This window comes from Brachyhypopomus gauderio, chromosome 13 (assembly GCF_052324685.1).
Source record: "Brachyhypopomus gauderio isolate BG-103 chromosome 13, BGAUD_0.2, whole genome shotgun sequence".
In the NCBI taxonomy this organism is placed as follows: Eukaryota; Metazoa; Chordata; class Actinopteri; order Gymnotiformes; family Hypopomidae; genus Brachyhypopomus; species Brachyhypopomus gauderio.
In genome coordinates, this window is record NC_135223.1 from 17,716,122 (window position 1) to 17,776,121 (window position 60,000).

At 40.9% G+C, this 60,000-nt stretch overlaps 1 long non-coding RNA gene across 1 annotated transcript; it reads left to right on the plus strand.

Moving 5' to 3' along the window:
- The first annotated feature begins 27,254 nt into the window (after nucleotides 1-27,254).
- Nucleotides 27,255-32,300, plus strand: LOC143528973 (uncharacterized). The gene is made up of 3 exons (XR_013134571.1): nucleotides 27,255-27,333; nucleotides 28,121-28,213; nucleotides 30,903-32,300. It is a non-coding gene; the product is annotated as an uncharacterized LOC143528973 (long non-coding RNA).
- The last annotated feature ends 27,700 nt before the right edge of the window (nucleotides 32,301-60,000 follow it).

Here is a 60,000-nt window from a genome sequence, read left to right on the forward strand (position 1 = left end):
TTGTAGGTGTGTGTGTATGTGTGTCTGTGTGTGTGTCTGTGTGTGTAGGTGTGTGTGTGTGTGTGAATTCATGCACATGAGTGGCATGTCACACTCAGATCAGAGGGGCCTTGCAAACATAGGCATAACATGTGTGTGTGTGTCTGTGTCTGTAGGTGTGTGTGTAGGTGTGTCTGTATATGTGTGTGTCTGTATGTGTGTAGGTGTGTGTGTGAGCGAGTGAGTGAGTGAGCGAGTGAGTGAGCGAGCGAGCGAGTGTCTGTGTGTGTATAGGTGTGTGTGTGTGTGTGTGTCTGTGTGTGTTTAGGTGTGTCTGTGTGTGTTTAGGTGTGTCTGTGTGTGTTTAGGTGTGTGTGTGTGTAGGTGTGTGTGTGTGTGTGTGTGTGTGTGTGTGTGTTTAGGTGTGTGTATAGGTGTGCGTGTGTGAGAGAGCGAGTGTGTGTGTGTGTGTGTGTGTGTGTGTGTAGGTGTGTGTCTGTGGGTGTGTGTGTGTGTGTGTGTGTGTGTCTGTGTGTGTAGGTGTGTGTCTGTGTGTGTAGGTGTGTGTCTGTGTGTCTGTAGGTGTGTGTAGGTGTGTGTCTGTGTGTGTGTGAGTGTGTGTGTGTGTCTGTGTGTGTAGGTGTGTGTAGGTGTGTGTGTGTGAGTGTGTATGGGGATGTTTTCTGTCTGATAGATGAATATATTCTGAATACCCATTCATTTCCTGTGACGGTCACGCTTGACCGGCAACAACACAGATGTAAAACGTTGGTTTAAAACACTCAAAATTCAATGAAAAAGATGATCATCACTTTTATATGTTCCAGTGTATAGTGTGGAGGATGGCATAAGGCCTTGCAGCAATCAGATGTAAAACACAATATTTATGAGTGGTTTAAGTTGTAAATCGGTCAGATTTGACCCGAACACGACAGGAGGGTTAAATATTTGCATGAGGTGAGACCTTGGATTCCTTGTTTACAAAAACAAGTACGTCACAATGAAGGATGAACAGTTAGCAAGCACCATGTGACACAGGTTTCCTTAAAGAGGAAAGGCTCCCTAGTGAAATAAACCTGCTGAAATTTTGGCTGGTTTGGAACAAATGCCTTTAGTTAATGAAACCACCGATGCACCAAGCTCAGGGCCACTACATTAATCAGACTTTTGGCCATCAGTCTACAGAGCTTTGAAAATTACATTATTTTGATGATGGTATACTGCTCATAAATGGTGACAGTTATTGATTTAAATTTAACCATATTCTACATAGTGTTTTAAGCTGCCACACACAATGTATAAATGTATATTACATCAGTAGAAAAATACTGCAATGAAACAATACCATTTTACAAATGTATTATACCTTTTAAACAAATCTAACCAAATTTCCATTTCAAATTCCAACCGCTGTCACATTTACTCTTGAAACATAAGAAACATAGCCTCCACTATTCTGTGAATGCATTTTTCATTGGATAGTTGTTAGAGAGTTTGCAGGACAACTCTGTTTGATGGCCAAGACAGCAGTCTCCATTTTATCTTCCAATGTCCGCCATGCATGCCAAGTGCCCTTCAAAAACCTTATCAGCATCTTTTTAGTGTTCAGTTTATTCCATGCTAGTGCCACTGCTGCTAGAAATTCAAGTAACCACCTGCTTGGCTTTTGGTGAAGATATAGACTAAACATACATCTTAACATTGTACCCACGTATGTGCACACACACACACACACACACACACACACACACACACACACACACACACACACACACACACACACACACACACACACACTCACACACACGTACAGACACACACACATACTCAGAACTCTCCTGAACATCAGCCCCTTAACATCATACCACCTATACAATTGCAATCTCCCATGTCCATCTGACTGAATGTGTCATGATAGATGTCTCCATCAGACACATTTCCAGTGATCTTTTGACCAAATTTGGTTGGTCCTACCCGTCTCCAATGGATTTTAATGTCATGCAGTTCTCTGTGGCTTATGGAAGCACTATGGGTTCCTGTCACATCGTCAGTAATCAGTAAGAACTAGGAAGTAGGTCCAATCTGCTCTTTTCTTCACACCAGTAACATCTTTTTTGTATCACAAAATATATTCTGAAATTTTACTATTCATTGGAATAAGACATATTGGGACACAACAATTGTACATTTCCAGGGTTGCCAACTTTTGAAGTGAGTGAGATTTGAACCTGGAGGAGGTGGCGAGTGTGAATTGTTGACCGGGGGGGGGGGTGTTGAACGTACGTAAAATGGACACAAATTAAGTATTATATCGCGATCTATCGATCGCTGGTGGTTGGCGCCAGAGCGAACTAGTAACTCATTGAATCATAGATGTGGATCAGAGGTAAATAAACTAGATTTTTTTTCCCGGCGTGAGATATCGCAAGTGTGGCGTGAGAGCGTGTGAAAACGGTCAAATGCGTGTGTCTCACGCTCAATGCGTGAGAGTTGGCAACCCTGCATTTCTGAAAGTGTATTGTGTTATGGCACCATTTGCCTATTGTTGTAATATGGAAATAGAAGTCCCCCAAGTTAACCTGCTAGGACACAATAATTTTGGTAGTGTATGTAAATGTATGCAGAACGTGAGCGCTCAAGCCACATGTAGCACATGACATTTCTTCAGAAAAAATAAATTAATTAAGGTGAAACTTCTAAATTCAAACAAAAACTCACTGTAGTAAGGAGGGAAAACGTTTTAACAGCTATTTTAGCTATTTAATAAAGCCAACATTAAAGATGAACTGTTAACAGATGCATGGAAGTATTTTGGTATTGTTTTTTTCACATGTAAGTAAATAAATGTATTATCCTGTTTTTCAATGCAACAACCCAAACCTTAATTCCTTTGTGTGTGTGTGTGTGTGTGTGTGTGTGTGTGTGTGTGTGTGTGTGTGTGTGTGTGTGTGTGTGTGTGTTTCTACAACCTAAACCAGTATTCTTGTATTTTGAGTTTTTGGACTTTAGCACCAGGTGCCAAGGGAGATATCCCATCTGTCTCATTAGAATGAGTGTGGGGATATGTGCTGTAGCAGTTTAGTGGGTATGAATAGAGCTCTCGTCTGTTCAACACAGCTTTACTCCACAAAGGCACAGGAAAGCCACTGGCTTGGATTTCTCTGTTATGTTCTCAGTGCGACTCAAAATTGAGTGGGATGATTTTGAAACCTCATTCTGAATTCCTTTAAACGTTTAATTTCCTTTTCCAATAGGTTTGGAGCGTTAAATAAGAAAAAACAGCTGTACAGAGGATCACATATGAAGAACAGTGATCTTAATCTAGAATGGCATGCATTGATTCTAACATGCAATCATTCTAACAGAGATCCAAGCAATTGTTAGACATTTCCATAACCAAACATAGACAAATATAGCACATCACTACACTAGAAGAATTACAATTATGCAAAAAAAATAAATGTCTTATAGCATTCGGTTTGTGCATTTCAATTGAATAACCACACATTATTCACTAGATCTGTGCAGGAATGACAGATGTTCTTAAAATAACAATTAATGAAAACATTACTCTATTATATAATATTATATAATGTACCTGTTAAACTTCATCTGCTGTGAAAATAGAGAATAGTGGAATGGGAATCTCCAGTCAACACACTTAATGCAGTGAATATGTGCAGAGGTTATATTACACTCGTCTCTGCTTTTATTCAGACCAATGCTATTTACAGTCATCTCCACAACAAAGCAAAATATTTTTACTTGTAGCTAATTTATCTTTCTTCTTACATTGTTTCACAGAATGAGCTCTAATGATGGCTCTTTTAGAATGTAAATAAAAACAATGAATATGATGTCAAATGCTAAAGTATCACTAAATTCTTAAACTGAAGCAGTTTGATGGCTTATCATCTAAAAAACCTTTTGTCACATATACCCCAACATCATTTTAATAATGCAGTAAAAGTTTTACTAAAATAAATAAATAAATTACAGGGGATGGAAAAAAAATAAAAGATAAAAAAATGAATGTCTTGTGGTATTTTTTATGCATCACTAAGGAAACATTAGTAAGGCCTAAGTGAATAATTAGAGCAAAAGACTCATGCTTGCTCTGTAGGGAAACAAACCACAGCTAAGGCACATTGATTTTAACAACTGTTTGGCAAAATGCATCACTGAGGGCTGCAACTTTTGGAATATTTATTTCTTAGTTTAATGAGGTCTTTGATAAGCTATTTATCTTTTGAAGAGTGGTCTTCAATTAAGGTATCACATGTAAATATGTAGTAATATCACAGAAGTACTGAACATAACTTGCACATTCATGCAATACAAGCTATCTACCTATTTTAGTATATGTAGCAATTATGTGCTTGTAAACATGTAAGACCCTGTCTTCATGATGCTGTCTCAACAATATACACTGCAATATGTCACAAGGACATGCAGTCTATCCAAGATATTTGCCATTTTTGTTCATGTTAGAGCAGATGCTTTCAAAGAGTATAATGATTAATTAGTATATTCTCAGCCAAACATTTTGCACCTTTTAGCATATATAAATATGCACATCTGTTTCTTATGTTCATTTGAACAGAGTTTGAGCATGATGTTTAAGACTTGTGAGGTTTGCCTCCTTATATACATGAAGTACAGAAGGAGCTAGTTATGACTCATTATTTATAGCCTGTAATTAAACTGATTCTTTAGCTATATAATACAGGATTCACTGTGTATTTGCATACTGCAAAATCCTACATTGGACACTAGTGAAAAGACCTTGACATTCTCACCCCAGTAAAACCAGGCAAACTAGGTGTTTCTGAGACAACAGGAAAGATGAAGGTCATTATGACCCAACTTCTTCAAGGTTGATATAATTAAGTAGAGCTTGTGCATTATTTTGACAGCTGCAGTGTCACATGGGCTGGAGATTTCTCACAGTGCAGTAGGAATACTACCAGCATCATGACTGTGATCTAGAGCTACTGTTGCACCCATGTCTCATCTTTTATTGAACAAAAGAGCCCCTGAGGTAAAGTTCATTACTGATCCTCTTCTCTCCCTTTACCTGTGTTGATTGAACATAATTTGACAATGCGGCTAGAATGTATATTAGCATAATGTGGAAAGACAGGACTTCCTTTCACAGGATAGACAAGAAATAATAGGGAACACCATAGTCAGTGCACAATTTGTCATTGTCAACAAAATTTGTTATTAAAAAGTTAAATAACTGAATTTTGTTACAGCTCTGGACAGATTTAAGCATAAAAAGTATTTTGCTAAGAGATGAGAAGTGATATGAAAGTTTGAAGGGAATGCCAATCATTTATAACCATTTACTGAGGTCTCTGCTTACACCCTTAATGATTACCAAACATTTAAATCATATTCAACGACTTATTCAAATGTGTGACAAATGTGCGGCTTGATAAAAGACTAAAACTCTTGACACCATATTCTAGGAGTAACTTTTCAGTTTCCTCCAACTTTGGGATGAGATGAGCTTGTCAAATAATTACAAATCAATCTATTGCACTGGGATTTGAAGGTTAAATCTTGCGATCCATGAGACAGGTTTTTAATGCTGCTGACTTGCTTTCAGCATTTTTCTCAAGGCAATTGTCAGAAAGGGCTAAGACATGATTCCTTCATTTACTGTTATTTCAGTTTTTGGGTAGCCGCAGTTTTATTTTTAGTCCAGGTCACTGAGAGATATGAATTATGAATAGCTGATACAATAAAATTGTATTATTATTTTTTTCCAGCCAGATATGTGTCTTAGATGGGGTACTCACACTGTGGCTTGAGGTCTTCTTTTTTGACTGGTCATCTACCACCCCCCAACACACACACACACACACACACCTCCAAAAAATAAAGAATGGAAGGCTGATATTACTATTAGAGCAAACCCTGAAAAAAAAATACTAACGATATTCTGGGTACAATACCAATTCTCAAGCAGGCTTCCATGTGACCTTCAATGAGGGTGGACTGATATTTAGAATGAATAATATATTTTAAAGGCTGATTCAAATAATGTATGTAGGTTGGTCAGAGAAAGCCAATCAAATATGTGTCACAATTTCTGATATTTCAGATATTAGGCCAGATTACAAAGCTAATTTTATGTAAAAGACATATAAGGGAAAAAGTAAATGTCTTAAAGAACATGGCTACAATTAACTAAAAACCTGCTGAGGTAAACTCATTGCCTTAGGCATTTAAATGCAGTTTTCTTTCATAGTAAGCCCACAGTCATGGGGTGGGAGAGCTCAAACTGAGAAGTCAAAGAGAACAAGTGTGAAGGCCTAAGTGACTCTTTTTGTATTTACTAGTTCCATTGTTAATCCATCCATCCATTCATTTTCATCCTAAGTAGCCTAAGCAAAGAGGTCCAGGTTTCCCTCTCCCCAGCCACCTCTGCTAGCTCTTCTGGAGAGATACCGATGCATTCCCAGGACACACGGGAGCAGGGCTGGACTGGTAATCTGGCGTACCGGGCATTTACCTGGTGGGCCGACACTCCTCAGGGGCCGATGGATTTTTTTCTTCCCTTTTTTTCTAAAAGACCGGCCCAGAATTTAGAGGGGGCGGCCCATTGGCCCATCTTCAATATAGACAGTGGACTGAACCAATCAGGATATAGGACGAAAGTGGCCCCACCCTTTCTCTGCGTGGTCCGCTGTAACTCCCGTTACGTTCATAGTTGAGTTTGTTAAAGGAGAGGCTGCATAGAGCAACAGAAGCGGCAGAAAGGGGGAGCTGAGAAGTTACGCGCGAAGAAATTGAAGAGTCTCAATGTAGATACTACAAAATGTGTAAGAATTACAGACATGTTCGCTGCTGTAGCCTTCGTGTCCTCTGTAGGTGAAGACAGCAGCAGCAGACAGGGAGAGCAGCAGCCAGAGATGCAGGCTTGTGAAAGAGAAACCGAGGGTCAGGCTGAGAGGGAAAGTGTAGAACATAAGCAGGTAGTAACGTTGGGATAACACAGGGACTTTATTACATGAGAATGATGAGCAATGGCGATTGATTAGTATCAATATTAATTGGTATTTGCATACTTCCCAAAATCTGGCACCCATGCTCCCTTATTCTGATAAAATAGCAAATGGTCAAGACTGAGAAGTGTTGGATGAGCAGCAAGTGTCCATTTTAGGCTATCATAGCATTTTAGTTATTTAGGTTAAAGGTGTGTTGAAAGGCTGCATAGTAGTTTGAATTCGTAGCCTCTATGCTGTGGTTCAACATGTTTTAAAAAACACTCAAAACAAGTAAAATTACAGATTTTAAAACTTATAAATGATAAAAGCTTTGCAATTTAAGCATGACTGAAGTAATATTAGCAAAGGATATGCCCACACTGAATAAGAGTAAAACAGTGTCAAATGCTTTAGAGACATGTTTGCATTGCATGAATTCATAAAGCAGCTTTGTAGCCAGATACAAATACATGTTATAGCTGTTTAAAGGAGGGAGCACCTTTGACCTGAAGAATTAGAATTAAGCTCTAAAATCGGAGAAATTCAGAAAATACATATTATATTAGAGATGATTTCAATAAAATCTTAAAAGTGTTTGTGATATAATAATGCTAAGATTGAATCTAATGACTTTAACCAGTAACTTTTTTATTTTTATTTTTCCACATTGTACCCCACATACATAAATTACAAGTCGGTAGTGCTCTGCTAATTATGAGGGGCCGGTCTAAACCAAAAATGCCAGGGCCAATTTTTTGTCCCAGTCCAGCCCTGCCCGGGAGATATAATCGCTCCAGCGTGTCCTAGGTCTTCCAAAGGGTCTCCTCCCAGTTGGACATGCCCAGAGCGACTCCCCAGGGAGGTGCCCAAGTGGTATCCGGATGGCATCCAGATATCTGAACCACTTCAACTGGCTCCTGTCTATGTGGAAGGAGCAGCAAATCTACTCCGAGCCTCTCCTGGATGACCGTGCGCCATACCTTATCTCTAAAGGAGAGCCCAGACATCCTGCGGAGAACATTTCAGACACTTGTATTCGCAATCTCATTCTTACGGTCACTAATTAGAGCTTGTGACCATAAGTAACAGTCGGAACGTAGATTGACCAGTAAACCTAGAGCTTTGGCTTTTGGCTCACAATGGTTTGGTGCAGCATCACAAACATTTCTTGTTCCATCCTTCACTCGTGAACAAGAACCCAAGATACTTGAACTCCTCCACTTGAGGCAAAGGCTCACTCCCGACCCAGAGAGGGCACTCCACCCATGTCTGACCCATGTAGAGGTGCTGATTGTCATCCCATCCGTCTCACACTCGGCTGCAAACTGATCCAGTGAGAGTTGTAGGTCAAAGCCTGATAATGCCAACAGGACTACATCATCCGCAAAAAGGAGACGCGGAATCCTGAGGCTACCAAACCGCCCCCTCCATTTGGCTATGCCAAGAAATTCTGTCCATATAAGTTATTAACAGAATCGTTGACAAAGGGCAGCCCTGGCGAAGTCCAACTCCCACCGGGAACCAGTCTGACTTACTGCCGGCCATGCTCCTGCTCCATTTGTACAGGGACTGGATAGCCCATAACAGCGGGCCCCGTACCCTATACTCCCGGAGCACCCCCCAGAGGAATCTAAGAGGGACAAGGTTGAATGCCTTCTCCAAATCCACAAAATACATTTGGACTGGTTGAGCAAACTCCCATGCACCTTCTCAAGGGACCCTCACAAGGGTGAAAAGCTGGTCCAGTGTTCTACGACCAGGACGGAACCCACAGTGTTCCTCTTGTAACTGAGATTTGACTATCCACCAGACTCTCTTCTCAAGTACACCTGCATCAACCTTACCGGGGAGGTTGAGGAGTGTGATCCCCGATAGTTGGAGCACATCCTCTGGTCCCCCTTCTTAAAAAGGGGGACTACAACCCTGGTTTGCCAATCCAGAGGCACTGCCCCTAATGTGCACGCAATGTTCCAAAGACGTGTCAGCCAGGAGAGTCCCACAACATCCAGAGCCTTAAACAACTCTGGGCGGATCTCATCTACCCCCGGAGCCTTGCTGCCAAGGAGTTTCACAACTATCCTGGTCACCTCAGCCCGAGTGATGGGCAAACCCCTATCCGAGTCCTCTAGTTCTGCTTCCTCTGTGGAAGGCATGATGGTGGGATTGAGAAGATCCTCAAAGTATTTCTTCCACTGCCTAATGACATCCCCAGTTGAGGTCAGCAGATCTCCAGCCTCACTGTATACAGTGTTGGTCGGGAACTGCTTTCCCCTCCTGAGTTCCTGGACAGTTTGCCAGAATTTTCTCAGAGCCAGTCAAAAATCACTTTCCATGGTCTCACCGAACTCTTCCCACACCTGATATTTTGCCTCTGCGACGGTCAAAGCCACAATCCACTTGGCCCTCCTGTACTCATCTGTTGCCTCCAGAGGACTCTTTCTTTAGCATGACAACCTCCCTTAGCCAAGGTGTCCTCCATCGAGTTTAAGGATTGCCGCCATGACAGGCAACGACAACCTTGCGGCCACAGCTCAAGTCTGCCACATGGAACAAGGCCATTTGCACTCAATGTCTCCTGCCTCCATCGGGATGTGGTCAATGCTCTGCCAGATGTGGGAGTTAAATATCTTTCTGACAGGTTCCTCTGCCAGACCTTCCCAGCAGACCCTCACAATACGTTTGGGTGTGCCAGGTCTGTCTGGCATCCTCGCTCGCCATCTGATCCAACTTACCACTAGGTGGTGATCGGTTGACATCTCAGCTCCTCTCTTTACCCAAGTGTCCAAGACACACATGTGGTGGGCCCATGGGAGTCCATTGTTAATTTATGATGCAATTCAATAAAACAACTTATGTCACCAAAGCTGCACTACAACCCTTTTTCATGCTGCTTGGGCCATTTACTGCAACTGGCAAAAGTGCCAATTTAAATGGGTTATTCCATGAAGGTATTCATATAACCAATGACCTCTACGGTCAGATATCATGTGTGGTCTGGTGAAAGTAGTTCATCATCAAATTCCATGTTATGAGACTGCATGTTATGAGCCTGTTAATAATGCAGTTGATGGCAGAGGAGTCGGCATAGTAGATCTGTGGTGGTTTGTCTCTTTACCTTTATCACAGTACATGAACATGGATGTCACATGGATACAGGTCTAAATGTTTGTTAAAGTCATAACCCCAGTAGTATCTATTTGGAAGCATCATTGCTACTTCCTGTACATAATTAAAAAATCCCTGGCCAGTTTTCACCCTGTTTATTTTCCTGTCTTGTTTGTTTGTCTTTCTCTCCCAGTATGAATAATTGATGTTTCTCGAGAGGTGAACAAGTCATAAACCCCACAGAGTCAGCTACACACCATCAATTTTATGCTGCGCTGCATTTCAATTAAAAATACAGATTTTTCTTATGTCCATATTCACATTGATTTGCTTCCTCAAGCTATTTCTGAGGTGATTTCAACTTGTAAAATTTCACTGCCTTTATCATGCTATACTGTAAGAGAAGAAAAGAAACAGGTTTTGTCTCTTTTGGAACCAACATAATGAGAAATCAAGCAAATAATAAATAGTTTGGTGACAATGAGGAAAACGATCTACTACAACTGTGTGTTGCTTTGTACTAACCCTAGAGGTTATAATGAGTAAAGAAATGCCAACCTATAATGATCTTAAGAATCTCCAAGGTTCCTGCATAACCTGATGTAAAGTGTTTGCTCTCCTAATGTCACATTGTTACATGTAAGCTAGTCATTTAACAAGGAGATATTACAAACTCCTGACAAGTAGTGGTTGCTTAGGACATATTGTTAGTAATTGCAATGAAATAGAAGGGTAAGGAAATATAGCCACCAGCACAAATTATTGTAGTCAAAGTGACAGCTGGCTTTTGCAAACAGGTGGCTATTCAGTAAATAGTCAGTTGCACTGTCCTTTTAAGATGTTATATTTTGTAGGCTAGAGATTACAATTAACAGTACAGTTATATATATATATATATATATATATAACTGTACTGTAAAATGTATGTTTATATATATATATATATATATATATATATATATATATAAACATACATTTTTCCACCAGCTACAATATGGACTGAATAAATGAATAAATAGCTATTTATTATTAATGATTTTGAATTATGTAGATTGTTTTTAAGGGTCATTACACATGTTGTTATACATATTCATTAGTCAGCCTGTGATTGCTCTGAATAGTCAGCTGTACTCAGGACAAATGTCATTTATTTCATACATTTTGGGTACAGGCAGTAATTAAAAACAAATGAATGGGCTATTGGAGTGCAGCATAGGTACTGCTTTATATTAGCCACTCTCTGGGTCCCATCATGCATTGTCATCAGAATGTAATACTGAAATACAGGCACATTGACATTCAAGTCATTCAAGAAATGTAACGAATGGAGGAGACAGAGAGGGATCCTTGTGCAAAAGCGCAGTGCTCTTTATTTGGCAGATAGATACAACCAGAGAATGCGAGATGTTAGTGCATAAACAGAGATTATCTAGCGCCATTTGTTGGGAGTGGTCAATCCGGTCCGGGGTCGTAACGAGAAGACAGAGTCTGTACGGTAGACGAGGTCGAGGGAACAGGCAGAGGTCGAAACACAGGACAAACCTGTAGAATAACGCTCGGTACGCAACATAGTTGGCAATACTTCGCAATGAGGTGTAATGACGGCGGTGTATATGAATGCCTGGAATGTGGGCGTGGTGATGAGGATGAAGTCCTAATGGCTATCAGGTGTTATTCCTGACAAGAAAAATGGCTTCTGATTATATTTTTAGGCACTGGATGGAACAAATATATTACATAATCTCAAATTAAGTTCAGACCTTCTCCAAATAAGATGTAGCACCTACTGTCATAGTATAGTATAGTGGTTACCATAGCAACTGCTTCCATGTGTTCTTTTGTTTTAGTTTTCCTTCAGGTTTCTGTCTCATGTTTGGTATATCTACGCCCCTTTTTGGTTCCAGGTATTTCTCGTTGTCATTTGATTAACATGTGTATTTAAAACTTGTATTTTCCCTGTCTTGTTACTGTTCATTATTCTATGTCCCAGTGTTCTCAGTGTTCTCAGTCAGTGTACTTAGTTTCTTGCCTGTTTATTCTTTGTCTATTTGTCATGTATCTTGTGTTTTCATGTGTCTTATGTTTTCCGTAAAAGTCACTCTACTCGGCTTTGACCTGCTCCCACTCACAATTCTTTACACTAACAAATTCACCATTGTTCATTTAAAGGGAAAATTGACAGCTCTTTTAAAGATGTACTACAAAAAGTACACCAGCCAGCCGGTCCCAACCTGTGAGGGACACACCCACTTCCACTCACACACCCTCTTCCTCTCAGTCACTGTTCATTATCTCTGCATTTATTAATTCATTCTCTATACCTGTTGCTCTTGGGTTTTACCTCTCACCTTTCACTATTTCAGACCCACGGCCGTCTTTGCTGCACACAGCCAAGCCGAGTTTTTTTATTGCAGTGTCTATGTCAGTCTAAAGTTCGTTTTGCTGCACTGCCAGAGTTTGCTTTCTTGTTTCTTGTTTGTCTAATGGAGAATATGGAATAATGGAGCCCCTCACCTTTTGATCTCTCTGCACTACTGTTCCTGCAGAATTGCACAACGGTGCCAATTCTATCAGAGATCTCTGAATACAATTGAAAAAAATGCATTGCTTATGGATCTTGAGAATGAGACCATATATGCCAAAGAGTTAAATGAAAAATATTCTGTGTGTCACGTTGAGGACCCCGGCCCCTCCCTTTTGGGCGTGTGTTTACGTTGTCCACGTGCTTTGTCTGCGTCAGTGGATCTCCGTGGTTATGGTTATGTCGAGTGATAATCAGTCTCACCTGTGAATTGTCTCGTAATCACGTGGGGCTAATGTGGTTTGTCTATTTAATGTGCGCTCGCGCAGTGTCCTGTGCTCATCATTGTCTGAGTCTGCACGTTGTGTGTGTGCGCCTGTTGCCTGTTTGTTCGTGCGCTATTGCGCAATATATGTAACTCATTAAACGTAACGTCTGCTGGAAGCAGGGATCCCATGTCTCCTCCTTTGCCAAGCCCGCGCGTTACACTGTGTATGAAATTGTACACTTTACTAAAGCTAATAATAATAATAATAATAATAATAATAATAATAATAATAATAATAATAATAATAATAATAATAATGGTTCATTTTTTCTTTGTTTAAATCTTTGCATTCATACAGTGTATTATTTTATATAATATGTGAGTCATACATATTCACCCCTCTTACAAACCACCACAAGCATTGATTTCAAGGGGGGCCACTGTTAGAAAAGAAAACACAAGTTCAAATTGCTCAGCATAGTGTCCTTATCAACTGTAATCAAAGAGTGCCGACAGATAAAAGGGGGATTCTGCTCAACAAAATAAAAGCATACATAATATATAGCCTGAATGCTATGCAGTATAATGCATCATTAGCACTGTGTGTCAGATAATCTGTTTTACAGCAGTAGCTATATATAAAATAAACTACCCCAACCCATTTTGCCTGTATGAATTAAATGTAAACTTTTTCTCTGGTATATTTGAATTTAGACATCCTTTGTCATAGGTCATCACTGTGTATGCATGATTGTTCACTGATTTTGCTTTACTATGCAAACTATGAAAGTTGTCTTTGCTTTTGTGTTTTGCTACAAAGAATTATGCTTACATGTATTTTCATCTGACCATTTCATTGCTGTGTATATATATGGCCATTTGTTATTATTACACTTTCTGCTTTAGCATTCACTAGTGTGCATGTTGATATAGAAGGCTTCATCTTTACAATAGGCATTGCAGAAAGCAGATCGTCATTTAGGCCGGGGAGCTTTCAGCATAAAGGAAATGTTATTGCAGCAATAACAGCAATAACAACTACACTGGCAGTATCATACATATGAAGGGCCTATCTCCACTGTGTTTACTGGTAGCATCATACATGTGAAGGGCCTATCTCCACTGTGTTTACTGGTAGCATCATACATGTGAAGGGCCTATCTCCACTGTGTTTACTGGTAGCATCATACATATGAAGGGCCTATCTCCACTGGCTGTACTGGTTGGCTGACTGTTCCTTCAGCTTCATCTGAATCCACACTTACTGGGACATTTGTGTATATAATAATGTCTTATAGAAAGCATTTGGATTCTTCCAGGGACTGGAGAAGATTACTAGGCTTATTTTGAAGTTTTTCAGGTTTTATTAAAGGACAGTATGTAATGTCCTGGCAGTGAATAGTGAATGGAAATGAGAATAATGACTGGTTGTACTGTTCCACCATTAGCATTTTCAATGGCAACAGAGGTGATAATTAGGGCTTCTAAGTGGTTTTTAGGCAGCGTGAGCCAGGAGGACAGTTTCCTCCCTCTAGGGCATACATGGATGACATGACAACACAGACTACTACTGTGCCATGTACCCAGTGGTTTCCAGAAGAGATAAATGATAACCTCAGGTGGGCAAGGATGAAGGATCAGCCCAGCAGGGCCAGACGTTTGTCAATTGTGACAGGAAAACTTTTGGAGGAAAAGTTTTTGATGGAAGGAGAACTGATGCCTGTACCAGAGAAGTTAAGGTAGATGGTATTGTACGGCAGTAAAAAGCAAGTGGTGAGGTTAATGAGTTAAGGAAGGCTATTAATAGAATTGAGAAATCATGTTTACCAGGTCATTTGAAACTGTGGTTTCACCAGTTTGGTTTGCTGCCTCATATTAAATGGTCACTGATGTTTTGTGAGGTGACCGTTTCCAAGGTAGAGAGGCTGGAGCATATTATGCACAAGGCTACAAGAAAGTGTCTAGGGCTGCTGCATTGTTTAAGTAGTGTGGCATAGTATAGGAGAAAGGAGCTACCACTGCCAAGTTATTTGAGGAATTCAGATATGGTAAGGTTGCTAGATGACTAGGGTCTAAGAATGCAGTGCTAAAAGCAGCAGCTCCGCTCACAAAACTATGAAGAAAGTGGAATGCACGATTGGCAGCGAAATTCACCAAGATCTCATTAGAAGCTTTGGGATATGATTGGCAAAGCGTAAGTGCAGGTCTTGGGCCAGGTGATTTGTGGAAAGTGTTAAATAAGGCCACATCTCCAATAAGAAGGATGATGATTACTACTTTGATTTGTGAACAGGAAGAGGAAGCCTGGCATACAACAGCAGCTTCACAAGGAAAATAAGGCCAGTGGCTTCACTGGGGAAATCTAGAGAAAGAGTTGTGGGCAACATGATGTTTTTTGCTTGGTGCAACTTATGATGTCCTTCCAGCCCTGCAATACCTTGGATATTGGGTGGGTGAAGAACCTAGTTGTAACTTATGTGCGAGGGTTGACACACAGAAGCATATATCAGCCTTGTGAAAAGTCACAGGGACAATAAACATAGAGACATAACCAGGTGCATATTTGCATGATTATTCAATAATTAATGCTTACAGGTTAACGCTTTGTGTAGCCATGATGCAAATGAAGTGGTTAGGTTTGTACATGAGGGGCAGTGTACTGTAGAGTGAGCACAGGCTAACAATATCACTAGATGGGGTGTGGCACAAGACTGGAATTTGCTTGCGGATGTAAAGAACTACAGGTGTGTTGTCACATGACGTTATTTTCTGACAGGAATCAGGCTGATTTTATAGATGTAACAATTCCATTTGAGGATGCAGTTTATAAAGCTTTTAAAAGGAAGAAATTTAGGTGGCTGAGGTGAGAGAACACGGGTGGCAAGCACATATAAGATCAGTGGAGTTTGATTGCACTGTTTAGTTTTAGAGACCATAAAACCAAGGGTAGCTGTGAAGATGTTATCAGACGTAACTGAATGAGCTAGTCAGTGGCTGTGGATGAGGTGAGCACAGACTAGCTGGGAAAATGCATGCTGAAGGTTAAATGGCAGAGGTGTTCAGTATTTTAAGTACATGGAGGCAAGGATAGGTTAGTGGGTCATTGTCATGTCATTGTGTAATGTGGTAGTTTCTGATGGAGTTGGTGGCACTGAGCATACATTAACCAGTGCCAGTGGGGCTGGTTATCACCTTAGTTGCTGGGGAGGCCAGTAAGGATTTTGCAGGTTAGGAAGTGATTAGGTATGTGAATGCAGCATAGGTGTATTCTATTGGAAGAGTGTATGAATCCCAGATGTAGCTGGTGACAATGATCATGCATTAATGGTATCAGTAGGATTGGTCTAAAAGTGACCTTGGAGCGAAGGAGGGACTTGGATGCCAGACCTAACTGATAAGTCTTCTGTAGGACTTAAGTCAGTGAAACACTTAAGTGACACTAACAGGATTTGCCTACCTGATGACACCTGTGAAGAGCTTGTAATGTTGTTGTGGTGTGTGGTATGTGTGGTATGAAGTGAATACGGCCCTATTTGAAGCTCTATTGGTTTGGCATAGGAAATTTGATGTCCTGTCTTGTGTGTAATTACAATATAGATGGCAGTCATATATTTTCCCTTACATTAGGGCCTTCTATTAGAGACCTTGCAGTTTGAGGGTGCAGTACAATATTTTTGCTGTTCACTGGATTGCACTATAGCTTGAGATTTATGTAATTCCTGGGATCTGTTGGAGTTACTACTTCACCTTAGGGGTTTTACCACTGGGACAACATTAATGTTAACCTTCCATATTTTCTCTTTTTCTTTAGAATTTTTACAACTTCCTTTTTTGATTTTATTAAAACTTTGTCACTTGGGACTGTCACATTTATTACCACTGCTGTTTGTCTGGTTTTTGAGATCACACAGAATCGTAGCCTTGTTACTCTTCACTGTGAACTTTAGGGGTGTTCAGCTCATATGCCTTTCATATGTTTATGTATATGATCCCTAATAATTGGTCAGTGTAGGCTTTCCTTACTAGAATCTTGCATCCAGCTACTAGGCACTGGATTGTCTGAGGTGAAACATCCCTGATTTGGTTAACCTAGCTAGCACTGCTATCTGTCTATTTCATGGCAGGGCTTATTCTGCGATGGCTGCATGGTGAAATCCAAAACCTTAAACACAATACCAACAGTATAAATGATAAAATGAGCTGTTTGTATCAGAATCTGTGTTATCAATAGTTGTGTATCGAAATTGAAGTGTGAATCATCAAATCAGTATTAACAGTTTGCCTTGTAACAACAAAGTTGCACATTTATAAAGCTACTCATTCTCCATTTTTTCAGATTTGATATTTGAACATGATTGACAAATAACTTGACATGACAATTAACAAACAAGCCATCCATCAGGGGTCCTGATATCTCAGGGAATCTCAGGGGGTGCATCTCAAAGTTCTTGATGGAGAATTTTGACTTCAGAAGACACTTATACAACCTTTCTGCGCTTCTGTACAGAGCAATCCAAGCTTGGTTTAATTTCTCTCTGGTAAAGCGAGAACCTAGGCAGCAGCAATTTGGGAACAAAAGAGAAAGGAGGCATGTTCCTACGATCAATTCATTGCACTCTTCCGGTCTGTATTCAATCATCCACCAGCAGTGTTGTTTAGTTGGAATGACTAGGCATTGATAAAAGCATTTCATCAAGCACTACACAAAGAAGCACTCATCACACTTGCCTGCTGCAAGGAGTCTCTATCTTTTGACCAGCTTATCGCCTTGGTAATTTAGCTGGCTAACCTGCTATGTGTTAGAGGTTCACACACATCTAGAATTTACAAAAGCCCATGAAATTAGGATGCATGAGACACATATGCAAAGAACTTCAACAAAGATTAATATACATTCTTTGTCTGAACTGTGGGGGCTTGGGACATCTATCGGCAGCATGCAAAGGTCACCCCAGGGCAACCAAAGACTGCTGCTTGCCTCTTGTGAGAGTTATCAACCTGGTAGCAAGATCAAACTTCTGGGGCTGGTTCATTTGCTCTGGAGCAGTAATGACTTTTCTGTTTTAGGTTTAATAGACACCAGAGCTGAAGGGAGTTTAATAGATAGTGCATGGCTCGCATCCTGCAAATACCTGTTCAACCATGCAAAACACTACTTCTTCACGCCAGTGATGATTGTCCTTTTCTGGCTCAGGGATCCATGCAGTTCAACTTGTAAAAGTCAAAGTCAAAATCAATGTTATTGTCATTCACTGTCCTTGTCATTTCTGTTGAGTAAGGAATGAAATGTAGTTTCTCCAGGACCTTTTTTTTTCCTTCAAACATGCAAACAAACAATAATTATGCTTAAAACAGACAACTGCAAATTACAGAGTCGGTGAATCTATAAAACTGTTAAAATAAAGTATGCAGACCCCACAGAAGCAAGAAACAAGACAGCAGACTAGGTAATGGGGTGGTTGAATTTCAGTTTTACATGTGATAATATGTAATATATTTAGTAAATAAATATATTCCAAATATATTCCAAAAAGTTAGAATATCCTGGAAAAGTTAATTAATTTCCGTAATTCCATTCAAAAAGTTAAATTTTCATAGATTATAGACTCAGGGCCCACAATTTAAATGATTTCAAATATTGAAATAATTTGGGCTTCCAGTTCATAAAATCCACAAAAACATTTCAAAAATTAGAAAACTGCATAAATCAGCCCAAACTACTTCTCATATTTAGCTGAAAAAAAAGAAATTAGGATCACATCAAATCAATCAAAATATGGTGCTTTCAAAACAATATTGGCTGGGAATTCCTTTCTTTTAATCACTGCCTCGATGTCACAGATTTCCTTGGTGTTGGTCCAACGAATTGTCTGGCCAGTCAAGCACTGTGATGGCATGGGCATCAAACCAGGCTTTGGTGCTTCTGGTGGAATGGGCAGGGACCAGGTCCTGCTGGTGGATGAAATCTGCATTTCCATACAGATCCTCAGCAGAAGGAATCATGAAGTCCTCTAAAACATTCTGGTAGACTGTTGTGGTGACCTTAGATTTAAGAAAGCAGAATTTACCAACATCTACATTGCACCCTAAATCATGACTGACTGTGAATATGTCACACTGGACCTCAAGCAGTTTGGTTCTGTTCCTCACCTGTCTTCCTTCAAACCCTTGGACTTTGATTCCCGAATGAAAAGCACACTTTACTTTTACCCGAAAAAAGGACCTTGGATCAATGGCCAATGTTCCAGCCCTTCTGCGTCTTGGCCCAGTTGAGATATTTCCTACATTGACTCAGGTTCAGAAGTGGCTTGACCTGAGGAACCCTCCCAGATATATCTGAATGTGAATTATTTTTGATAATCCTCTGAAGACCACAGTCATCTCTTTTACTGGTACATTTTCTCCTGTCACATTTGGTCCTTCCACTACACTTTCTATTGATATGCTTGTACACAGCACTCTGTGAACAGCCAGCCTCCTTAGCTATGAACTTTTGTGGCTTAACCATCCTCTGCAGGGTATCAATAATGGTCTTCTTGCCAGTTGTTATGTCTGCAGTCCCCCATATTGAACCGAACTGAGACAATTGAACCAAACTGAAGCAATTTAATGACACCTGGGGAAATCTGTGCAGGTGCTTTGAGCTTAGTAGATGATTAGTGTGTCACACTCAGTTTAAAACGTTTTTGCCATGGAAATTTGGGCTGATTTCCCACAGTACACATTATACAGTAATTTTTACACACATCCAAATTATGTAAAAATAAACAAATAAATACTTAAAATAATTTACATTGTGGGTCCTGAATCTATACTCTATGACAGTTTACCTTTGTGTGTGTGTGTGTGTGTGTGTGTGTGTGTGTGTGTGTGTGTGTGTGTGTGTGTGTGTGTGTGTGTGTGTGTGTGTGTGTGTGTGTTATATATTGTAATTATATTGTAATATAATATAATACATTTTGAGATACATATTTGAAAAGATTCAACTTCATATTTCTTCCTTCTTCAAGTTCCACTCAGCTGTGGAATATACATGGAGTATATGGAGCACATCCTTCCTGGCATGAAAATAACTTTTTGGATGTTTAAGACAGGTCTGAAAGTTCTGGTTTAAATGTCTCCATCTGTTATAAACCTATGAACTCTCTTCCTTATTTGCTATAAAACATTTGATGTTCAAAGGCTTGCAGCAGAAACTCCATCCCTTACTCATAGCTATAAGCATTTAAGCAATTTTGCAGTGTGGATTTCCTGATGTTTTACCTGTTCAAATGGTGTAAAACTCATTGGTGTTAACTCATCCTACAAATAAAACAGTGGCTATTATATTTAATCATTTCAAAATCCTCAAGGATAATGCAAAGGCCGCTTCCCTTTTGAAAGATCTTCCACAAATATCCTATGAACAAACAATGATGACCAGGCGAAAAATAATTGTGGTATATGGGTATCTGCCCTAGATGCGCTGCATTTACATGAATTAAATGGAATTAAAACAGCAAACAACTAGCATAAAAGGATCAGTTGTTGTCAGCCATTCCTCTTCATACATTACTGCAGCTTTACATCAGAGAAACCGAGAGAAGGATGGTTGCTGATCCTTTGACTGAAAACCTCCTGACAATCAAAATGAATGATTCTCCACTGTACTGACAGCTCTGTTTCTGATGCTGTATGCTGGGTGCTTGTTACTCTGCCCAGGTATGGTGTCTAGGGGGGAGAACTTCTGTCATAGGTCTGCGCCTGGCAGCGGGTTACTAGCATCTCACTTCACCTGATTACAAGGCTTACATTTGTCACCATTTCATTCCTAATTTCAAGACTGCATTTATTATATTATACAAGTGATTTTTTTTATCAAGAAAGGAATGTGAGATATGGGCAGCACTCTCAAAATGTGTATTTTATCAAAATCCCTGCAGGGTTAAGAAAATAAGCTTTTAAGTATGCCGCTCCAGCCAATGAGATATTCTTGCAAATGTTTTAAAACCTCAGAATCTTTTTCTGATATTCTGCAAACAGTAAAATAAGACTTAAATGTCCACTAGTGTTTTAAAATCGGGATTTTATATATGTTATGTGTATGACAATGAATTGATAAATGTGCTGGTACTAACTATCCTGTAAAAAATATTTTCAATTTTTTTTAATACATATTAATATATCCCTATGTAATTCATTTTTATTCTCCAATTCTCTTTGAAAATCAAACTGTCTGCTATGCATTCCTGAATTCCAAGAGACCAAGAGACATGACTTATTTATCTCCTGAGACTAAGATTTGTTCATTCACCAGGATGGTAGATCCCAAATATCTCTACCTCAAACCTTATACACCTTCCCTCTCTCTCTCTTTCTCTCTCTCTCTCTCTCTGTCTCTCTGTCTCTCTCTCTCTCTCTCTCTCTCTCTCTCTCTCTCTCTCTATCTGTCTCACACACACACATGCACACACTTCCTTCGTGCACAGAGACTGATGCTTTTAATAATTTGACCCTTGTGAAGTCCACTCTTTAATGATTTCCAACATAGCAAAGTAATAGATTGGGCTTCACTAGCAAGCTCAAATTATATGATTAAATTTATCAGAAGAAAGGATTTTTGCAGAAAGAAAGCTCCAGAGAAATTCCAAGGTTGTAAGAGTCCTCCGTTCTAATCATTAGTATGATTAGATTTCTCCCCATATTCCCATAGCCCCCTTTTTCAAACTAACCCGATTTGTGTATTAAATATATAACTCATGTTTCCTCAACCAACTGCTTGCCTGAACTTCATGTAATGTGTCCAAAATTCCTAGTTTCTCTGTTATTAGGGTATGAGGGGACTGTCCTGTCAAGGCAGCTGCTCTGCTTCCATGGTGACAATGTCACCCATCTGATTGAGGCACTCAATTGTAACAGTAATAGACAGAGTGCAATCCTAGGAACAGCCAAAGCATTGACACACTAGCAGGCCTGTGAATGTGAAGATCAGCTGCTCATTTTAATATCATATAATATCACAAAGTACATATAAAATTTTCTATGCATGTATAAAGGCCCTACATTTAAATCTTCAGTTGGGCAGAGGATATATAAGGTGAGGTGATGCAGAGAAAAATCTGAATCTAGCAGCTGTCCTGAACTGGTGTGGGTTTCCCGAAACGTTCGTAGCGCTACGTACTTCGTAACCTCGTATGAAACGTACTAAGAATGTTTCGGGAAACTCACCCCTGGTTTACAACAAGAGCAATTGCTAAATCTTTATAATAAGTTTACCATTCACTCAATAGCTGAAGTAGCAGTTAAACATCTTTACCAGACTCTCTAGATATATTTCTGGAGTGTATTTGGAAAGATGTCATTTTAATAGTCATCATAGGCAATATTTCAGTGTATGTCTACAGGAAGAGACCCAAATCTACAACATTAAAGTAGAGCAGTGCTCCCCTGCTGACTACCATTAGCATAAAGGACCTTGGAAGGTTTAGTAGCATCAGCATGCCATGCCAGATCATTAAAGTTGTAACTCCGGGACCCTCCTCTAAAAACAAGCATTGTGTGCAAACAGTATTTTCAGCCTAATTTTATTAGTTAACACATGAAGTGGCCAAGTCATCATTGTTATATTCTCTGCCTTGTTTGACCAGGTCCTCTATGTCCATTAGTAATCCTTCCACAGGACATGTGTGGTCCATCTGGACTCACATTTCATGTGTTTCATATAACCTTGGTCTTGGAGCCTTATTTAGTGTTAGTCATGTTTCACTCTTCCTTACTCTAGCCATGTGCTGTACTCTTGACACATGCGTCTGGACACTCTTGGAAGACGGCAGTTTTGAAATGTGGTGGCGCTGGAGACTAACTGGTTCCTGGAAAGCTCATGTCTCACTCTGCCCGGGTCTTCTGCAGTCAACTTGCACTTCTCTCCACAAGTCTGTTTTGAAACCCTGTTGAATAATCATAACAAAGGCGATATCCAGTTGCTATGCCACAGTGGTTTTGGTACATGCAGCGTGTTGCATCCTGCCAACAGGCACTCTACAAGTGTTGCCTTTCAGTCTCAGTTAAATCATTTTTTGGCTCCTTTTCCTGAGGAAGAGATATCATCTATGAATGATGCAAACCTTATATAGTGTGTAAATCATTTAAACCACAGCTTTCGTCATTAAACTATAAATAAAATAATGCAGTTATAGTTCAGCTTTATGTAGTTTGGTAATGGTTATGTCTAGGTAATGATCAGATAATAATATTGACTTGACTAATAAATGTGCACAAACTGCATGTGTCATGCAATGCAATAACGACACTGGCCTTGCTGTTACATTGTTATAGTAGTCAACTATAACTAGCCAGTAGTGGCAAACCAGAAACTAGATATCTGCTGCATGTAATGCAATTGCATTAATTAAGTACAAACATTACAAACATTACATGTCCTACTGTGTGGACTAATGTATACACACTCAAAGCCACTCTATAAATTTGATATGCATTGCTGTTTAAAATATCAATTCACATTCCTATGTGTACTATATTTTGCAAAGAGAAACTATGGGTATAAATACAAAAACTAATAAAGGGTAAATGAGATACACATGCAAGACTTAAAGTGTGAAGACTAGTAATCAGAGCACCACCCTACAGTAATAAGAGCAGCTTTCTTTTCAGTTGTATTATAGATCTGCATGATGTTGCATATGTGGTTATGTTAGCTATATTCAAGTGTTACGTTTTCAGGGTGTAACACTTCACTATCAACTCTTTCACTGAAGAGAGGAAGGTTAAAGTGATACAGTCTATGACATCAACTCTCTCTGCATCATGAAATACATTATCTCTAAAAGTGCCCCCTCACGTTTTAGTGTACTTCCTACATTTTTCAAACTCTGCAATCTATATTATAATAAATAGCAAGAGCAATATTGTCTGTTCTGTGCTTTTAGGTGATAGATGGGAATTTCTTTAAAGGTCTAAGTGATCGTTTCTGTGACTTGTAGCACTTAACTGGAATAGGCAGTCAGGCTGTGTCCAGCTCAGCATTAATCTGGCTCTGTCAGTGCATATATTATTTCATTTAATTTGCTAAAGTCCAGGTCATGACAGAGCAGAATCACTAATCTGGTCTTATTTTAAATCAGGCTTATGCTACAGCATAGTGTCAGCTTTGTAGTATATACCCAAGAACACTGACTGAGTTTTAATTTTTCTCTTTCTGACAGTAGATTTTACATTTAAAGTATATTGTCGTTTATTTTCTATCCACGATCTAGGCCTATGCCCAGCATACACATTTTTTTCCAACACAAGTAAATTTTCAGGGTCATGAGTCTGAGAAGAGCATGAAATTTTTTTTTTGTAAGCTATAGCAAACAGCCAGTCCCCCCAGGATTTCGCAGGCCTTTTTTGTGATTGTTGCGGGCTAAAATGTTTGATGTTGCGGGTGTTTTTCAAAAAAATTGCGATGGAAGTTGCGGTGTGTTTTTGCTTTTTTGTGAGTACATTGCAATAGGGAGTAAATGTATGGTTTCCTCTATTTAGTAGTCCATTTTAATTATCTATTTATTTATTCGGGGTTGCCAACTTTTCAAGATCGCTTGGAGTGAGATTTGAACCTGGAGAGGGTGAACATTAATTGTTGGGGGGGGGGGTTAGCGAACGTAAGTTGTTACCGGGCGGCCTGTAAAATGGACACAAATTAAGTATTATATCGAGATCGATCGCCAGTTGTTTGCGCCAGAGCGAACTAGTAACTCATAGATATGGATCAGAGATAAATAAACTTTATCTCTGACTTTAAACTTTATCTCAGACCCTCGCCGCTTGCGTGCGCTGCAGTGACTTCACGGGCTACCGTTGCATTGTGGGGAATGTAGTGTTTGTGCGTGCAAAACACCATGGGCGGCTGTGGCCTGCGGGCCGGTTGTAATTAGGGGTGCACGATATGGACTAGAATTGCGATGTGCGATAACGTTGTTGGATATCCCGATATCGATGTGAACCACGATAAATTAAGATTAAAATACAGAAATGTAGTGTCTCTCTGAACAGCAGCACGTTAATTTGTTTTGTTTTTTACTGTGTAATGAATCCAGAATAATTCCAAATATTTTGCAGGTTTATTCAACAATAGATTCAATCTAGGTTTATACTTTCACGAGTGAGCGACTCCGCACACCTCGTTAACCTCCGCGAACGGCGGAAGCGTTTAATCTTGCCGTGTCACATTCTTTGCAGTGTTGTCCGAAACGATATGTAGGCCTAGTAGTATAAAAAAAACACCCCTCAAATACAGGGGAATTAACTTTTACCTGACCAATTTTAATGTTGCTTTGTGTTTCAGGTTTGAAAAGTGCTGGAATTTAGGCTAAAGTATTTGAAAAGGCTTGAAATTGTAACTACTTCGTTTCACAACAAATATCTGTCTGACTGAACAATTCTCTTGTATTACGTTAACAAATACGAGCCTCTTGTAATTCCAGGACGAAACATGAGAGAACGTGAAGACGTTAAGATTGGGCGTTTTGAAAATAAATATCCATTAAATAATGTGATAAAAAAGCGAATTATTTCGAATCATTTAGAGTATATGTATAAATATTTAATTCAATAACGTGCTGGGAATTATTGAAATGGACCTTGAAAGTGACGTACAAGTGCTTGAATTCTACCTTGTATAGGTGTATGAACCCTGCAAACATGACTGTTCTCATTGCGCCGAGACGCGGCGCGCGCGAACTTTAAATAAATAATAACATTAAATAATGTGATAAAAAAGCGAATTATTTCGAATCATTTAGAGTATATGTATAAATATTTAATTCAATAACGTGCTGGGAATTATTGAAATGGACCTTGAAAGTGACATACAAGTGCTTGAATTCCACCTTGTATAGGTGTATGAACCCTGCAAACATGACTGTTCTCATTGCGCCGAGACGCGGCGCGCGCGAACTTTAAATAAATAATAACATTAAATAATGTGATAAAAAAGCGAATTATTTCGAATCATTTAGAGTATATGTATAAATATTTAATTCAATAACGTGCTGGGAATTATTGAAATGGACCTTGAAAGTGACGTACAAGTGCTTGAATTCCACCTTGTATAGGTGTACGAACCCTGCAAACATGACTGTTCTCATTGCGCCGAGACGCGGCGCGCGCGAACTTACAAAATTCGAGAGGTGCACGACCTCGTGAATCGACAGCGCGCGAGGCAATTGCACACGGGCGAAGCCACCGCGATTACGTTATTTTCGCCTCCCGGACCCTCGCGCCGCATCAAGTGTAAACCAGGCTTAAACCAAATCGCGTGTCTGATGAGCGTGTTCACCCCACTCCAGGGTTGCCAGGTCCTACAAAAGCTTTCCGCACAAAATCTGCGAGTGTAAGTTGTCGGCGGGGGGGGGGGGGGGGGGGGGTGTTGCGAGTGTGAACTGGAGACAAATTAAGTATTATATCGCGATCGATTCTTAGTGTTGACTTGTAACTTCCGTAGTAGCCCAACTCAAAAGTAGCCCAAAAAACCGCACCCCGCGGCCCCAGAATTTTTACCCGCGGCTGGATTTTCAAACAAGCCCAATTTGGCGTGAAAACCGAGAACCTGGCAACTCTGCCTCACTCTGCCTCTTGCCTACTTACGTCACGTGATCATAGTCTGCAGCGCGAATAGCTCCCTCTATTGCTGGATGAGGATAACGCAATTTGAGTTTGCTGTTATTCAAGGAGTTATCGTGGCTCTTTCGATGTGTTTATCGTGAAACTTCACATCGCGATAACGATAAAAATACGATTAATCGTGCAGCCCTAGTTGTAATAGTAATTAAATATCATCCAGGGGGCCATAGATAATCAATTCTTAACTTAACTTTGACATATGTGCTCTATGTGGTATGAAATAGTTTGGGCAGGAATGATCCCTCTCAAGATTTTGTATGCCCTGCCCCCTGAAACACAGGTCTTGGGACAGAGAATGCACAATGATCCCTCTCACTTTCTTGAAATGATCACTCAAAGTGCAACAGCTCGGTGGCAGAAATAGACTTTCCTATGAAAAATCACTTGGAGTGGATGGGCTGGTGCTAGAAATGTTAAACTTGTTGGAAATACATGTATGAACCCATCGTTGTGAAACAATAAAACACTGAAAAAAAAAAAAAAAAAAAAACAATTTATCCCCGCTATCTTTTTGCCGTTATTTTCGTCGCTCATGCTGCTTTCAGTCTGCTCCTCTTGAACGTATATACGGAAGTAAGGCGGGAGTTTGTCGACGTCACATCAAGACGACATCAGTGATTGGTCAAATTTGCGGGAAAGTTGCGGTGATTGGCTGAAGTTGCAACACCGCCCTGAATTCGCGGGGTTTGCTTGAAGTTGCGTTGAAGTTGCAAACTGCAACATCGTGACTTTCTGGAGGGTCTGAATAGCTAACTCAAGAACTTCTCAGCATTTTCAGAGTGGCCATATGTAAGTGTATGAAGGTAAGACTGTTGATTGTCCATTATAATATTCAAGAGCTGTTAGCCACTTGCATGAGCATAAATGCATGACCCAGCAAAACCTGCAAAGAAAGTTTATTACTGTCAAATAAAAACCTCCACTCTAAATCTAAAATTTAAAGAATGCACACAGTGTTATTTTTAAATTTTTTATTTCTGCTGATCAGTGTTCAGCCATGCAAGGACAACAGCCCCAACAAAGCAACATTTTTCACTTACACAAGCAATTTTATTTATTTGTTTTAGTACTTAAAACCCAGCATAACTACATTGGGACTAAGCTTTTCTAACTCTAAAACTTGAAACCCTAAATCTAAAGTCTCTTGGCTTCCAGAAATCTCATGGTCTTCGTATCAGCATATTGAGTAAAAGCAGCTTTGTTTGAACTGCTGGAGTTCTTGCTTCAAGTCCCTGGCTCCTTCTTGACAAGTTGAATATGCCTACAGCTCTTTCTTGGGTTACATTTTGGCTTGGATAAAATGAGTGAACATGCATGGAGCATCCTCCTCGTATTGTACAATCATAGTGTCCTGGTGGCTCTCTAAGCCATTTCACCATTCTGTTTAAGTGTCACTCTGCCTCCTCAGGGGGAGGGTAGGTTGCTGAGTTCATCTAGTTGTAGTACTTTTCAGATGATTGCTTTGCTCTTGCATCATTGACTTTGACTTTGCTTATGTCAGCCCTTGCAGGTTTTAAGTTCTCTTTGAGTGTACGCAGAGTCATCCTAATGTGCCAGCCCATCATGATTTTACTGGTCTCTCCCTTTTAGGCCCTATGAGAGCTGAGCGTGATATGAATTGGCCTGTCTGAGGATTGCTTTTGCAGGTTTCACAGCTTGCTCTGCCATTTCATTAGCGTGCAGGTAAAAATGTCACATAAAGGAAATCATATACTACAGAAAATGACTAGAACTCATTATAGATGCTCTGTAGCTTAGCAATCACCATTTCTGAGTATGCAACACAGTGTGTACAATGCCTAATATACATTGAATATTCCAATATGCAGCCATAGAGGGAGGGATCTTTTTGCATCAAGATCACTGATTGTACAGTTTCCTCACAGCTCTGTTCTACATATAAATTGGGTTAAGAGTATAATGTCTGGCACACCATGTGGTACATCACCAGGTAAACACTGCAATCATGTCAGATGTGGGATTCAGATAGACATAATGGGGAAGATACTGCCAGAACTTCATCAGGAAAAGCCTGATGAGAAGAAGAAATGCTAAATCAGCATACACTATATTACCAAAAGTATTTGCTCACATTCCTTGACTCACATATGAGCTTAAGTGGCATCCCATTCCTAATCCATTGGGTTCAGTATTACGTTGGTCCACCCTTTGCAGCTTGAACAGCTTCAACTCTTCTGGGAAGGCTGTCCACGAGGTTCAGGTTCAGTTATGGGGATTTTTGACCATTCTTCCAGAAGAGCATTTGTGAGGTCACATACTGAAGTTGAACAAGAAGACCTGGCTCTCAGTCTCCACTCTAATTCATCCCAAAGGTGTTATTTCGGGTTGAGGTCAGGACTCTGTGCAGGCCAGTAAAGTTCAAGCACACCATACTCTGCCCTCCATGTCTTTATGGCCCTTGCTTTGTGCATTGGTGCACAGTCATGTTGGAAGCATGGAATTGTCCAAAATGTCTTGGTATGCTGAAACATTCAGAGTTTCTTTCACTGGAACTAAGAGGCCAAGCCCAGCTCCTGAAAAACAACCCCACACCATAATCCACCAAACTTTACACTTGGCACAGTGCAGTCAGACAAGTACCATGGAACTTGCCAAACCCAGACTGGTCCATCAGATTGCCAAATGGAGAAGCGTGATTCATCACTCCAGAGAACGTGCCTCCACTGCTCTAGAATCTAGTGGCAGCGTATTTTACACCACTGCATCCGACACTTTACATTGCACTTGTTGATGTATGGCTTGGATGCAGCTACTTGACCATGGAGACCCATTCCATGAAGTTCTCTGCGCACTGTTCTTGAGATAATCTGAAGGCCACAGTGATTGAGTTTACATGCCATCAGTTTACATGCCCTACCACTTTATGGTTGAGTTGCCATTTTCTTATAATACAGCTGACAGTTGACTGTGGAATATTTAGGAGCGAGGGAATTTCATGACTGGATTTGTTGCACAGGTGGCATCCTATCACAGTACCACGCTGGAATTCACTGAGCTCCTGAAAATGACCCATTCTTTCATAAATGTTTGTAAAAACAGTCTGCATGCGTAGGTGCTTAATTTTATACACCTGTGGCCATGGAAGTGATTGTAACACCTGATTCTGATAATTTGGATGGTTGAGTGAATACTTTTGGCAATATAGTGTATCCCACAGAACTTGGCTACCTAGTGTTCTGCTTATCCAGTGCTGCTCAACAGTGCTAGTGACATCAGAGCCAATATGAGTCACGATTAAATTTACATTTTGAATATGTATTTACATTTTGAAGAAAAAAAAAACAAGAAACCAAAAACCAAACAAAATTCAATTAAAAAATCAACCTTTGCATTAAATCTAGGCCAGGAGTGGCCAACCCGCGGCTCTTTGCCTGGTTTCATGCGGCTCCCCAGCCGGTCTGCACGCTCACCTGCACAAACGGTCTGTGCTGTGGCCCGGTTACCTCATCAACTCTGAGGGCTACATCTTTGTGGTGCGCGGTTTGTTTACAAGCCTAGCGAGCCGCTAATACTTTTAAAACCGGCGTAGTGGAAAACACGCATTTGACTGTCTTGACACGCTCACACGAGTTACTAATTCGCCAACTACTGGCAATCAATTGATTGCGATATAATACATATTTTTTTGTCCATTACACCCCCCACCCCATCAACAATTTACATGTCCCTGTATGATGTGGCTCTTTGCCGTAGCACAGTAAAAAAAAAGTGGCTCTTGGTCTCTGATGGGTTGGCCACCCCTGAACTAGGCTTTTTAGTGATGTTAACCATAATTACCATACTACACACATGCCCTTATTGAATATTATATCTTGATCCATAATCTAGATCAATATCAATTAATAAAACATGACACTTTAACAGATGAATGAACAGATTTGTGGCCAACATGAAACCTTATCCCTACTGATATAATTATTACCGGTACTTGTTTGGTGGGATTTTTTTACATTACGATACATTGTGGCATTCATGTGGAGGGGTCTTAATGAATGTACCAAATACATAAATACATATGTACCAAATAGATAAAAAGGCAAAAACAATTTGGAAAATGTCCTCAGGGTCTGGAATGTTAACTACAGCCATTATCACAATATTTGTTTATTTATTATCTATGGGTTGGATTTTCCTTGGAAAGACTTGTTAAGTCAACAGCATTTAGGAGAAATTCAAGACAGTAAAAATGCGCTGTCTGCTGAGCTGCATACTCAGACAATTAACCCTAGCTATAGCTCAAGAACTTATTCATGCAATTTTCTGTCCATGGATCAACTATTCTGTATTAATAATCAGTGTTTGAGACCAAGTCAAGACCAGGTAAACATTTGTTGTTTTCTGATCTGCACAGTCAGACAAATGAGGCATCATCTCAGCTATCCTGGGGAAGTTTGGCAAGACTTCACTCTGTAGTTTCAGAACACATGTCTCCAGACAGCCTCACAGGCATGACAGAAACCAAAAAAGATCAGATGATTCTAGGACCAACCATCTTGCTATTTCAGCCACTGCCTGTTGTGCAGTCAAAGTTCATGATGACAAGATACAATAAACCTAGATCGAGAGACTACTGACTGACTACACTACTAGTGCTGTGGGAAGAGGCCACAAGGCATGTCTTTGAGCCAGAAGACAAACAACGTAGAAGCTGTGAAAAAAATCATTGTGGATTGGTCTTCTAAGCCAGCAATGGTGCTCTAGACTAAGATAGACAGAGTTAGCTCTAAAGCTCTGATCAACACGGCTTCCACCCACTCCATTGTTCATGTGGGGCTGTTGCTGGAGTATCACAGATGAACGAGCTCTGAAGGCATGGACTACAGTTGACACTGAGCCCAAGTCACCAGCGAGACCATGTCCATGCTAGGGAAAAAGCATCTGAAACTTAAGATAAGAGGCTATCTCTGCATGCACAGCTCAGGCTAGCTCCGATCTGTGACTTATGCAATGTGGGGAGGGACCTCCTCTCCACATTCAAAGCAATCTGAGTGAGGGTTTGTTGTGCCTGGTTCCAGTGCACATAGGGTTTATTGGCAAGCAAAGCAATGGTGAGCAGCAAACCCCAGCAATAGTGTCAGGCATCACAACATGGAATCAGGATACTAGAGAAATGTCAGTTCCTGTCCAGCATCAGGATGCAGCAACAGCTCAACAGGATGGCAAGACATGTAAGCGCACCACTAGAAACACAGAGACTGCACTTCAGGGGCAGGAAACAAAGGCAGCACAATGAGGAAGACAGGTGCGCAAACAGAAAAGCAGTCATAGAACAGTGAGGGATGTACCAAAATGAATTCAGTTTAGCAAATTGAAGTGCCCAGGGAGCCAGCTTCAACTAATCTCCACAAACTGTATTCCTGTTTCTAAAATGCCAGGTAGAATGCTTCAGGACATTCTGTGTCTCTCCCTGCACTTCAGCAACTACAGAACTAATAAATGTTTCTCAGTACCTCTAAAGTAAGGACAAAAACATTCATTTTTGATAGCTTGGCATACTTCTGTGTTTTAAACACTTGCCCGATTAGCTGTGTTTACAGGCCTCTGCTAGCATTTTTATCCATGTTATTAATCTACATTATCTTGTGGGTGCCGCCACATTTAATGTGGGTTTATTCTGCAGTTTTGATTGGTCTGCCAGAATGTTCAGCAAATGTGAGGAGGTCTGTATGACAGCACATGCAGCTGTCTGTGTTGTGTGGTGTATGTGCTGTTTACATTGTCCCCATGGGAGCATTTCTAACTGTAAGCTTCATAAGGGCTAAGTGTGCTCCTCAGTATCAGTGATTGTATAATTTCCACTGTGACCATGCTCTAAGAATAAATCAATAGTTAAGCACATGTTCTGCTTATATATATATACACACACACACACACACACACACACACACACACACACACACACATCTGACATTGGGTGACATCCTGGGGCCCTTGCTAAATTGTTTTACATGCCCTTCGTCGAGCTATTTGCCACTATACTATACTATAGTCTGATTATCATGTGTGATAAGACCACTTAGTTCACTGAGCATTCTTCATCCTGGGATAAATGGCCCAACACCAATATTTTGTCTGTCTGTGTCTCACATAGTCGAGTGCACTTTGCCACTGTTGTGATTTTTTCCAGAACTGACTTCCTCATGCCTTGATTGTCCTCAAGTGCATCTACATATACTTGTAGCTCTGCTTTCTGCTGCTCAAGCATGCATCCGCAATGGCACAGTCTTTGTAATGTACGGTCTGTCCGCTGCAGGGTTAACATTCATGTGTCTGAGGCACTTACAGCACAGAGGATCCTGATCTGATATAAGCTTACCGATAGAAGCATTCTGTTGACATGTTTGCAAAACATTTCAACATTACCCCATTAGTTTTGGAACAAAAGGCTACTGTTTCCAGCTAACTGTTAGCCGGGGCTATATCTGTTAGTGTCAGTACTAATGACTGTTGAGGTCCAAGTATGTCAGTGTCAACTGAGTGAAGATTAGACTTTTTATTTCTGTGAATGCTTTGTCATCTGTGCTTTGTTTAGAGACTGCAGTACAATTTCTACATTGGGTAACTTATGGCTAGTGTAATTCATGATACTAAGGGCTAGGTGTGATGCTCTAATTACTTGTCCTGGAAGGAATTACTTGTACCTGACAACATTGGAATTTTTCTTATCTGGATCAAGACTGCACTTTTGAGTTTAGTTTTGAGTTTAGTATCGTGCATCTCAAAAGCATCACCAAATCACAGCATATGTTCCATGTTAGCAAATTCTCTCTTGCACCAGAAGCTGTTCAGAAGCAGTTTTTCTTTTCCATTGCTGCCACAATGACCATTGGTTGTATTTGCCTTGGCCAACCATTTTTAAGAATATCTAACTATTGCAACTCTATGTTGTTACCATTTCTACTTAGGACACCAGGGCGTGAGCAGCTTGCAGTTATCTTTAGCTAGCTTGTTATTGCATTAGCACTTAAACATACATGAACCACATGAGTCAAAACAAACTGACAACTAATGACGACAAGACACACTTACAGAAGTATATATATGGACATGGATAGGCGCAACAACAAACACACGGACATGCCCAAAGGGAGGAGCCAGAAGCTGTACCATGACAGTAAGATTGTTCAGATTCTACGTTCAGTAAGATTGTTCAGATTCTATCTGTTCCAGAATTCTATTGGCACTGGTGTACAAGCAATAGTTATTGTGCTGTTTAACAATAGTTTAATTTCATCATCTGTAATGACTGCCTCAAATACTGTGTTTTGTGACAAGTCACTTCATAAACAATAGATCATTTTCACACATTGTTGTGTTTGTACTGAAAACTAGATATATACATGTGCTCCACATTCTGCTAACATTTACAAACTTGCAAATCAATGTTAAAACAAACAACACATAGATACATTGAATGCTTGTACAGTTAAAAGAAGGCTTAATGTTTTTAAAGCTTAATGAAAAAAAAAACAACAACAATGAGAACCAGTAGAAAGGCATGTAGAAAAGGTTATGAATAGTGCCAGGGCTATCAGCCAATTTTTTACATGCATATTCACCAACAATAAAGACATTTAATATTCACGTAACAATGGCTTCTATAAATTGGTCTGGACAAAGTTTATCATTATTTCTTGTACCCTTACATTTAACATAGTAGGCCTCTTGTGCATTGGAAAGCTTTAGCTTGCTATCTACAATAGACTTGGTTTGTTTGGGCTTTGACTGAGTGCAAAAGTGTCTTCAGGTTATACCCTAGTCTTGTCGCTGGTCATTGTTTGTTCTCACCTCTCTTGTGTTAGTCCAAGTCCCTGCCTATACATATTATTCTGTCATGTTTGACTGATTCATGTTTATGGACTGTTTTCAGTTGTGTTAACCCGTTATCCTGGTTTTCATGTTTACTTTCAATTTATTATATATTTGTTTATCTGATCGTGTTGTTGTTTGACCCTGAACGACCCTGATTGTAGATTTACCGTCAATAAATCTAACTTTTCTCAGCGAATGCATCCACGCCCTTATCATTCCACGTTACAATAGAATTACTTATAGTAGCCATATAATCATTATGGCTAAACTGCAAAGTGAAGTAGAAGGAGGTTTTTCTGAAGAATAGTACAGTTGTGTTCAAATTTATTCAACCCCCACTGAAATAAAGTGTTTTGGCCAGTTTGACATTGATTTTGATCATTTCAGTCATCTTATTTACAATTATATCAAAGAGGCACTTATAAATTAGACAAACATAACATAATATTTATGATGGAATAACCACAAATGTCTTTACTGTGCTCACATCATTATCAGTTTTATTCAACCCCCTAGTGACATTATTTTTTAGTACTTAGTACAACATCCTTTTCCAGTTATGACAGCTTTCAAGCGTGAAGCATAGCTTGACACAAGTGTCTTGCAGCGACCTATGGGTATCTTAGCCCATTCTTCATGGGCAAAAGCCTCCAGTTCAGTCACATTCTTAGGCTTGCGCACTGCAACTGCCTTCTTTAGGTCCCACCAGAGGTTCTCAATTGGATTTAAGTCTGGTGATTGCGATGGCCACTCTAGAATGTTCCAGCCTTTCATGTTCAACCATGCTCTAGTGGACTTGGATGTGTGCTTCGGATCATTGTCCTGTTGGAAGGTCCAACGTCTCCCAAGCCGCAGGTTTGTGACTGACTCCATCACATTTTCCTCCAAGATCTCCTGGTACTGAAGGGAATTCATGGTACCCTGCACACGTTGAAGCTTTCCTGTACCATTAGAAGCAAAACAGCCCCAAAGCATAATTGACCCCCCGCCATGCTTCACAGTAGGCAAGGTGTTCTTTTGTTCATAAGCCTGGTTCTTCCTTCTCCAAACATAGCGCTGGTCCATTGTCCCAAACAGTTCTAATTTAGTTTCCAAAACCTGTTCCAAAACCTTTGTGGCTTGTCCACATGACTTTTGGCATACTGCAGTAGGGCTGAACGATTTAGGAAAATAATCTAATTGCAATTTTTTATCTATAAATTGCGATTGCGATTTAAAATTGTGATTTTTTTCCATTGTTCCACTTCAGGAAACTCTGTTTCGGCATTTTTTATACAGCTCAGATACAGGGTTGCCGGGGGTGTGTGTGTGTGTGTAAAAAATGGACTAAATTTCAGTATTATTATTATATCGTGATCGATCGATCGCCTGTGGTTGGCGCCAGAGCGAACTATTAACTTTTTAGTCTAAGACGCTCAATGCATGAGAGTTGGCAACTCTGCAGGTATAGCAACTTGGCTAAAATATGTGCGTGAGGGCATTTGGTAGCGCATATCCAGTGTGTTTAACAAAGCCATGAAGCCGGGATTGTTCACTACATTAACGGGCATCATGTCTTTCACTATGAACTCCGTTACTGCCCGAGTTATTTCAGCGTGCCGCTTCCAATTATATCCATAAGGAGTTACACTTTCAAACGGTTCGGTCAGTGAACCCTGTCTGCTGGACCGCGGTCAAGCTATCCGCGCTTTTGCGATTCATCCGTGCTTTAAATCTTATTGCGCCTATATGCGAGATTTTACGGTATTTCGCTGCTCACCGCATACTAAAGCTGTATAAGCGCAGAGAAACACTTTGGCGTATTTGAATGTCGTTGGCATTTTAGCCTTACAAATATGAGGCTTTGTGGTGTTTTTTTTTTATGCTGAAGAAGGTTTGTAGTGTTTCCTCGCGTCGTAGCGACAGTAGCAAGGCACGTTTTGCACAGTACCTGACGATGAGCAGCATCTTTTAAAAGCCAAAGTAATTTCACACAACTGATGTGCTGCCGCTCTTTGGTATTAGACTTTCAGTTGTGTCAGCTTCTGTCGAGCCTGAAGCCATTGTGCAACAAGTTAAAGTGCGCTGTGTTAACTTCACTTCTCCACCTCCCTGCCTCCTGCTCGGGTTTGCTCCGTTCGTCCTCGGCACGGCTCGCTCCCAAGTCACGTGACCAGTTTAAATCGCAGCCTGTGCGATTAGACAATCGCGTTTTTAAAAATCGCGAAATTATCGCAAATGCAATTAATCGTTCAGCCCTATACTGCAGTCGACTTTTCTTGTTCTTTGGAGTCAGCAAGGGGGTGCGTCTGGGCGTTCTGGCATGGAGGTCTTCGTTATGCAGTGCGCGCCTTATTGTCTGAGCTGAAACTTCAGTGCCCACATCTGACAGGTCTTTTTTCAGTTCCTTAGCAGTCACGCGGGGATTTTTCTCCACATTACGCTTCAGGTAGCGCACAGCAGTCGCGGTCAGGATCTTCTTTCTGCCACGACCAGGTAACGTTTCCACTGTGCCCTTTAACTTGAACTTGCGAATGATACTTCCGATAGTGTCTCTTGGAATATTTAACAACTTCGCAATCTTTTTATATCCATTGCCATTCTTGTGAAGAGCAATAACCTCTTCTCTTGTCTTCTGGGACCATTCTCTTGCCTTCACCATGCTTGGAAACACACCAGTAGATGTCTAGAAGGAGCTGAGTATCACAGTCCTTTTAAATCTGCCTAATTGGTGCTTATCATGCTTGATTGCTGCTCGTTGACATCCACAGATGTTTTCAAAACCTGATGGAAAACACTGGAATGAACCTCTGTTCTTAGGAGTGGTAGTCGTAAAGGGGTTGAATAATTGTGTCAATGAAGAAATCACAAAAAGGCCATTTAATACTTTATGACAAAAAAAATTGATGCTATCTTAGTTGCATTTAGTTCTTTAACAAGTCCTTGTAAGATTTCATTATGAACACAATTACAAATGTGCACTGAATTCCATAAAACCCTTCGCAGCATTGGGGGTTGAATAAATTTGATCACAACTGTATATATAATGCAAACAAGAATGTGTCTTTTATGCTTGCATGGGGGATTAAACACTTCACCCCCTTCTAAATGAGCTCAGTTCTGTCATTAAAGCTTGATGAATCTACTTGGTTAGTTTGACTATTGTCTTTTGCCTGCAAAAGAGAATCATTGTATAGATATAGTAATATTTCATATTGTCCTTTTTAATGTCAGTTTGGTTATACTGGTTTGCTTGCATGTCACACCTTTTGGGCAGTTTTCACATATGAATCAAGCATAGTCTGAAAATAAACAATTGTCACTATATGTAAAACTCTTGGCTGTCATACCTACACAAAAAATATATGATTTCTGGCATCTAACTCATGTTTTTTTTTTATACATTACATTTGGCAGATAATTGTCTCTAAAGTAACTTGTAATTTTAATCATGTCACAGAGGCATGTCACAGATTCAAATGTAATGTGATGAGTGCCCAAAGACTCTTATTGGTATAGCATTGCACTGTTATTTGGACAAGGGATTGAACCTCCACGGAGAAGTCAGTGTCAGTACACTCTACCAAGTACATCTGAGTTAAAGTCTAAAGCCCAGTAATGGTGACAAAACAGCCCAGAGCAGTATGACAGTGGTGCACTGTCAGCTGCATAGAGGAGGACGTTCTGCTCTTCGTTAAATATGCTGAGGCCAACAGGAGCTGTGTGTGTGTGCACCATACTGAGAGTGCTGCATACTCCCGGGTCATTATTAGACATACTGTCAAACAGAAAACAGAGGCAGGAAAGTTGTAAAGAGGAAGACTTGGTATAACTTCTTTATGGTGTGACCTACAAGACCTGTTAGTCATGGTCAAAAATAACTGCATTAGAATGTTATGGTGTCAGTATAGTTAAAAAGTTCAATTAGAAACACTAATGAACCTCTGTTCTTAATGCAATCTTATTTTAGACCATATCTAGAATAACTCACTTCAGAGAAAGACTATATGTTATATTTTGTATCTTATTTAGCCTAACATCTTAACTTCAGAACGACCTTGCAGTTGCCAATGTTCAGTAGCTACCATATGAAAAACAAGATTAAAATGATGTCTCACAAATAACCTTTTTGTTTTTGTTTTAACTGTATGCTTGACTTATATCATTCTATGTTATTTTGACAATACTGTACATGTTCATGCAGGGTACATTACTTATATAAGCAGACCTGAAAGCAGTGCCTGAATACCCTTGCAGTTCTGTCTTCACCATCTCCATTCATGTCATTACCTCATGTACTGAAGTATGATGGTTAAGTTAAAAGTGCATTTTTTCACTTTGATGGTCTAATGTGGCACATACATATTTGTACTATTCATATATTTAGTGTCTTCCTGGGTCCTAGCTGGTTTTTCATTACCCTACTTGCAATGGATTTGCATGCTTCAAATAGTGTAAGAAACAAAGGCAAAAGTAAATATTATGACTTGCATCATAATTATGAAGTGCAAACCATTTATCTTTATATTCGACAGCTCAGGCTCAGAATGTGCCAACTGAAGTGGCCGTGATTCAAAGATGTGTACCAGAAATAGCTTGTTTCAAATGGTTTACTTTGTCCCCCCGATTGGGTTACAGTGTGCTTCCAATGTGTCTAAACAGCTTCGCTACACACATCGCTGTCAATTTAGGGTGATGGTACAAAATGGAAGAGGACATTTAAATATGGGACACAGTAAAAAAAATACTCACACCCTCTCCGCACATGTAAACACACTAACGCACAAACTCATGCATACACATGCAAATGCTAATTTTCCAGCCCAATATACAGACTATAGTGCTGTCGCTCATTCCCGGGTCATTACCATAGTGCTGATTCCACGTGGTAGACGGGGGGAAAAGGAGCTTGCTGAGACTTGATGTGACAAATGGGTCAGAGGGTTTTTAAATTGTGTGCAAATGTGCTCATGCCACACCGCACCTCAACCATGCAGGAGTCTGACAGCAAATTATAATTAATGGAAATTGGAGGCTTGAAATGAACCCACCCCACTTAACAAAGGAAGACTTTAAACCTGATTTACTGGACTACAATAATCCCTTGTCATGCATTTATTTCTGGTCCCATGCAATCATTGCTGTAGAACATTAGGTAAGCATAAGGAGAGGTTAAATAGGGATTGTACAAGTGCAATTAAGGAGCTTGACTTGTCTACTGATTTCCACAGACCTTTGCCTGTTAAATATACTTTTCTGGTACAAAATCTATTCCAAAAATTTTTTTCTATTGTAAATACATGGTGTCTATTTAGATGTGGAATTGAAAAGAGCTTTTCAAATAGTCCTGTACAATTGGCTGTTTTGCCATAAAATATTCAGCGAAATCAATTCAATAAACAAAATGAAAACTTTTCAGTGATGCCATGGTTACAGCTGAATCAAGAGATGGGGTCACACACAGTGTAAAGCATGAAAAACACAATGAACACACATTCTAGAACAAATTGCGTTCAGAATGCTTACCAAAGTGTGAAATATCTTCCTTGCAGAAATGGGCAGAGAGGTTTTTAAGTGCACAACTAATTATCTGCATGGCTATAGTAGACATATACTAAAACACAAAATGTTAAGTACTAGAAAAAAAACAAGATTCAGAAGTAGTGAGATTAGACAACTACCCATACCTCCATGTGTGACTGTCAATAAATTAAAGTGACAATGCAATGTGAGTTCTTTTTTGCTATGTCCTCACATGAACCAGAATGAATGCCATTACATTTCAGAGCTGATATGAAGTGCTTTATTCTAATTTCCAGCATCAGTTTGGTGTCCACAAAGACACATCACTCAAAGAAATAATACATCAAGGAATTCCACTCATCACTTCAGAGGAAACTCTGAAGCAATGCAGTACTAGCTCCTCGGGCTCCCAATCTGGATATAAAGCAATCACATATATGTTTACATTGAACTTTAAATCTGAAAAGAGAAATCAACAGTGATCCTCGGAGGTCTACCCCATTTTTAAATGTCATCACATATACGGTGCAAAGAAACGGCACATTAAAATCAGCATATTTTGAAATGGTTCAACCTCAATGAAAAGCTGCACTTTAAGATTCAAAATCAATATAAGCAATCTCAGAAAATGTTAATAGTTGAGTGCTCAGCTCGCCTGACCCTGTAACATAATAGCCAAATTATTACAACTTCTGCTAGATTTTGCTCAAACTACAGTATGTGAAATGTGGATACCACACATCTTAAAAACATCAGGTGGTAAAATATTAGCTGGTGTTTTGATATTCATTCATTAATCCCACCTCCAAATTCACATTAGTTGCTCTTGCTTTATGTGCAGTATTTTCAAATATGATCATTAATGAGCGGATAGAAACAGCGATGTATGATGTTTATTTTAAGAAGAATGCATGCTGGTACACTTTAATTTACAATGCTAAGTGGAACCATGGGGATCCAGATGCCAGATGATAAGTGATGTGTCCTGTAACCACACGCAAGAAGATACTTAAATAGAAATGCATCTATTGTATCTTTAATGTTCACACAAAAGAAAGTTCATATAGAAAGTTCATGTAATATAATAATGCTTATACAGTATAATACCTATAGGTAATGCTTACTATTTATTTCATTCATCTTAGCTATCAGGATTAAAGTGCATTAAAAAGTTTAAAATTTATTTTAAGTCCAGTTGCTCAAACCACTTCAAGATGCAATGAATCCACATGTGTAAACATGTTCATTTCACAATCAGAACCCTCCCTCTGTCATCCCCTCTCACAATGTAACCTCACAGGAACTGTTGTGCTTCCTAGTATTTCTCTAATTCCTGTCATTTCAAGAAAATTAGAGAAAGAACATACAAAATGACAGTTTTTGAAGCACCTATTATTATGTTCTTACTATGGTTTTTTGCACAAGACCTTGTAAAAGTGTCACGACCTCCGACCCAGCGGACTCCAATTCCCAGCATGCTCAACCACGACGGCGGAGATCCGCCTCCCCGGAGTATTAGCCAGCTGTAGCCTATTACGCTTGTTCAATATAAGACCAGTCATGCTTGTGCAACGTTGCGAAGTATTGCCGACATTCCATTGGAAGCGTACCAAGCCTTATTCGTGTATGATACCCTGGTTTGACCTGTATAGTGTGTTCCGTGTTCCCCTCTCTTGGATTAGCCCTCTGGTACCTCTGCTCGTTTATATTGCTTTAGTGTATGAACCTGGACTGCCCCCGACCTCTCTTTGGATCTCCCTGTTATCATTAAATCTTACTTTATTGAACGTCTGCAAGCGTCTGTGTAGCGTCATGTTTCCAGCATCACAGAATACTTCGCCTTCTCAACAGACGGCAGACTCCGACGGTGTGGCACGGGCTGTCGCTGCTCAAGGACAGCTCCTGGGACAGCATCAACAGCACTTCGGTGAGATCAGTACGTCCTTGGATAACATCTCAAGACAACAGGACGACTACCAACAGCAGTTGGCCAGTATGGCACAAAACATGCAGGAGATCACCTCACAGCTACAGAGGATGGCTGTTGCTGCACCCGATGCCCCAGCAGAGGTACCCACCGAGAATCCGGCCCCCGCCCTGTACTACACCGTTAGCAAACCCGACAAATACGACGGAAAACCGGAAGCCTGCCGTGGATTCTTGCTTCAATGTGAGATCTACTATAACAACAACCCCCCTAGCTCTGATCACAGAAAGATCGCCTTCTTTATCTCACGTCTCACCGGAGAGGCTTTGGAGTGGGCCACAGCCACTTGGGAGAATACGAGGGGGCTGACGTATGACCAGTTCATTACACAGTTCAAGGCGGTATTCGATCACCCTCATGGAGGAAGATCCTGCGGGGAACTGCTTCCCAAACTGAGACAGGGCAGGCGCTCAGTGGCGGTTTATGCGAGGGAATTCCGCACCATAGCAGCTGGTAGCGGATGGAACGAGGCGGCTCTCATGGTTACTTACCGTAACGGATTGAGAACGGAGGTCCTCCAGGAAGTGGCCTGTCGGGATGAAGGGCTCAACTTGGACCAGCTCATCGCACTCACGATCCGAATCGATCATCTGCTAAACGAGCGTAGGAGCACCCAGTCCAGGCAGGTCGTCCCTTCCTCACCTGCTGTCACTCGGGAGACTGAGCACCACAGGGCGGACGAGCCTATGCAGTGCGACTCCTCTCGTCTCACTCCGGAGGAACGAAGAAGACGCTTTGAGGGCAACCTATGTTTGTATTGTGGGGAACCCGGGCATGTGGTGAGGAACTGTACCCAGACCACCAGAAACAAACCCGGCAGCCAACTCCGGTCCACCAGGGTGAGTGTTGACCAACCAGAGCTGTGCAAATCTCTCACACTACCAGTCGTCATACATTCACCTGCTACTGCGTATGTTTCTACAGCGTTAATCGATTCAGGAGCCGAGGGAAACTTCATACGCGAGGCTCTCGCAGTGGATTTGGGGTTCACGCTTGAACCCCTCGTCCGAAAAATCTCTTTGTCCGCTCTGGATGGGGCGCCTGTAGGAGGGGGTTTTGTGTATAAGCAAACAGTACCCATTAAAGTTCAAGTTGGTGCATTTCACACGGAAGATATGTCGTTCTTTGTGGTTAGTTCATCTGTATTCCCCATTGTGTTAGGCCTGCCTTGGCTTCGCAAACATAACCCACAGGTTTCTTGGAAGACCCGAGAGCTAATCAAATGGTCCTCCTACTGCTTGGAGAATTGCATACACACCGCTTGTCTACGGCTCCTGTCCACTAGTATTGAAAGTCCCGAGACGGCGGAATCCACGGCTTGTTCACTCCCACCAGAGTATCATGATCTGAAAGCAGTGTTCAGTAAGGAGAACGCTACTCACCTCCCCCCTCATCGACCTTACGACTGTGCCATCGACCTCTTGGAGGGAGTCTCCTTTCCTAAAGCAAGGATATATCCCCTGTCCAGGGAGGAGGAGAGAACTATGGAGGAGTACGTTACTGAAGCCTTACAGCAGGGCTTTATTCGCCCTTCCACCTCGCCTATTGCATCAGGTTTCTTCTTTGTGCGAAAGAAAGACGGAGGACTCCGGCCTTGTATCGACTACCGAGGCGTCAATCTGATATCCAAGAGGTATCCGTATCCTCTACCACTCATTCCCGCAGCACTAGAACAACTCCGTGAGGCCAAGCTGTTTACAAAATTGGATCTCAGAAGCGCCTACAACCTTGTGCGAATAAAAAAGGGAGACGAGTGGAAGACCGCTTTTCACACCACCAGAGGGCACTACGAGTACACGGTGATGCCTTACGGCTTAAGTGTAGCCCCTTCGGTCTTTCAAGCCTTTATCAACGATGTGTTGCGAGCGTTCTTAGGGAAATGCGTTATCGCTTATATTGATGACATCTTAATATACTCCCCAGACATGAAGACACACATTGAACACGTGCGCCAGGTGCTACGTACCCTACTACAGAATCAACTATATGTCAAACTAGAAAAGTGTTTGTTTCACCAATCATCAGTGTCGTTTCTAGGCTACGAAATCAGCTCAGGGGGCGTGACCATGGACGACAACAAGATCCAGGCTGTCCTTCAATGGCCCATACCACGTACGGTACGTCAATTACAAAGTTTTCTAGGGTTCGCAAATTTCTACCGACGTTTCATCCGCAGCTACAGCTCCGTGGCGGCGCCCCTCACTGCTCTGTTGAAAGGAAAACCCAAGCAGCTCCAGTGGACCGCGGAGGCAGAACAAGCCTATAGGAACCTCAAGCGTGCTTTCACTAGCTCACCTGTGCTGAAGCATCCTGACCCATCGGCTCCGTTCATAGTGGAAGTTGACGCCTCCAACGTGGGTGTGGGTGCAGTCCTGTCGCAACGGGTTGGTGAGTCTCGAATGCATCCAGTGGCATATTACTCTCACAAGTTGTCTGCGGCGGAGAGAAACTACGGCATCGGGGAACGTGAACTCCTGGCGATAAAGTTGGCGTTGGGGGAATGGCGTCACTGGTTGGAGGGGGCTGATCACCCATTTCGTGTCATTACTGACCACAAGAATCTGGAATACATACGCAACGTGCAGAAGCTATCTCCACGTCAGGCGCGGTGGGCGCACTTTTTCGAGAGGTTTAACTTCACTATTACCTACCGTCCTGGGCAGAGGAATACAAAGGCGGACGCTCTGTCGCGTATGTACCAAGAGGAGGGGGAGGCTAGCGACGGTAAACCGGGAACCGTTATCCCGTCCGAGCTCATAGTCTCTTCTATACGTTGGGATATTGACGAGGAGATTACAGCACTACTGAAGGACACGGAAATACCTGCAGAATGTCCGCCAGAAAAAACCTATGTCCCCCCGGCATGTCGTGACCGGCTTTTGGCATGGGCCCACACATCTCCCACTACAGGTCACCCAGGGGAGACACGCACACATCAGCTCCTCACCCGGAGGTATTGGTGGGAGAGCATGACCGCGGACGTGCACAGGTATGTCGCCTCATGTTCAACGTGTTCACAGTGCAAAACCCCGAAGTCTCTTCCAGCAGGCAAACTCCACCCCCTGCCCGTGCCGGTGAGACCCTGGACCCACTTGGGATTGGACTTCGTGACTGACCTGCCGGATTCGGAAGGCTACACCACCGTACTTACGGTGGTAGATAGATTCTCACGGGGAGTACGCTTCATTCCCTTTCCCGGTATCCCAAGCGCTTTTCAAACCGCTGAGGCAGTATTCCAACACGTCTTTCGCAATTATGGAATCCCAGAGGACATAGTAACAGACCGGGGACCGCAATTCACCTCTCGAGTATGGTCGGCATTCCTAGAACGACTCGGAATCGCGGTGAGCCTCACTTCCGGATACCACCCTCAGTCTAACGGTCAGTGTGAGCGAATCAACCAGGAACTCGGGAAGTTCTTAAGGATGTTCTGTCTAAATAACCCTACTGATTGGTCTAGGTTTCTCCCGTGGGCAGAGATGGCCCAGAATTCGCTAACCAGCTCCGCTACAGGTCTTACGCCGTTCGAATGTTGTCTAGGTTACCAGCCGAACATGGCACCATGGACAGCGACACAATCCGACGTCCCCGCTGTTGACACCTGGATCACGCGTAGCGAGAAAGTCTGGGAGGAGACGCATCGACGCATCAACACGGTATTACAGCGCAACAAGGTAAAGGCTGATCGTCGGCGTGGTCCCAACCCGGACTATGAGGTGGGGGATCGGGTATGGTTATCCACGAGAGACATACGTCTGAGAGGTTACTGTCACAAGCTCAAACCCAGGTTCATAGGACCGTTCCGGATCACCAAGCGTGTCAACGAGGTGACATACAGAATCGAGCTTCCACCACACTACCGAATAAACAACTCCTTTCACGTGTCCCTGCTGAAACCTGCTACTACGGGTCCCCTGGACGAGGCTGCAATAGAGGAAGTTCAGCCTATAACCATTGATTACGACGGTACTCCCGTCTACACCATACGTGCAATTCTAGACTCCAAACGTCGTGGTAATGTTCTGCATTATTTGATAGATTGGGAAGGATTCGGCTCGGAGGAACAGCGATGGGTGCCGGCTAAGGACGTCTGGGACAAAGGAATGGTGGCGGATTTCCACCGCCGGCATCCTGGGCGACCGGCGCCTCGCCCCCGGGGCCGCCCCAGGAGTACAGCGATCCTTCCCCCTCCTGCGGCTGGTGGGCGTCGCGGACGTCCTCGGCGCTCGGCCGTTCCGGCCGCCTCGGGGGAGGGTACTGTCACGACCTCCGACCCAGCGGACTCCAATTCCCAGCATGCTCAACCACGACGGCGGAGATCCGCCTCCCCGGAGTATTAGCCAGCTGTAGCCTATTACGCTTGTTCAATATAAGACCAGTCATGCTTGTGCAACGTTGCGAAGTATTGCCGACATTCCATTGGAAGCGTACCAAGCCTTATTCGTGTATGATACCCTGGTTTGACCTGTATAGTGTGTTCCGTGTTCCCCTCTCTTGGATTAGCCCTCTGGTACCTCTGCTCGTTTATATTGCTGTAGTGTATGAACCTGGACTGCCCCCGACCTCTCTTTGGATCTCCCTGTTATCATTAAATCTTACTTTATCGAACGTCTGCAAGCGTCTGTGTAGCGTCATGTTTCCAGCATCACAAAAAGTCTCACTTCTCTTAGTAAACCGCTATATTTCACTGAGCACTTTACATTTAATAATACACACTGCAATGTCTTTTATTGCACATGCTTATTACAGCCTACCACATATTTCTAAAATATGCCCTTTTATTTTCTTATTGGTCCTTTATTATATTTCCAACTTCTTTTTTCATACTCATAGGTCTTATATATTTTTATTTCTCAGCCAGAATGCAAAGAAGGCTGAATCAGAATTTCATTGACAGTTTCCTGTGCATATGACGATGAAAGTCTCGTGCGCCAGCACCGGTCCAGCCCACGTAGCCGTACATCTGTGTCCAGGCTCTGTGTCCCTGGGGATGAGCAAGTGTGGAAGGGATGCAGTCGGACGCACTGCCGAGGAGCAGCGAGGTCCGGCGTGATGAAGTGCCCACCAGCATAGTTTGTCTGGAGAGCAGGAGGCAGCGGGGTCAGTGTTTTATTCTGATCTAATGGCAGCTCGGCTGCATGCTCTTGCAGGCCAGAATCGTTATTCCAGCCTATCGTTTTAATTCAGAGGGAGCAGCCATTGATTTCAGGCAAAATGCTGACGTTATTAGTAGCCAAACACAGCTTCTCTCTTATCAATGGCTTATCACCTGACACTTGTGGTTGTTAGCTCCTTGGTCTACTGTGTGTAATCTGGTAAAACGATTAGGAAGAACTGTTGTGTCTTGGCTCTCAGCCTCCACTTCCACCCAGGAAGAAAATAGACCATTTTAGGAGGAAGGATTGGCTGCAACTCAGACTTTGTGTATTTATTTATTTTCTTGTGCTATATAATATATAAAATTTGACTTTGACTTTGAATTGACTTTAAAATATGTGCCTTGAACTGCTGGGTTATGGTTTATTGATGTATGACAATGACAAACATGACATATTTGATGCATTGTTATGGGTCCCATTTGAAGAATAATGAAACAGTTGTTCAACAAAAGTAATCAAAGAAAGTCTTTTAAATTCAATCATCTTCTTTGATCTGTTAGTCAGAGACATTACGTTGGACTCGTAAGAGGATAAATACCATGAATTCCCTCTTTAGAAATGTTATTTGACTGAATGCACTTGCACCTCAACGGGCAGAAAATGCCTGAATGAGCTGTGAGATTGGTGAGAAAACATTGAATCAATGCATAAGACCACATACAATGGACTGAGTGCCCAGCCTGCAGCAGGAGAGTGATGGGGAGCCAGGCAATAGCAACACATCATTTTTCAGTCTCAAGGATCTCAGATCCTTCACCTTCCTTTTTCTTCCTCTTCAACAGACACAACCTTTTATTACCCCACAGGGCACAGATAATCATAGGCATAGACAGCCTAAAAGAGAAAATGCCCTTTCTCTTGACCACAGGCATAATAAAGATTTGTACGGATTCTGCATAATCCACCCACATTCGTTCTTTTTTGCTTTTTCTGTTTACTGCCATCGAGTCATGGAGGCTCCCAACGACTGAGCTAAAGACTGTAGAATATATTAACACTTGGGACCGCATTACTACCAAAAAATATATTTGCACAAATGAATCTGCATGAAAAGATCATTCTATTCATGGATCAGCTGAATTTCTATCAGGAAAACAAAAGTGAGCTTTGCAGTTGAGATCACTTTCAGTGCATGACTGTATACAATTAGAAGCGGTTAACAAGGTTTGCATGTTTACAACCAGTGCTAGGCAGAATACTTTGAAAAGATACTTGTCACAGGGCACAGCGAACCAAGCAGGAGAAACACCCTCACTGACACACACACACACACACACACACACACACACACACACACACACACACACACACACACACCACACCTGCCCAACTCCTATTCACCTGATTATTGACTATGAGCACATGTGCCTTACTTTTCCACTCTCTAAACTCTACCTCACTCCCTCACTGCAGCCAAAACTACCCTATGGCCATTAGAATCAGTCTGCAGAGCCTGCATGGCAGCACGCTATTACTTCATTTCGGAAGTGCAGGGTCCAAATTTTCTGCCTCCCTCTTTTTGCGTTTCTTCACTCATATCCTTCACTCACATGTTTTTTTTTTTACTCAGTAAACCACTTTGAAGCACATCCTTTACATGCCTTAGCTTTGATTTGTTTGCTTGCTTACACTGGTCTGAATTCACACATTGGCACCACTATGTAAAAACATTTACAACCATGATCAGGGGAAGTGCTGCAGTAAGATTAGTATACATAATTACTGCAGCAGCAGATAGAAGCACTTTTATAATATATGCTATTTAATATCAACACATAAATCTCATTTATATGTATCCCTTGGCTCATGGGGACTGCCCATCTCTGCCCGGTGCTCTGACTCTGACACCAGTACTTGTTGCCCTTTACAAAACAACTGTTTGGATCACTACATTTAAAAATGCATCAAAGGTGAAGTGGCATTTCCATTATGTATGGAATTCACATAGCAATCTTGTCCCATGCTACATCCTATTTATCCTATTTTTATCATTAAACCTATAGTTGCATTTAGGGTAAATGAGGTTGTGAACAAAACGTCACCTGGTTGTGTACGGCATTCACATTTACACGTGGCCTTACAAACAGGACATCAAATTCTAGATGTTAGATCAAATTCTACCCCTATTAGGTGTCCAGTATTGATGTCCTTTATGCATTTGTCCAGATGTATCACTACTAGTAGCAGATCTGTTTTTATTTTTGTTGAATGTGTGTGTGTGTGTGTGTGTGTGTGTGTGTGTGTGTGTGTGTGTGTGTGTGTGTATATACCAGCTGCTAACAGATGGAAACCAACCTGAATGATTAAGTGAAGGCTGGACTGAAACAACCAGTAACTCAGTGTTCCAACATCTGCAAGTGGCGCACCTGCAAATTGACTGGAGATCGACACGGTACAAGATAAACGCTACAGCAAAGGGGAACCAGAACAACAGATCAGAGGAAAGATGTCATCATCATCATTATCATCGTCATCATCATCATCGTCATCACTGTCATCATCATCATCATTATCATCCTCAAACCATGAAATTGGGAACCACCAAGCTGAATGCTGACCTGATATTGAAGATCATGGCTAGGCTGGAAACTGTCGTAGCAGACTAGAAAAAACAAAGTGAAGTACCTGACAAATTACTAGATATGAATGCAACACTACAGATGATCACTACAGTGACCATCACTGAGACCAACCAGCTGATATTCACCACAGCATGTGGACATGACTGGCTACAAAATGAACAACATCGAGGAGCAGTATCCTACAGTTGTGATCAAATTTATTCAACCCCCAATGCTGCGAAGGGTTTTATGGAATTCAGTGCACATTTGTAATTGTGTTCATAATGAAATCTTACAAGGACTTGTTAAAGAACTAAATGCAACTAAGATAGCATCAATTTTTTTTGTCATAAAGTATTAAATGGCCTTTTTGTGATTTCTTCATTGACACAATTATTCAACCCCTTTACGACTACCACTCCTAAGAACAGAGGTTCATTCCAGTGTTTTCCATCAGGTATTGAAAACATCTGTGGATGTCAACGAGCAGCAATCAAGCATGATAAGCACCAATTAGGCAGATTTAAAAGGACTGTGATACTCAGCTGCTTCTAGACATCTACTGGTGTGTTTCCAAGCATGGTGAAGGCAAGAGAATGGTCCCAGAAGACAAGAGGAGAGGTTATTGCTCTTCACAAGAATGGCAATGGATATAAAAAGATTGCGAAGTTGTTAAATATTCCAAGAGACACTATCGGAAGTATCATTCGCAAGTTCAAGTTAAAGGGCACAGTGGAAACGTTACCTGGTCGTGGCAGAAAGAACCTGACCGCGACTGCTGTGCGCTACCTGAAGCGTAATGTGGAGAAAAATCCCCGCGTGACTGCTAAGGAACTGAAAAAAGACCTGTCAGATGTGGGCACTGAAGTTTCAGCTCAGACAATAAGGCGCGCACTGCATAACGAAGACCTCCATGCCAGAACGCCCAGACGCACCCCCTTGCTGACTCCAAAGAACAAGAAAAGTCGACTGCAGTATGCCAAAAGTCATGTGGACAAGCCACAAAGGTTTTGCAACAGTGTACTGTGGTCAGATGAAACTAAATTAGAACTGTTTGGGACAATGGACCAGCGCTATGTTTGGAGAAGGAAGAACCAGGCTTATGAACAAAAGAACACCTTGCCTACTGTGAAGCATGGCGGGGGGTCAATTATGCTTTGGGGCTGTTTTGCTTCTAATGGTACAGGAAAGCTTCAACGTGTGCAGGGTACCATGAATTCCCTTCAGTACCAGGAGATCTTGGAGGAAAATGTGATGGAGTCAGTCACAAACCTGCGGCTTGGGAGACGTTGGACCTTCCAACAGGACAATGATCCGAAGCACACATCCAAGTCCACTAGAGCATGGTTGAACATGAAAGGCTGGAACATTCTAGAGTGGCCATCGCAATCACCAGACTTAAATCCAATTGAGAACCTCTGGTGGGACCTAAAGAAGGCAGTTGCAGTGCGCAAGCCTAAGAATGTGACTGAACTGGAGGCTTTTGCCCATGAAGAATGGGCTAAGATACCCATAGGTCGCTGCAAGACACTTGTGTCAAGCTATGCTTCACGCTTGAAAGCTGTCATAACTGGAAAAGGATGTTGTACTAAGTACTAAAAAATAATGTCACTAGGGGGTTGAATAAAACTGATAATGATGTGAGCACAGTAAAGACATTTGTGGTTATTCCATCATAAATATTATGTTATGTTTGTCTAATTTATAAGTGCCTCTTTGATATAATTGTAAATAAGATGACTGAAATGATCAAAATCAATGTCAAACTGGCCAAAACACTTTATTTCAGTGGGGGTTGAATAAATTTGATCACAACTGTATAACCAGTACCCGAGGCCTTGGAGAGCGCCAAGCTAAGATTAACAGCTCTGGCTGACAGCCTGTAGAGGTACACAAAAGAAGCCAGGAAATCAGGGGATGTTCTCAGACAAGCCATCCAATGTTTACTCTTAGTGACAGGAAACAGCATAAGAATAGACCCACCAAAGCTGAAGACTGACCAATGCTAGAACAGCATTTGGGAGAAGAGAAGCATCACACAACAACAATGCTCAGTGATTGTTGAACCACAGAAACCTCCATGAACAGGATCCAGTAACCATGATGTTAACAGGTGTCTCAAGTATGAAGAGCCGGATGTCTAGGTCTTGGCCCTGACATTGTCCATGCCTACTGGCTGAAGAGACAAACTGCTCCGCTCCCCACGAATGCAAATGAACCAACTACAATAGTCACCATCAAGTGTGGGATTTACCAATGAGATGCCCTGCTCCCACTGCTGTTTTGTGTAGGCCTGAACCACCTTAATGAAATCATCACCATGATTGGCTATGGACACAGGCTATAGAATGGAGCATCTATCTGCCACCTGCAACCAACTACAATAGTCGCATGGTTGACATCAAGCTGTATGCTGGAAGTGATCCATCTCACCAGGATATAATCCATCTCACCAGGATATAAAGCAACAATATCACAATGTCACTTGGACTGGATAAGTGCAGTCGTGTGGTTACAAGGACAGGGAAGGGAAATGGGAATCATGAAGAGGCAAAAAAAATCACAGAGAAATCAGCTGAATGGGAATTACAAGATCTGGGCTATCAACACCGGCACTCTACCAGCCATCAAATACCCCACTGACATAACAAGCTGGCTGGACACCCACTGACATCCAGAAAAGGAACCTCTTTACAATGCATGCAGGGTTTCGTTCCAAATCCAGCACTCTGAGACTCTACACTAAGCAGAAGGAGGGGGGCTTAGGACTAGTGAGAATCAAAGCCACACTATCCAGGAATGAAACATCCAGGGACCATGACTATGTCAGGAAGATGAAGTGATGGAGTGCTTAGTGAATACCTCAGAAATGAGAGGAGGATGAACCATCGTAGGAGGATAAACCCCTGCATGGTATGTACCGTTTGAAACCAATGTGAATTAATCCTACCAATGGCTGGAAAAAGCTGGATTGGACGATGGCGCAGCAACACTAATCATGGCAGCGCTGAAACAAGCTCTAAATACAAGATGAGTAGAAGCTTTGATCTACAACAACAGGCAGGTCCCAAGATGCAGGCTATGCAAAGATGCCCCTCAGACAATCCAGCACAAGATAGTAGCAGGCAGAGTATACATGGAACACCATAACCATATGCCTGGCATAGCATACTGGGCTGAGTACAATCTAGAAGCTCGAAGGTCAAGGATGGATCCACCTCTGAAGTCGGTGTTGAATGACCAAGCTACGTCCAGATACAGACTGACAAAATAGTAATGGCTAACCAACCAGACAAGGAGTAGAACAGGGCTGTATGTAGCTTTAGATGTTGCAATCCCAATGTACCAGTTAAAACTTTGGACACACCTGATTAAATGTATGTTCTTAATAGTAAAAAAAAACATTTTAATCTAAAATTGTTATATATTATTATTTATTCTCAACACACACAGACACACACTTTTAAATGCACCCTCAGAAACCTTATTTCAGAACTGTAGCTCCTCATACAGCAAGTGCTCTACATATCTGAGAATGTCTTCAGGACCGATGGAAAATCATCATAGTTGGCGTCTTCAGTTGGTTACCAGAACACCAAGAGTGTGCAAAGCTGTCATCAAAATATAGGATAATTACTTAATAGAATTTTAAACAAAAGTTAGTTGAGATTTCTTCCTTAGAGCATAATGTTATTTCATTGGTATATATACCCTATATATGTTTCTCTTTAGTACTCTCTTTAGTAGAGTACTCGGTTAAGGATCTTTGATGCTCTTATTACCATTCTTTCCTCTCTGTCATGGTAATGCTACTATCAGAACTCCACCACCTAGGTTGCCATGGCAACAATACAGCTCTGTGGAATGCAAGTGAATTATGGTGTAGAGACCTAGATTAGTTGGTCCTGAAGAGAACACCGTGGAACTGTGTAACAGGACTGACAGTAGATTAGCAGTTTGTCAGCCTGACAACATTTCTAAAATCACAAATTTTCCAAATCCTAAATTGTCTAAAAATTGAGTTTGATACTCTGTTTTCTTTCTGAGGCTCTAATGTTGCAGCCAAAGAATTGATGAATAATACTTTCAGGTTATTTTTTTAATAGACACATTGCAGACATAGGTAATAGCTAGTAACTAGAAAGGTAGCTTCTATATAGAAATATTTTTAGAAATATAATTTAAAAAGTTGTTTTTATCAGAGAGACATTTCACGCCTGTACATAATCCTACCAACGATATACTGTGACGGGCAGGTGTGAGCAACTAAAAAGGAAGCGATCACGCCAAGTCTCAGGGAAATAGGATGGTTTAATAGAAAGTGTGCAAACCAAAAACCCGTGCATGGTTCCAGATTAAGGAAATAATAACCAGCAGTCAACTGGTACAAAGACAAGACATATATAGATGAACAAACGACCCTCAGGTGAGACGGATCACGGGTCCCGCCCACCTGAGGGACGGACATCACGTGACCAAAAACAGGACCGCTGCCGCTGTAACCGGGGGCGACCGGTAGGGGGCCCCCCCACAACGTGACATATACAGCATGTTAGGCAACTCAAGACTACATACATAGGGACTTCATAACACATGTATAACTGCTCAATAACATGTTTATAAAGAAATTCTTGACCATTCATTATTATTGTATGCAAGTTTCAGATGATGATGTTTATAAAATAAATAAAATTGTATCGACATAACACATGCATATGTGTTTCATTCTTGTCTCACATATAAACTGTAGACTTCTCATTTCATAGACCACTTTCAGAATACTGCTGTCAGCAATCGCCAACGCTCCTCCATCTTAGACCCACCAGAGGGCACTCTCACCGGAATGCTAACTAATGGACCTCACCTGTCTCTCATCAGTCACACTACATAGTCTCAAGGAAACCGTTGCGTTTTTGTTAAGTATTGCCAAACATCCTGTTTGCTTACCAAGCTGTTATCTTATAACGTTCTGCTAATATTGTGTATGATCCGTTTCTGTCCCTGGTTCTCTCGAGCCTTGCCCCTGTGTGCTTCAAATCTTGTTGTTTTGGTTGCCGTTCTGTTTTTGTCTGACTACCCTTCTAGCCTCTGGCCCCATTTATGATATCTAATAAACTAGCCCTGCTCCTGGATGCTAACTCTGTCTCTGTTATGAGTTCATCACAACTGCTATGTCGCACATTCTGAATACTGCTATGTTGCATCCACCTCACCAATTTTCTTTGAGACACGTACACGTTCTCAGAAGGTCATCGTTAAGGTTAATGATCCTAAGTGTTAAAAGTGAGCTTTTGACGACATCACAGCAGTAAATTTAAGCAAAAAATATATGTTAATGTGCTGCTCTTTAATCAGTTAAATATTCATTAGGGGTGTGATCTGCATACAGCATTATTAAAGGAAATGAAATTCAATTCCTTTTTTTATTCCAGTTTTAATTCTGGGCACCATTTCCTACCCATGTACACTGGACTCTGTGTGTTTCAGCAACAGGCAGGAAGCACTAAGAATATCTTAAGTACACGCTACAGCTTTTCAGCTGTTTGACGCTTTTCTTTGGTATGCTGATATTTTTATTCCTATATGTAACATTAAATGTTTTAAGATTACACTATAGGAAGAGACAACGTAGATGTGACATAAGTTATAATGCAAAGAACAAATGGAAAGAAAACTTGTATGTGTCTAATCTATCTGTCTTCTCTCATGATGGATTTGATGTGATCATATGGCAAAAACTGTAATTATATCTACTTACAGGTATCATGGAGGAGGTAAATGGGAAAGCGTTCACATATGTCCTGATATATTAATACCGCTATAACATGTATGTCATTATGTCATTCACATGTCATTCTGCATTCGTTATGTCAATAAAGTGTCATTTAATTAATCAATCACGCCATATTGTGTAGTCCTAAATGTTAAATTATTGCTTTATAAATATTTTATTCAGTACTTATGCATATGTTATGAAGTCCTTATGTAGGTAAGTAAAGTGTTACTGTATGTTGAAGAGACAAATAGAAACACATTGAAAAGAACACATGGCTAGATTAAAATGCTATTCTTAGTTTAACATGAAAAAGCAAGTAATTCAGTAAGTTGCGAATGGACATCTGTCACCCAGCTATGGAAATCAGAGAATCACCCATCCCTCCCCACTGTGAGAAACCATGTTAAAACCACAACCTGTAACATGACAAGCATGAAATATCTAATGCTGGTTAACATCACAACACAAAGCCAAATGAGTGCCATTTAATTATACACAATAAAAATGACAACAGAACAGTATGACCCTATGACCTTGTCAGCAGCACACAGAAGGTAAAAAAAAACCTGCACATTTTACTTAAGAATCCAAGTCTTAAAAAACAAAAACAAAAATTAGATTCTAGGTATCTATCTTTGGAAAGCCTGGTTGAATTGTGACTGATGCAGGAATGGCTGCAAACCCCATCAGAGAGAGAACAGAAGTAATGAGGTGCCCCTACAGCGCTGAGGCTGTTAACACAGCCCTTATTTAGCTTTTGGAAGCTGTCAGCTAAAGATTTTTAAAGAAACTCTTACTTCTCGAACAAGCTTCCTTTCACAGATCTTTCATACTGAAAAGTTTTGTGATTTTCATGAACTTGTAATTTGCATTAACTTTGATTAAAACTTCTGGGGGAATTTGGAAAGTCCAGACAATGGTAAGACACCTCAAAGCCCTGTATGTTTTCTATAATTATGAAAATGTGTTTTGCAGTTTTTTTAATGGTTGGCAGAGCAGCATTATTCTCTTACCTCGCCTTTGCACAAAAGTGGGCAGCTCTTCTTCCTTCATTTCAATGGGAAGCAAAAATCATTGCTGAATACAGTGTTAATCTGTATGACAATCTCAACATTTCAAATGGCCTTGCAAAACTCGATAAAAACTGATAAGTACTGGAGAGCGGTATTTGAGCAATAGTGCGAAACAATATATTAGGAATCCTCCAGTGAGCATATAAACATTAATGAAATCGTGTAAGCTTCAAAATCTTTGTATAGGTGAACGTGCCTTGCCACCGAATGATGGGAAATAATTGGACTGGGACTGCTGCTATAAAACCGAAGAAGAGAGAAAGAGAACGAGAGTATGTTCTACAATATATGAAGAAGTACTCTGACGAGATGGTCAGTATGTAGAAATACTTGAAACACTATTTAAGTGAAAATCATAAGGGGAGCAAAAATAATAAATGAATTGCAAACTATAATTGCATCAGTTGCAGGGTGGAATATGAATATCCCTAAATAATAATTTGATAAGTCAGTAATTAAGTTACTGTCCAGCTTTTTGTATGACATTAGTGAACCCTTAATGTGACAGTCTGGCCTAATGTTAAAGTCTGGCCTGCATTATTCTGAACACATTGTTTATGCTTGTTGGATCACGTGAAATGCCTTGCTTAATTAAAGCACTCATCAGGAACATGAGGTTAGATGGTCAGGATGCTCACAGCACACTAATGAAACATTTAGTAATTTGGCAGAATAACATATTTACATATTGTGACCCTCTGCAATGTCGATATTGCAAGGCTAATATTGTGATAATGATTAATGAAGTGCACAGGGTGCAGCCTTATGACTTACAGCATGAATTCACCAAATCGCTGATTGCACTACTAATCAGCAGCTATACATATTCATTGTATGTTTTGGTACTGAATTAATGTTGTCCATTACTTATAAATGGCCTTTTAGTTTTCACATTGTCTCAAATAATGTGAGTAAAGTTTTACAATTATTCTTGTTGAGAATGTCATTAATCATTTAGATAGTCTGGCATATTTAGACCCATGATAACTTAGCTTGTCTGTTATTTATAATAATATCAGTTTACTTGTTATAAGTAATAGTATCACAGTGCTTACTGTACAGTGTGACCCTAAATATACTCTTATTTGCTTACAGAAGCATAACATTTAGTTCCCAGCATTTAATTCTTGCATGGATGGATATATGACCATTTGGTGCTAGGTTACGGCTCATTACTTCTTGTGATAATATGCATAGATTTATGTAATTGCATGCATAAAGTTCAAGGGCTATTAATCACCCTTTTGAAGCTGTGACTGGTACATGCAGATGTAGGGATAGAAGCATATGAATCCCAAATGTACATCCTCTAAGCACAAACTCTAATCCTGAGATAATTGTTTAGCTCCATTGATTTCCTCTGACTAAGGGTCCACACAGAGTGCAGAAAATAAATCATTTACCTCTGGAGAAGGTGAAATGATTTTAGCGCACTGTAAACATCCATCAAGCCCCGTAGTGCAGCCTGAAGCAGAATATAAGCAACATCTCCCCTTGTCTCCCTGAAGACATGAAGTCTCAACACATGCTCAAGGGTCTCCCCAACTCACTGACCTTTTTTCCCCTCTTTTAACACACAGGTACCAGGATTACAGCCTGCAGGGTCACCATTTCACACTGATGTTGGTTATCTGTGAATGGACGTAAACATCTGTAACACAGGTAGGCCAGTATACAGGTTTTGGTAGTAGATTACCTCACTTCCAGACATATCCAGTACGAATGCAAGAGTTCACAGCAGTTCCATTGCTGAGACAGTTAATGTTTAGGATGCAAATGTGATTCCAAATTCATGTATACATTTTAATAACACCTCTGACATAATCAATTATAACATATATAATTATTACAACAATCAATTATATCTGTTATTTTTCCATCATAAGAGAAGGACGAAGCACAATATTTTAAAATATATTTCCATGTCGATGTACAAAAAATATAATAAAACAAATCCATATCATACATCGTTGTGATTCATGTCAGAGCTCAGGTACATTTTCTTTAAAGAATCTAGTGCAATTTTGCATCAAGAAGGGAATACCCAGCACTATCCAAGTCTTTGTGCGTTTTGAGGAAGAAAAGTGGTTCTTGCTGCCAAATTTTTTTTTTCTTTCTTACTACATGTTTCTTGCTGAGTGAGAATATCTGAGGTCTTGAAAGAAGCAATCATGCTGTTACCACACTTCTCAGAGTGTGAGCACATAAATCTATCTCACAAGAGGAATGAGGAAGGATTAGATAGCACATGCAACATAATGCAGTGATGGCAGTATAGCAGCAGAAGTCTCATGAGTGTGAGTCAGTTGTTATCATATGTTAATCTCAATGTGATATTGGGACACAAACTCGAAGAAGAATATCAGATTCATGTTTTTAAAGAAGAAGAACACAGAGAGTTCCAAGATGAAATCAAATATCAGCTGGAGTAGAGCTTAACATTTCATGCCTGAATGCATTTTGACAATAACGTTACAATGTTGCAAGACATTGTGTCGATCTTGTTAGAGCTTTTGAGATTCAGCTGTAAACTCAGTCAGTGTGTCACAGTTTGGGTGATGTGGAACTTTTTCTGGTGTTTTAAACCACACAAGCAGCGGTAGTTTAAGTGTACCCTAACTTGTCCTTGCTGATGAGACTCAAACACGGTCCTTATCTCGGTCTCCCACAGGCCAGAGTCTTAACCCCAGCCACCTACTGCCTCTCACTCACTCCCACAATAAAACTGAGTAAGACAGATGGCACAGCTCTCATAGTACTGCAGGATACTGCGGTCTTGTTAAAAAAGGTTTCAAACTGTGGGCAAACATAGTTTTTTGAATATTTATAGAAGTAATGAAAAAATTGCCTGTTCACTTTGCAGTAACTTGCCCATATATAATGGCTGAAAAGTAATTAATCCAAGTACATGACTGGAAGGAAACACAATCAAGAAAGCAACCATATTCAGTCTTGTTCAGTTAAACTACAAATCCTAGGGCACTCGTATATATTTGCATACATGATGTTCATCCTTTGTCTATAATTGAACCATTAAACACATGCGTGCAAAGTACAGAAAACAGAATGTTATTTCTGTCCATGAAAAATATGTCTTGCTTAACAGTCTCATCATTGCCAAACAAAGGTTGACTGTCGGTTTCCGCTCATACTTCTTCTCAGCTCAGCAAGCTGTTGGGGTGCTGGCAAGCTAAACCAAATCTCTTCTTCATCAGGGAGAGCAGAGGGTATGCAGGCATTTGCAGAGTAAAACTCTTCGAACAACACCAACACTGGGTTCATCTGGGTTTCCATTAATAGTTTGGCTGTAAGTGCAATGTGTAGTGGAGACAGAACGGCATTTTCTGATGTGAGAGAGAACTTATTTTTTATTTTTCTGTGTGCTGGCAGTCATTTGTGAGTCACCGTTTCTATGTATTTTCCTCTGCTTTTCTCTCATTTGCTATTGCCTTTTCTGCTATTCACTCCATTCTTTGCAATTTTCTTTCCTCTTCCCATATTTTTGCACTTTTTTCCCTCTTTCGTTGTCATTTTTCACTTCTTTCATTCTCTCATTCTTTCTCCCTCCCGCCCCCCTTC